This window comes from Helobdella robusta, assembly GCF_000326865.2.
Source record: "Helobdella robusta unplaced genomic scaffold HELROscaffold_3, whole genome shotgun sequence".
Classification (NCBI taxonomy): Eukaryota; Metazoa; Annelida; class Clitellata; order Rhynchobdellida; family Glossiphoniidae; genus Helobdella; species Helobdella robusta.
Genome location: NW_008704501.1, coordinates 3595532 through 3657110, shown reverse-complemented (window position 1 = coordinate 3657110; position 61579 = coordinate 3595532). Strand labels below are relative to the sequence as shown.

The following is a 61579-nucleotide window of genomic DNA, read 5'->3' as shown; positions in this document are numbered from 1 at the left end:
TTTGAAGGCTAAAAAAAGGTCCTACAGACTGCTCATCCACTCTTCGTGCTGTTGGTCTTCTGCAGTTCTCCTGGCGGCTCGCCTGAATCGGTAGTGTCAGGATTGGCTGTTTTACTTATTTAGGTATATTTCTTATTCGACAATCACGATGTTTCAACTCAAAATATCATCGTACTAAATAGTTAATTAATTTATTTATTTAATCAATCAATTAATTAATTAATCAATCAATTAATTAATTAATTCCAGTTGACAATTTTATCTGACAGATATGAAACTAAACACAAAAACGAACGATAATTTTGCTGCACATTCTGTACGTCACTCAGCCAACATTACCAGAATCGTCAACGATATTTAAACACCATGCTCTCTAGTCATGGGAATATATATATATATATATATATATATATATATATATATATATATATATATATATATATAATGTATAGATAATACAATGCAATGCATTTTCAATTCACACAAACTGATGAACAAATAGGTTTTATTGTTATAACATACATATTATATATATATATATATATTTATATAGTTAAAAAGTTTAACACCAAACCTATATACACTTAATGATGAAAAAATTTAACTAGATAGGTTAAAAAACAACTTAAAGATAAAACACAACAACTACATATGAACGAAAAAATGAATGAATTAGTTAATGAATTAATGGATGAATTAATGAATGAACGAACGAACTAATGCATGGATGAACAAAATGAGTAAAATAAATAAATTTATTAAATAGACTAATAAAATATTTTTAAAAACTTCAATTTAGATGATAAATCTTTTTCAAAAGAAATATAGTAAATAATGGATAATTAATTCACTGTCAACATGTATATATATATAGTCCTTTAGCATAATATAAGTCCATTATCCAAAAGAACACACACACGCAAACACACAAATAAACAACACACACACACACACAAATAATTATCTGAACATGATATTTCTTCATTAATGATCTCAGAAAAGAAAAATCTAGCAAAAAAGACTCCTCAAATTTATAATCCAGATCAGTTATAATGAAAACTAAAAGTAACATGTGAATAAATCAATTAAAATTTTAAAAAATTACTATATTTTATTAAATAAATAACTGAAGTAACTCGTGCATAATAATAAATTTCATCCATAAAGCCAGCGAACAACCATTTATGGCGTTCTAAGAATGAATTAAAATTAAATGAAACAGTTATTTAGACAAATTCAATGATGAAATTAAATAAGCTTTTAAAATAACATTTTTTGAATGGTAAAATGGTAATTGAAACAAAACGAAATGTATGTAGTGTATAAAAATTCAACTGGTGATTTTATATATCCTGTTCTTGGCACGCAAAATCTTTGCACATTAATATATGATATTTTATTCATTCATCGATTTGATATATTAAGAAAATCATGAACGATCTGTAAAATGGTTAAAAACATTTGAGACATCTAATCATTAAATTATTTTCTGCTTGAAAAACCAGCTGAGTTTAAAAAACAAATCCATAACAAATTTGTCTACCAATTAGCCAATCAATCAACCAAACGATCTTCAACTAATCAATCATCCAATGAAAACCAGATAAGTGAAACAACGAAGGGAGAACTTCCAAGTTTGTTGTTCAACTGTTTTGCATAACAGACACAGCATTTTTGATGGTATGGAAGATGACATTTTTTATTTGCAACTTGTCCTCGTGGTTTGTGTGAAACTTGGAGAGGTGTCTGAACTCCTGGGTCAGCTGGAAACAGTAGTCAACATTCTCTGGCGAAACAAAGTCTTCTGCTGCCTTGATGCAACTGTGAAGATTGCGCACCTGTTGTATGCACGATTATGCAGATGTTATCATCTTAACATAAGAATATAAAACAAAAATAGAAAACAAGGCAGTTATCAAAGCACCAGATCTATCCACTTATTAAAAAACCAAATAATCAAACAGTCAATCAACAAAATAACCAACCCAGCCATCAAAGAGGAATATAATCTTAAATGACGAAAGAAAGTGAACCTGATGTGGAGCACCAGCAGGGATGAATATAGAATCCCCGACACACTGCACAATGGTGTATCCCTCCACTCCATACTCCTTCAACAATCTGTCTCTCAGCACTTCATCCAGGTACCAACTTTGATCATGAATGGGATCTGAATTGGCTTCAATCGGCTCTCCATTCTCATTAGAAACCTGATTGAACATATTTCATCCTTTCTTGCACAACGCAAACATCAGAGTGAATTTAAAGTAAAAAAGTTGCAGGCAAATATCAAAGATGAAGAATGGTTGAGCCAACTTTTGAATCATGAACAGATCCATATGCATTCTATCAATACTTAGTAGGTTCCAAATTTGGACAAAAAGTAAAATTACAAAAACTATACAAAGTTGTGTGAAACAAAAAAAAATATTAGAGGTTTCAAAGAAAGGTTACAACCAAAACAAGTTTGAAAAGCAATTATGGATGCCAATAAATAACCTTGGTGAGCAGATGTCTGATCTTGTCGGAATCGTGAGGATCATAAATGTGCCAGAGAGCTCCGGGTTTGCACGCTCCATTGACCACCCGCGCCATTGTTTCATCACAACACCCTGCCTGTCTCATGGCTTCAATAGCAGCTGGTTGGAAGAATTTCATTTTCATATGAAAAGTTATATACAAATGGGAACTGGGGAAACTGTAAAAACATTTGAGAGCATGTGGCAAATATATAAAAATTGTAAAAACTGCGCAAGTAACAAAACATCATGAGATAACTGGAAAGTGGAAAAATAGGAACAGGTGCTAAATAAAAGATAATATAAACTGTAAAAAAAAAGAGTACAATTAATGAAATGCAAGAAGATTGTTTAGTATTGGAAGAAAATTAATAGAGCAAGACTGACATTCAATTAAAAATTTGTGAAAATGAATATTAATGGCAAATGACCTTTTTCATGATCCTCTGTATCATCATATGGCACTCCAACATACACCATCAAGTTGACAGCATCTGAAATATCAAGATGAAGATTGGTTGAGCCAACTTTTGAATCAAGAGCGGATCCATATGCATTGTACATTTTAGGTCCCAAATCAGGACGGACAAAGAAATCAGGCAGATTGGAAACAATATTGAAGACGCCATTTCTGTGTGAGTACTCAGGCAGAGGAAGTGCCTCGAGTAAGTTAGTGAATCTAGATGGAAGCATATCGCTGAAGTCAGCAGTAGGAGGCCAGTCCTTGAGCTTCAATATCATGGGCTGATTATTGGAATCCTTCATTCTTTTCTGAACATGTTCAAATCCCTCCCAGAACTGAGCCATTTTGCAGCCTTCAAGAACTGTTTTGTTGCCACAGTCAACCAGATCATTCAGCAGGTCGCCAAACTCATTCTGAAAAGATTGTGGTGTCCAGAGTTCAGGTTTTAACTGTTGTTCACAGTTGCTTATGATAACAGGTTGAGAATTCTGCCACTGTTGATGGAAGATTTTTACATTAAATGGGTTCTTGGGGTCAAGAAGCTGAAGCAACTTGCCACCATCGAGCCATTTATGAGGAACATCTGGGAAAAGTTTGCTAGTCATTTCAATATTGTACTTGACAATGACATGTTCCAACTTGTTAGCACTCATCTGTCTCGGTATGATGATGGATGAGGGCAAGGAAGATGCCAATGATGATGCCGATTTACACATGACTACGTACCTCTCATCATAAATATCAGTTATCTTTTTGCTTATCTCCGTTATGCTAGGCAAATGAACAGATGACAAATTTTCAAATGAGTTCAGAAGTGGATTCTTGGGAGGACCAAACTTTCTCATGAGAAACTCCTTATTCATGTTGTAAGCAGTTGTGTTCTCGTGGTTCTTGTTGCCACCCTGCCTCTGATTGTGAGTCATGACAGACATCTTGATTATTTGCTCTCCATTCTCTTCTGCACTGGTCGGGTTGGCATTGCTGTTGTTGTTGTTGTTGTTGACGTTATTATTATTATTGTTGTTGTTGTTATTGTTGTTGCTGTTAATGAAGTCATCACTAAATATGTTGTGATCGTCCTCAAACATTGATGGCACTCCATCACTGCAGATACAGTTGATGTGGATTCCATATTGCTTTCTGATAACATGCAGCTTCTTACATAAATCCCAGAGAGCTGAAGATCAAAAGTTTATTTAAAATTTAACAAACAAATAATTAAAACTTTCAAAATTACTATTCATCAGAATTGTTGTTGTTGATCTTATCGTCATTAAATTATTACAACCAAATTCCTCTGTCTTTAAAAAACCACCAAATTCATCGTCTTTAAAAAAAAGAAAAAGATATTGGTTGTAAACAAACCAACAAGTTATTAAGTGGCATTGTACCAGACAAAGAAAAACAAAATAAAACAAGGTTGCCTCGGGGGTTCAACATTAGGCAGATGATAAAAATTTTGTCTCCATTGATATGCTAAGAAGAAAGTTAAACATGTAAATTCTAACTATATATATATATATATATATATATATATATATATATATATATATATATATATATATATATCATGGCATTCATTAGAGCTAGATGAAAAAATAATGAAATTTAGCAGGATAAAAAATCTAGTACCATGCCTTAAAACATCAATGCATTAAATCTCAAACAATGCAGACATTAACATTAACATCCATTCATTCATCCATCCATCCATTCATTCATTCACTCATTCATTCATCCATCCATCCACTAACCATCGCTGGGTATGATTTGAGTGATGATCAGATCTTCTGGCAAGTGCTCGCACTTGGTGGACACACACTTCTCCCACCTTTGGGCTCCAGTCTTGTAGCAGTCGATGCAGATGACGTAGCCACACTTGCTACAAACCCAGTGTACGTTGAAGAGGGTGGTACAGCAGACATCACATATCTCACGAACTTGATGTACAGGTCTCTTCCAGGCTATCTTATCTGTTGTGAGTTAATCTTATTTTATTTAAACATATTCAACGTTTTTTCATTTTCATTTAATTATAGGTTCTTCTTAAATTGAACAGTGTTTGTTTAAAAAATATTGAATGATGAACTTCAACCAAAATGAATTTGAAAATATTAATATTTTCAATCTAAAAGATAGCCAAAATAAAGTACCATACCTTTAATTAAGTAGATGTATTAATACATTCACCTTGTCATACAAACAATATAATCATTTAGTGCAATCATTTACAGCAAATATTCTAAATTAACAAAAATAAAAATTTAGTACTTATAGTAGATGAAGATCTGTAAATACATAAAAATATTAATAGAACAAGAAAAAAATTTCTACAACAGTGAGTTGAATTATCTGATATATTCACTTATTCACTAAAACGAACTGAACCTTTCAGATTGGCCCAGGACATAGCTTCCTTCTCCTGCTCAACCAGCTTACAGAATCGATTGCCGACATGTTGGACGATGTATTTGGCGATGTCGATGGTGATGGTCGTGGTGGGGTCGAGAATGGGCACCCACAGCAGAACATCTTCCGCGCTGCAATCACTTGGCTCACAAAATCCACAATCCCTCACCGACGTCTGCTTTGCTTGGCACAACCTACGACACGTTGTCATTTTAGAAGATAATTTATTGTAGTATTATATAAAATTGTACTAAAAATAGTAATAAATAAGTAAATAAGATGAAAATTCATCAATACAATCATAGAAATAATGACACAAACAACATGGTGCAATAAAAACCAAGCATCTTCACCTTCTGAAAGCAAGGAATCTACATGACGTATCCAGTCTGTTAGCTGATTTGCATTCAAGACACCTACAAATACAGCAACCAAAACAGAAAATCATATTAGATGAACAATAAGCTTATGCTTTAAAATATTGGCAATTCAATTGATGCAAGTTACAAAACACCGTTCCCATCTTGCACAGGAGAAATAATTGAAATTTGAAAATAAATAAATAATGTCTTAAACCTGAGTAATGTGTTTGGCAGTTCATGACATGGACCATCTTGGATAAAGACCTTCCCCACGGTCAATCTTGTGCCAAGGTTCAACTTCTTCTCAGACAACACTTTCGATGGATTGGCTGGTTGATGAAATAAACAAATGTTGGTCATTGGCAAGCATGTTATAAATTTATGAAAAGGAAATGACGCTCAGATCCCTAGCCAAGTATGATAAGATCCAGCCTCAAAAAAATTCAAAAAAGTAATTATCAATAGAATTTCACCATAACTCCATTTGTAAACATTATCACTCAAATTATATATCTACAAAATACAAATCTTCTGTAGTTCAGCTGTAACTGTCACTTTTTTCATCCCCATCTCATGCACTAAATCAAAAATTTATTCATTTATTTACGACAAATATTTGGCTTGTTAAAATTATTTATGGCTTCACATCCACCCCTGTTGAGCAACAAATGTTGTCCACATATTGATCAGCGTTTGTTTCTTAATTATTCATTCATGTTCTTCATTGATTAGGATTACACAACAAAGGCTCCAGTACATAATCTTTCAAACATCCCAAGCTCAACACAACAGCCAAACAAACCAGAACCCCTTTGCAAGTTATATGGAAACATAAAATCATATATAATATGGAAGATAAGAAAACATTAATTATAAGTGAAATAAACAACGTCCAGTGAGTGATAACTAACTGATATCAATGCCTTCATTCTTCAGTTGGTTGACCTTTGCAATACAATCAGACTGAAGCGAGGAGAACTTGAAGAGCGAAGAATCAGACTTCTCACTCCTCGTTTCTCTTTGCTGTGAAAGTATATTTCATAACATCACATCATCTCAGATTCAATTTTCAAATAAAAATTATCAATCATTCCCAACCAGTCTCCACTATCTATTCACCATCTATTATCATCATCTATGATCGTCATCAACAGTTGCATAGTTTCATATTACAGACAGACACATGCTACTTTTTTATTCTTTACTGCAGGCACAAAACAACAAAACAAAAACAAACAGGTTCAACTGTGTTTGTATGTCAATCAACTTTTCAACTCTTCACAAGTACATACATATGGTAGAAAACAAAGAGTGAGTGAATAGAAACAATATAGATGAATAAATATTAAAATAACTGAGAACAAGTGAGAAAATAAGTAAACAGACCACAGAGCTGGGAAAGAAGGAATCATCCATCTTTTTGATTTTGTACTTGCTCTCATCCTCACCACCAGATGCACCCACCGCTGCTGCTGTTTCGTGGGTCTCGTTCTGCTGCATTGTTTCAATCACCAAAAATATCATCATTTGATTTCACTCTCAAGTAATTAAATATAATATAATCACCATTAAAAGCAACCAATTTGTGAAAAAAATTATCTGTATAAAATATATATATATATATAATTCATACAATACTGTATATAACAGACAAGTAAACAATGTTAGATTTTTTGAAAATGTGTGCCAAGTCTAAACATTAAAACCATGAGAAGGAATTGGACCTGCAGTCTTCATCATAGCTGGATGAAAGCCATGTCATTTAGATCAGTCAATAGCAGAACATTTATACTACATGACAGATAATGTTATGAAGAGAAACAAAAACAACACACCACTCTGAACAAATTAGTTGATGCACATATTATGATGAAAAAGTTACTGCATATCTACCTAATGAACTTTTAAACTCACTGCAGAACACTGTGTATATGACTTCCAGCATATGCATGCATGCTTATACATATCATTTTTCCTCTTATAATAATCTCTTTTTTTCATTAACCATTTCATTTATTTAAAATTTCAAGCCAAAAGATTATAGATGCACAAAAAAAAACAAAACTTTTCAAAAAAATATTCCTTCATTTATTTGTCCTAAACAAAATGAACAATGCCATCCATTCAAAAAATATGCTAATCTCTAAAATCTGTTCAAACAAGAAACTGTTAAAAATTTCACTTTAAAAGATTCCTGTCATGCAATGCCATGGTGTGGGTTTTAGTTAAAGAAAACCAGCATGGGGCCAAGAAATTGTAATATGTACTTTCTTCTAGATATTAAAAAAAATTAAACCAATAAAATCTTTATTATTCTCTGTTGTTCCTGAAGGTTGGATTTGCAGCACCTTCATCTCCATAATTGATAATTAACACTTAAGTTGCAATTTGCCAAAATAAGTTATCACATATTCCACATCACATACTTAATAAGTGATTAACTTTTAGGTTTAATAACTGTTAGTCTTGTTGGGATTTATAATTGGCAATGCCAGTGGGATTTAGAATGATTGGCAATCCAATTAGGATTTTTAAGCATTAGGTGAATGCATTGAGATTTAACAGACATTGTAAATGAAAAGAGTTCAGAGCAGCACTGACATTTTAAAACATGCCCAGCAGCTTTTACAAAATAATGAATTATAACAGAAACTCACAAACATCATGTTGGAGAATAAAAGATATTTTTAAAAAATTTCCAATTAGGAAAGATAATTTTACACTGGTACACTGGCAGCATAAAAAGTTATACATGAAAAGTTATGTGTATGTTGAAAATAGAACAAATGAATGCACTTAAAAATAGCCAACCACCTTTACAACTTCATTAATTATAGCATCAATTCGTTTCATAACATTAAGTAAGTGAGACATGTCATCAACATTTTTGTTGACCATCATGTGGCTTGCCGTGTTTCTTCTCCCACCAGATGTTGAAGGAGGTTTTAATATTTGTTGTTGCTGTTGAGGTTGATGCTGTTGATGTTGTTGCTGTTGATGTTGCTGCTGCTGATGTTGATGTTGTTGTTGATGGTGGTGCTGATGTTGTTGCTGCTGATGTTGCTGTTGTTGATGGTGGTGGTGATGTTGTTGCATCATGACAAGATTATCAGGTGTGTTGTTGTTGTGATTCATATGAGATTCATTCATTTTTGCCTCAGCAGCTGGTTTTAAAACTTTCATGAGCTTTTCTTTATGAGTGTGACCAAATGCATTTGATTTCTCATTATTTGAATTTGATGGCTGGTGATGATGATGGTGGTGATGATGATGAGATGATGCTTGTTGATGCTGCTGTTGTTGTTGTTGCTGCTGCTGTTGTTGTTGTAGCTGTAAAAGTTGTTTTGGTGATGGTTGAAAGTTTTGTAAGTTCAATGGAACATTGTTATTGTTGTTGTTATTATTGTTGTTATTGTTATTACTGTTGTATGGCGAGAAGCGTGGACTAGGATTAGGATTTTGAGATGGACTCAAATTGATGATTTGATTAGGCGAAGCAGATAATCCTTGTGAGTTTTGATGTGCAGCCATAAATGGAGATCTCATGTTGTTGTTGGAAGCATAATTCATGAACGGGTTCTGACTATAAGGAGGAGGTGGAGGTGAGTAGATGGGGTTAAGAGGTTTCATGCTAGTTAGGTGCTTGGGTGACGGCTGTCGTTCATTGTTGTTATTGTTATTGTTCCCCATGTAAGCAGCATTGTAAGATGGTGGCTCACCAGGATGCTGAAATATATTCCTCTGATTGTTATTATTGTTATTATTGTTACTGCTACTGCTGCTATTGTTGTTATTGGTGCTACTGCTACTATTGTTGTTGAGAGACAAATCTATACTACCCCCTTGATGCTGGTTGGAAGAAGATTTATTGCTCAAAGTCGGTGGTGCAAATGGCGAGCTTGGCTGGTTTTGATACAGATATTGATAATAAGGATTTACTGCTGCAAAATGCTGCATACTTCCTGGATTGTCTCTTCCTAATAATTGGCTTGTAAAACTACCCTGAGTTGGAGGGCTCATCTGATTGACTGGCATTTGATAAACCAAACCAGGATTCTGATAAAATATATTTGACAAATTATAATGACTGGGACTACGTAGTCCTGCATTTTGGTATGTTCCCAAAAGATTGTCATCACCCACACCTAACGGGTTGTTCCCAAGTGGTGGATAATTGAATGTCATTTCTAATCTTAAAATAAAAAATTAATTGTTAATTTATTAATGTTAAGTCAAATTCTACATTTAAATAACATTAAAAAAATCACTTATTAAATCACATAAATTAAGAATTAGTGCATATTAAATTGATAACATTCAAAGGCGAGGGGGGCTAGTCTTAACAACATTCTCAACAACCATCCATTCTACTTTGCACCCGAATTTTTTTGGTTGCTTTTTTTACATGGAACGTTTACTTATTATAATCGATTAAACGAGACAAAAACGAAAAATTGAGCAATAAAGAGAATTGAAACTTACGCAACTTGATAAGCGGAGCACCGTTCAGTGACCAAATTAGGAAATCATAAGCTGCAGTTCCTCTCGACCGAGACAAAATAATTCCACAGCAGAACGATAATTACAAGAAAATTAAAATTATTCAGCTTAACAAAGAACAAAATAGCGATGAATTCCAAAGAGTCTTTAAGTGCAATTTCGGTCTATGCACATTACGGCTAATATCTCAATAAAAATGCCAATTCAGTAAATTTTGGAATATTTCATGAACTTTTTAATTTTGGAATCTCATATTTTCATACAAATATAATTAGTTTTATTTATTGATACATAAAACAAAAAAAGCAGCACAATGTTGAACCGGTCAGCTACATTTGAATTTTAATATATGAATTGAGCTATAGTACTAAAAATTGACCAGCAACAGAATCATGCACCATAATTATTTTATCGCTCGTGAGGGACTGTAATAATGAGCTATGAATATAATAATGAACGTGTAATGTTTATGACAAAAAATTCAATAGGACTATTCTAGTTTAAAATTTCATGCTCAGTTACGAATTCTTCCTTTTGATAGAATTTCTTTAAGGTCATTTGCAAAGTTACAAAACAATTTGTGTTATCATAAGAAACATTTTTGACGTCTAGATGGTGTAAAGACAGAGCCTAGTTTGATTGCAAGAAGATGCATAATTTTGTAAAGCGTTAAAAAGCGCATTGGAACACTACGTAAATTGAGTTATACTAATACATTGATTGGTTAATTGATTCTATTCAACACATAGGTATAGGGCAGTGAAAGAGAAAAACACCCGTCTAAGCCAAAAATTTATTGTGTAGTTTTCGTAGGCTCTAAAAAGCTGAAGCCGTATTTTTGCTCAGGCAGGCAATCAACTTATCAATGCTAAATGAAGTTTGTGGATGTCTACTGAAGCCATTGAAAAACTTAAAACTGCCAATGAAAAAATTATTACACCCCATTTCCGGTTATAATAAAATAATTTAAATTGATGCTATCATTTTTCTGTCTGAGAACTCACGACTACAACTTATAAACACTCTTTTCTCAATCTCTATCTCAACACATATACAAATACATATAAAATTTACATGTAACATCACCCAAGGGAGCAGATGCTGCACTGACCAGTTCGCCGTTAGTACAACTTTATGTATGGCAGCTAAAGTCTGAACAAGAAGTATAGAGTCTACCTTTTTTTTAAAATTTGTTTAAAATATGAAAAGCTTGATCTTTGCGTTACGCCTCTTGAACAGAAATAATGGTTCATTTCTTACCTTGTGAACCATAATATACCCGTACAAAATACGCAAGTTTAAATGTTGTTACACCAATGACAACATCTTAGTGTGGAAACCTTAGAAATAAACACTCGTCAAGAAAGTTTGATTCTTTTTTAATTTTGAAGTTATATACACGCCTATAAATGTACACGTGCAAAAATATCTATAACAGCAGTCTTTCTTCTTGTACACGTCAAACAGTTGAATGAAGAGTCATGATTGGAAAGGACGGAAAAATAAAATCGTTGAACATTATGCAACAATAAGAAATATAATTAATATAAAATTTATCAACCACACCAACCAGTAACAATTATAAAATATTTAAAAGAGTTTATTCATAAGACAGGCATAAAATTTTGGAAAAATTGTCCAAATAGTTTTGAATCAACCCAGTCTTATGAGAGTAAAAATTTTAAAATGGAACACTGAAATAGTCAAACAGTAAATTTACAGAAATAAAATTTCAATACTTCAACATGTTTAAATGAAGAAATAAATAATGAATTGGCATAATTAAACCTGAATAGTTTGATAAAATGTTTGTAATATCTGACGTACGTAAAATAATAAAATATGATAATGTTGCATTTTACTCGTTCAAGGATGTACAGCAGATTACTTGGAGAGATGCTATGACGAAGGTGATGGAATAACCGGTGATAAAGTTTGGGATGGTGGTGATGTCGTCGATGGTGATAACAACGATGATGATGGTGAGGATGATGATGGAGATGACAAAGATGATAACTGGATGACGGTTTGCTCTTGAGCAATTGCAGCCAATTCTTTGATGAATTCTTTGAAAATGACAACCGCATAAACGGCATTTCTTTTTTCAATGCTCTCCTTTGTATCGTCGGCGTTTTGGTTATTGCTTGTTCGTCTCTTGAAATAAGCCGAGTTGTTGTTTGCGTTGGAGAACAAACGTTTATTCAACGGAGTAACTGCTTGATTGCTTCGGAATAAATCAAAGGACTTTCTTTTACCTGCATCTATAAAAATTTATCATTCCATATCATATCGTTAAAATCATCATGGGTTGGTCACTCTCACTACTAACTGGTCAGCATGGTGATGACCGTAACAATCACCATAACGATCGCCATCATCATTTTTATCATCACTGTCACACATTTCAAAACGAAAATGTTCGCACTGTATTCCATTGTGGCATAATTCAAATTGAACTCATCACGCAACTATCACAATAATGATAAGCAGCAAACAAAAACTATTTAAATACCGTTAGTGGAGCTGGCCATCTGATCTTGGTTGACCCTGCAGACAAGAAACTGATGAGCTTGAGCCAATAAAATGTCTCTATCCTTCTGCTTGCCGATGTAATCATCCAATCGCAATCTAACACTGTTCAGTACCTTTCAATTTAAATAATATTAAACATATTTGTCTAGCACCCATCTTTCTGGCAATCAACTAAAACTTGTGTCTAGCCACAGTACTGAAGCTATGATTAAATAAACTTTGGAGCTGGGATTATTATATTGAACCCAGAAAAAAGACATTTAAAAACTACATTTCAAGACAAATAGAAACCGAACCACGAAACGATACAATCTGACACAAACGGAATTACTTGATAGAGAGATTTGACGGACGGTTGGAAGACGAGATTCTGATTGAGGAGGAATGAAGTGAGGAGGGGGTGAGGGTAACAAGCAAGTCTCGAGAGGATTGAAGTTAGGTGCAGGTTGACGTACAGCGTGCTATGCATCATGCGATCTACTCTATCCATCAACGACTCCAAGAAGGGTCCTATCAGATGGCAAATCATCACGATGATGAAGATGATGATGGAGATGAAGATGGTGAGGATGATGAAAGGAAGACAAGAGAATGATAAGAAGATGGTAAAAGAGACGATGATGACAACGATAAATGTAACAATGACAATGAACAGAGCCAACCTATAAGTGGTTTGTCAGGCAGAGATGAACACAGCTTATAAAGATGTGTAATGTTTACTCCATTGATTATTCCAGATTCATTGACAACATCATCTGCGACGAGAGATTGTTTACCAAGAGAATCTGAACCAACATCTACATTATATTTTAAAAATAATTCATCCATCTCCCTCATGATTTCTGAAGAACTTTTCAAACATTCACTTGGTAGTGCAATCTCATTCAGTTTTTGTAGAAATTCGTATAAATCTTCATGATCTCCAGATGCATTCTGATCCTGGTCCACTGGGTTTGTGGATGCTGTTTGACTTTTATCCCTGGCATCTGCCTCTTTTTCATCCTCGTTGCTATTGCTGTCTGTAATGTCACCACAGATGTGATAATATTTAGAATAAGATTTTGCTGCTGCTGCTGCTGACGTCGTCGTTGTTGTTGATGAGGAGGACGATGCGATCACATCATTTTTCAACGTTTTATTCAACTGGTCTTCTTCATTAGATTTGTCTCTAGATGAGACGTCGTTGAAGAGATGGCAGCCATCATACTTTAGTGACCATCTGCTGCACGCCTCTTTGCAATTCAACACCGTGAAGTGGGCATATCGCAAGTAGTGGCTATACGAGGAGTAATCCTCAATTGACGTTGTTGTTGCAGTTGTTGACGTTGCTGTTGGCGGTGTTGTTGTCGATGATGAAAGTGGTGCAGTGGCAGGTTGTTGGGAGGTGTTCAGAGATGATTTGGGAGTCCTTGGCGGTGTTTCAGCAGTTAACCTGTAAGCAAATGAGTGCAGTGAAGTAAGCATTTTAGGACAATGCACAGAAGTATTTAAAATTTAATTAAAATTTAATTAAAAACAACTACACATTAGACGATTAAATTGAAGCAATGATTAGAGCAAACTATGAACTACAAATACTACAACATAAAAACTGGCATCATTAAGCGATTGCATCAACATATCATTACATTAATGAATAAATGGAAAATGGGTTAGTAAATGTCAAATGAAAAAAATGAACCTAGATGTATTTATTTTCATTGGAGAGTTAGTGAGCATTCCCAAATAACCTTTATTTTTTAAACTCAACTTAGCAAACCTGTTGAAAGGATTGTTAGCAAAACATCACGATTAGTTAGCACTACACGAGCTTTTGTTAATTTATTAATTTATAATGTTAAAATATTAAAAACAAGAGACATATTTTGTTGCAGAGTCTAGAAAATAAAACAAATGACATTCCCTTAACATTTTAAAAAGCAAATAAAATGCATGGTAACTGCAAATTGTGCAGCAGTAATGTTTAAAAGACAATGATATCATTGTTACGATATAAATTATCCAGCATTATTACCAAGTAAATAACATGTTCTCATAAATATCAGTTTTGCAACTTCACCTCAGCAAAAATGAAATAATATTTTCATCAAAAAAAAATATTTTGAAACAAATATCTTATAATTCAGATTGTGAGATGTGACTGAATGATACTTAAGCACTTGGCAGCCACATGTCAAAATTGTCATCTACAGAAGAATATTAAAAGTTAGAATCCGCTCTTGTGCTGGATTTTGTGCATGTTTCTGCCATAGTAAAAAAAATTATTGCATACATTTAATTTGATACTGAGCTAACAAATCCCATGCAGACTTAACTTGGTGCAGAACTAAACAAGCGCATATCAAGTTGAAAACAAAATGTGGTTCAGTAGTGAAAAAAAGATAATACCAATCCACTATGTTAGTGCACATGAAATATCATGCAACCACCATTATATCATCAACAACTAGACACAAAGCAGAAACGCAACGAGGTTGTATATACTTTGTAGATTTCGGTAGAAAAGACTGCGTAGGTGTGTTGGAGTTGTTGTTTGTGTTGTTCAGAGGATCGAATGAATTGTTGATTTCGTCGTTGTAATCTGTACTGGCACTGTGAATTGAGAAGGCGTCTTCAGAACTGTGCTTTGAAATGCTGTCCAACAACGTTGTAGATGTCGTTGTTGTTGTCTGTGTTGTTGTTTTTGGTGGTGCTGGTGTGTTGACGAAACATTGAGGCATCAAGGATAGGAACTTCTTGGCATCGTTGTTGTGGTAGTCTATCTGCTTGATTACCCTGTGCTGACTCAACATTATGTGCTTGCATGGCAGCAGGTATCTACGTGTTGTTCAATTTATTAGATGGATATATAACAACAACGCGGTTTATTCAAGTTTACAATTTACAAGTATACAAGTTTACAGTTTAATTTATCAATCAGTCTTGTTTTTTTTTCAAATAAGTAGAATGCAATTTAAATTGAACGTCTCTTAAAAACATAAAGAACTGTTATAAGCTATTGAAAGAGGATTAAAAAGCAACAATCAACTTAGTAGATACTTGTAAACAAGATGGAACATGACATCTTCACAGTTTAAATCTATGAGGGATTTGAAGAGAGTTAGGGTGACAACACAGAGCTGGTTTAAAAAAAAAATATTTTCAACTATTTTAATAAATCATTCCAGTATGACGCATTACAATTACTACAAACCAACAAACAAACACACAGAGAAAAACAAACAGAAACAAACCCTGGTAAGTTGACTCGATATCCTGGTGATGAGCAGGTCCATAATGCTGACTTCATCAACCTTTCCTTTCAAGAGGAAGTCGATGAAAACTTTCAGGAGGCTGGGTTCCGTGATCTTCCGGATGAAGAGATCCAGGTAGGCAGTAGCGGCTGTCACTTCTTCGATCGTACTCTGGTTCAATGACAACTTTTTCTTATTATAATTATCATCATTATTGTAATAATAATAATTATTATTATTATTGTAAATATAATACTTAGAATTCGCTAATCAAATTACAATAACAATTCAAAAATAAGAATCTTCGAAATTAAAACATTTATTAATTTTTCAATTAACAATTTAATTATTTTCACATATTTGCATATCTAATGCATTCATGAATTCATTGTTAACACTATTTGTTAGTTTGTTATTTCTAGCAGTTGAACTGTTAATAAACTTTTGAAGTCAAGAAATAAAAATGAAAGTAGACAAAGTAATTCTAATAAGATACCAAACAAACAAACAAACAAACACAATCACACAAACAAACAAACAAACAAACAACTAAATACACAAACAAACAACCAAGTGTTATTAATTAATGCTTGATAAAAGCTGAAAGCCATGCAACTCCAAAGTAATATTACTGCATGGCTTTGGAATATAATATATATATTTGGAATATATATAGTAGTAACAAACTACTACTACATTCAAGCCACTTGCGTTAAGTATCTAGCTAGAAAAAATGTTAATTTGGGTTTTGAAGATTAATTTAACCAACAGAAAAAATCCTTAAAAAACGAACTCCCAATTTCGCTAAAACATTAATTAATAATAAAGTTAAAAAATAAATTTTAAAAAGCAGTTTAGAGAAAGATGTTGCTATAAATTTTAATATCAAAATTTATTACTTAAAAAAATGCAATTATTTTCAAGCATACAAAGGCAAAAAATGAAGTTAAACTAAAACTAGAGAAGATGCACATAGCAGAGTGGGAAGTTCAGTTAAGTTTGTCTTTCTTCTAATAAGAAAAAGCACTGTTAAATTGCTTTGCTGATCTTATCTTTCCCAAAAAAATATATAGATACTTGCGGCGCGGTGGTTCAACGGTTAAGTGCTTGGCACTGATACTGCAGCGACTGCAGCGACCGGGTTCGTTCGCACGTGACGCATTGTTTCACGTGTATTTAAAAATTTGTGTGCACTGTGTTGATGATGTTTCCAAAGAATATTAAAGAGAGAATTTTAATAAATAAATAAATAATTGAATAATGAATAATAAAAAAATGCTACATATCACAATCGCCCCGATCTGCTCCATAATCATTAACGGTAAACAGGTGAAACAAGTCAATAGCTTCAATTATCACGGAAGTCTGATTACCTCAAGTTGTAAATGTGATGTGGGTATCAAAAGAAGGATAGCTATGGCGAAAGATGCATATTCTTAAATGAAAAATCAGAATACCAACAAAATTAATACTGTTAGGATGTTACATTTTTCCTGTGTTAACTTACGGCTCTGAGTTTTGGACAATTTCTAAGAAATGGAAAAAAAGATGTGGTTTTTGAAACTTGTTGAATATCACCCATTTCAATTACTACAAAGTGTTAAAGATCGGGTTTTGTGGAGGTCCTGAAAGGATAAAGCACGAAAAAGAAGAAGACATATCACACAGTTCAAATAAACATGCAAAAACATTGAATTGAAATAAGTGCACGAACAAATGAATGTTAAAAATATTGAATAAACTTTCAATAAAATTATAAAAATACCAAGCATGCATTAAATAAATTTATAGCTAAAGAGATTAAACTTTTGAGATATAAATAATAGGCAGTTTAAAATTAAATTTGAAGACCATAGGCATGACATCGAAGTACAGAACATAATAGATGAATAACATAATGAATGTTGGTGTAAATGTGAAAAATAATGAATATAATAATGAATGTTGGTGTCATTCAACCCTGCATTAACAACCCAATATTCTCTGCACTTTATAATTTATCTGATTATTTTTCATAAGTATATATAAACACACCAACTCAAATAAGGATTATTTTACGTTTATCGTATCACATTATCACGGTTTTTAAACTGTTTGGGGGAAAAATGTTGGAGAAGTGATGTTGGTACATCTAAAAACTCATCTAACAGTCTCAAGAGAGACATGTTCAGATGCATATTAAAGAGGGAAATAAATCAAAATATATCGAAAGGCGAGATTGGAACTAACTTGTTTTACTCTTTTAAAATATCAGACTCTAGTCTATACTGAACATGTTGAAACTTGAAAACGACAATATTATGAAATGACAATAATAACAGAATAGCTTAATAGAAATGGACAGAATAGCGTAAAGAAAATGAGTCGTTAAACATAAAAAAGGTCACTCTTCCTTTTTTATATAATATATAGAATAAAATAAATTATTGCATTGATTTACGGCTAATACGTGGTTTTTGAGAAGTATTATGAAAATTAATTGAACCTCTCATACTTCGAATGAGGATGTATTAAAACAGTCAGGTTATGAAAAGAAGAAATTGATACAGATAATCCGACGGAAGCAATCCAAATGGAAAATCTAAAAACTACTGGAAAGATTGCAGGGGAAGAGATCGCGGTCAACAACGATTAACATTTGTGAAGTCCTTGTGTCACTTGTTGAATATCACCACATTTCAACTACTACAAACTGTTAAAGATCGGGTTTTGTGAAGGTCGATGGTCGCCAATGTCCTGAAAGGATAAGGCAGACGAAAGAAGAAGAAACGCGCTATAAATATTCTTTTTTAATACATTTCTCCAACATATGCATTCGATCAAATGAAATGGGGAGGGGGGAGAAGAAATTGAATTGCTGTGTTACATTACATATTTTTATCAGCAAGTTAAAACAAAACAAACAACTGCAAATGTAGATAAATGTACATGATTAAATATACAAACGCACATATATTTATTTAACATGCAATAAGTTTATTATTTCTAAAAAAAAAAAAATAATAATTAGATTAAGATATTTTTAAATACAGAAAATCTACAAAAGCCTGTAATAACGTGCACAGCAATCACTCGCGTTAACAAGTTAACCAAAAAAATAATCACTATCACTCATTCTTTTGCTTTTGCTTGTTATTCACTCTGATCTACTCACCCATTTATTTACTCACTTATTCATTCATTCATTTAGTTGTTCATCTATTCACTCATTTATTCCGTCACTCATACACTCACCCACCCACTCACAACTAACCAACAACATGAGATCATGGAATCTGCTGGGATACTTCAACAGATCCTGATTTATAAATTGAAACACAATGACAATAATAATGTTATTGCAATAAATAACAAATATGCCACGATAGCATGTAAATGATTCATCCATCCATACAATCATGACATTGTGTTCTGAAACAACCATGAATAAACATCACGTTCTTTTTAAACGCAACACACACACGCACGCAATTACATAAAATTATACTTTATTTTTAAATTATTTAAATCTTTTCCAAGAAATATATGAAAAAAAAACCGATTCAGACATAATTTTTACATAGAAAAGACTAGATAAAAGACGACGATCATAAAAGTCTCTGTGATTGATTGCAACAAAACACTGAACTGGCGATCTTATACTACTACTGCTACTACTACTGCCGCTGCAACTACTACTACTGAAGCGACAAATAATAATACTACTACAGCTATTACCATTACTACATGCTGTTACTGATATCACCGAGAGTAATAGATTTGTTCATTGAGGGCAAATTTTTCACTAAACATCTAGCCAATGCGATGGATTACTACATATCGTAATTAACCATCTGAATGAATCCATTCTCATTATTGAATCCCAAACAACCACCACACAAAATACTGGTTCAACTGACTGCAAATCATTTGTGATGATGATCAAACGCACTGCCATAAGTAAGCATGAAAAACAGATTTATTAATTCTAATATTATCCTAGAAGTGAAATGAAATAAATGTAAAATAATAATTAATAGGAAATTGTAAACATTCTCTAAGAAATACATATAAGCAATAAGCAGACAAGTTAGCATGAAAAAGAGCCGATAATGTGTCTAGATCATTGATAAGATTAATAAATGGAAATGTAATGAATGAATGCATGAAATATGTTCTTCAGACTTTAATATTGGTACAATAATTTGAAAAAAAACATATAAAAAGTTCAACTTTTAAGTTTATGAAAACTTAAACTAATAATTAAATTAATTTGTCTCATAAACAATTTAGAGTTCATAAGCAATTAAACAACAAGAGTGTATTATGTCATGAATAAAATAGCAGATGGGATGAAACAAGAATTAGCGTTTTAAACTTGCAACTATGGAAAGCACGTAATTGTGAAAATTCCAACACATTCCAACTGCCATAGTATTTAGTTTAATTTTTGTTTTAGTTCCTCCATGTAATGCATTCCAAGTTTAGAGCGTAATTTAAAAATTTGTGCATTGATTAGTACTTCAGGTGTTAATTTAATCTGCGCTAAGATTGTAATGTGAAAATAGGAAAGTTGTCGAATTACCACAATCAAGCCATCATAATCTTTGTTGATGTCGATGAGAACAAATGAATCTTCCAATGTAGATGGGAATGATGCTCCAGATGACATTAAACTCTATGACATCATAGTTGTTGTTGTTGTTGTTAATGTTCAAATGTTCAGTATTAAATATTCAGTTGAGTGGCATTTAAAGTTAAAAGTTCAAATAGTAAGTATTCATTTACATAATGCATTATTATTATTATTATTGATATATAGTCTCTGCTTCAAATTCAAACATTGATTTTAAATATTTTCATCACAATTGCCATCAAATGTGGTCTTCTCATTTCACTTGAAATTGTTTTGTAACTAACTCATTCAATTGAAATGAATTATATAAACTCCAATCTAAATCAGAGATAAAAGGAAATTTCAATTTTTATGAGCCAATAGTTTGCATTTTTTGACCATATTAAAATTCTTGTATATGTAAAATGTACATAATAAGCAACTTCATATAAACGCATTTGAAAAAATCTGTGAAGTATTTCATGAATATTGCAAGCACAACACAAAAAGATAAATATAACATCAAAATTATATCAACATGCATTACAAACTATGATATTGAGCTCTGTTTTGTGTTGAAACAGATAAGCATGCACACACACGCGCGCACACAAACACATGCACACAGTATCATAAATATAGATTTACATATTTTAATATAGTGTATTTATAGCTTAATATTCCCAAACTTTTATTATTTACTTTCAACACACACACACACACACACACACACACACACACACACACACACACACACACAAACACATAAAAACTTAATCAAACAGTCATCAAAGGAGGAAGTAACTGTTAAAAGGCACCAATTCAAACAAAAATTTTTTTTAATTTACTTAAAATTCTTTTTTGAGAACAAAATCTGTCTTGTAGAACCAGTCATCCAATGAATGAGCCCCATTAAAAAAACAGCAGACTTATAAAGAAAGGTCCAAAACAGACCACCAACCAACAAGCAGACATGACAGATCATATGATTGCTTACAGGATGCACACACATGTCTCCAATGATATATATATAGTTTCCAACTATATATATGTCTCCAACATGTCTCCAACTATATATATATAGTTAACATATATTGAGTGTGTATAGCACATTAAATGTTGGAAATGATTGAATTGAGTTAACAGGACAGACAGAAAGCAGACAGCAGCAAGCCAACCTGATTGAGAGCAGGTCCAACAACAGGCAGCAAGAAGCCATTGACAACAAACTCCAACAACTTACTGCATATAGAGCTATGAGAAACCTGAAAGTACATATAAATACATACGTAAAAGATTAATAATAAGAATGATGATGATGATGATGACAACGATGGTAATGATTATGACGTTGGCAACATGATGATGATAACAACGATGGTGATGAAAAAAATGATGGCTGAACAGAAATATAAAAGCCTTAATAATGATGATACCAAAGTTGATGATGGTGGTGATGACGACGGCAACAATGATGATGATGAACATGCAAATATTTTAATTGTGATAATATTAATTACTGATTAGAAAATAATTATGACCACAGTTAAAATAATTAAAATATAAGTGTAAATCGTTTAATGAAATCACAATCTTAATCAATGTTGACTGATTGATTGACCGACATGTTCTCAAGAATCATGCAAATGAATTTCATTATTTAATGTTACAAAAGTTAGACCATTGATCACAATGTTGTTGGCATGAAAAATATTATAAAAGATATAGGCAACATAACTGCCCAACCCAACATCACTCCCCTGACTGACCTGAATGACAGCATTGCAGAATTCAAGGGAGTTAACAAACATTTTGAGTTCAGGCATCGTGGCAAGGTCATCATCTGAAATGTGGTGCCAATCATCTGACGGATACTCAAGTTTGCATGGCAGGGAGGAGTACAAACCACTGAGGCCAGTTGCAAGAACCTTCCAAAAATATTCATTATAATTATGTAATCATTAATCTAACATAGCGCGGACTTCAATAAAGAATCTAATCCAACAACAGGCAACTTAAATTCAATAAAAAAATATATTGAAGAACCAACAGGACAAAAGTTGGACTGATTGGCAACAAAATAGGCAATTTGCTGATACTTTGTGGAGAGTGACATTATAAGCAGTAATGCATCCCTAGCCTGCTGCCCTATATAACCTTCCCGATGAACATATGGTATCAGCAAGTTGAAAACTGGAAATCTGTCAGATTCACTTTCATTTTGAGAGCTAGTGAATAGTAGATTTAAGATTTCAGTGTGAACTGTAATGCCAATGCATAACTGGTGTAAGATGGATATAAACTTCAAATCTAAATTCTCACAACTAGTGTCATTTAAATCAATTCTGATGGAGCACAATGTAACAAACTGAAGGAGGGGTTCTATAATTTGTTTGTGATATAAAAGTTTTTGATTTGAACTAGTTGTTAAGAATTCATACAAATCTAGCTGCGTTTCAAACATATGATCGACGTTTTCTCTCTTACTATAACATTTTTTAGTGTAATGACATAAAGTCTCTAATATTTTTTCAGTATGTAGGAAATCAACTATGGTTGGATCCAATTCGTTGAAATCTTCGCTAGCTGACAGCAGTAACTGTGTCATGTTTCGAACAAGTTCAGAAACACTGGAGATGCTGTTCTTTGCAGGAGTTGTGAATTCAATATTTGGAAGATCGATGTTTCTGATCCTCTGTTGATCTGATAGAATAATTTTCCTGATATCATCCCATGTTTCTCTCAATTTTTTGTCGGGTGTATCGTCGCTGTTGAAATGATATTTTATAGATTCATAACGACCTCCAGCCCCAGCCGATGTCTGGTGATTGCCAGCAGTTTGAATCTGATTTCTTTTGTTTTTAATCCAATTCATTTTACCGATAAAAAAATTACAGTTGATTAAAAATTAAAATTAATAGATAAAGTTATAGCAAAATATTAAATATTTGTTATTGTTTAAATTTTGTCTAAATGTTTATTGATCAACAAACAAGTAAAATTCGACCATTGTTAAGTTACCCACGATAACGTCACGAACGTTAAGTGCCTTAAAGAGCAAGAGTTGTTTATTAAAAATACTTAACCAACCATCAGTTCTGTAATGTAACAAAAAAGTACGCTCCTAACATCTGTCTACTTCAGACTGTGTATGCATGAATGTCAAATTTTAATTTAGTGGGTCTAAAAAGTTTAGAAAGGTCTTTTTGTTTTTGTATTTTTTATAAAAATCAAATGTTGGAAAAGGCAAAAGCTGGTGCAAAATGAAAGGAATGAATACAATGTTTTTCAAATTTCAGAGAAATCAACAACACACAAAACGCTTATATGAATACGTGTTAAACGACGCATAACACACAAAGCATGTTATAGCAAAATCCTTTTGTCATATTCGGACCAGGTCACTTCATGCCCAGCAAGACAAAACCAGGCAAGCGCCTTTAACCACTATATCATCATGCCGCCCTATAACAAAATAAATAGAGGCTGTCCATGAAAGATTTCACGCTTCTTTGCGTTCACTTTCATTTTTCTCTTCTTCTGACGCTAACTGTCACAAATTTGAAACCTCTCCATGTAAAGTATACATAATAATTTTTCAACCTCACACCCCCCTCTCTCGTAAGCTACAATTTGGCCGATAACAGTTTAAAATATTTTATGTAGATTATTATCAATATCATGAATAATGATTGATATATAAAAATTAACCATGTATAATATGGTTGAATCGAAAAGAAACTATCGACATATAAAATAAATTATATTCAGTTCAGTGGTTATATCTCAATGAAAGAAACACGAATAAAACGAAGTTTTGACTTGGTGTAAGCTTTTGAAAATAGAAAAGTTTTATTTATAGTTTTATAGTTAATAGGGTTGGATTATAAAAATAATTTTATAAAATAGTATTATGAATAGTGTCAAGATTAGTAATAAACATTTAACGATAGGTCGACATGAATAATAGGATAGATTTTATCGTTTCGAACATTAGAAATCTTTATGAAAATATAAATCATACTTTCTTATATTTAATCAAGTCAAACGTTATTCCACAGATGGGGAAGAAATGACTGTGTAGATAATAGATTAATTCAATCACGTTTATGTATGACACTTTTAGCCTGTATTTTTCATTTCGCTGTCCCTTGCAAGTCGTAATTACATTTTTACGACTGCCTCTTATACGTCGCAGTATGTTTTATCTTGTCTGTTTACAAGAATAAGGTGTCACAAATTCCTAGCGCAGAGTATAAATTTTTAAAATTAAAAAAAAAACAGAAAAGCAATGAAAATAATAATTACGATTTAAAAACGTTTGACGATGCAATGACTTGAAACTCAATTCAGTGAGTTATAAATGTATATTTGTCATATATTATAGTTTATTATGATCATATTGTAATATATATGTAACTGCAAACAAAATAATAGTTTGTCAGTGTCTGATTTTAAAAATACAGATACAAAAACTTTCGGAAAAATAGTGTATATAAAACAGCGCAGAACGTATAATATCCTGTTTGGCAGCTTTGTTAGAAGGCGTGCCAACAGGTCACTGATGAAATTTCTACGTGGCATTGCATACAATTGGACTGTTGTAAAATACAATTTGGAAATCAGACGTCAATGTATATATAACTTTACACCCATAGAAAACGGTTATTCGTACAATTTTAGCAACTTCTATATAAGATGATGCGGGTCCATGTATAATTTTTTAGTGAATTATTAACAGATGTATGCATATCTATATGTTACATATGAGTGTAGTCAGTTTACATTTTCATTAATTGTTTTGAATGTATAAGCAAAAACAAAATTTGTAGCAGTTTATTGTTTACATTTTAAATTTACGTTCATTCATTTCATTGCCAGGAAGTGCTTGGAAGGTTGTACCGTATCACATGCAACTCGCGATTGGTTTCTCCAGCCCTATATAGTGTACCAAAAAAGCAGCTTAATTCATTTCGCAAACATTATATTATTTATTTAATCATTCTGTTGATATGAATAAAAAAACAAAATAAAACGCATGGGGTACTGTTTTAATACCAGCTCTTTTAATTGTGAATAAGCCATTTTACATGTAGATGAAATATTTTTCCTTACTTAAATTTTATATATGGAAAAACATTTTTCTTGCTGAGAATGATCTGTTCATTCGCATAAAATGAGTTGTTGACACGCACTGGCTAGATAGATGCCTGGGAGGATAAGCTTTCTTGAAGAAAGTAATATACAAGTTAGCCCAGCTTTTCTAAATATTTTCGTCTTTATAAAATTTGGAGATTTATGGTTGAATTAGAATATTATAATATAAACATTTGTTACAGTTTTTCATTTACAGGTCAATTTTGCTACATATCTTGCGTAGGCTACTCTTAAAGTAAAACAACGGATCGTTGTTATTGCATCAAGTGGTGCAGATGACTGACAGCGATGCAAAGTTTCACAAATACAAATCCCTTCCTCACTTATTTTAATAATTTACACGTTCACAACTCTTTTCATCTTATTTAATCAAGATTTCAATTCACCTCGAAAAACGTTGCATCCCATTTAATATTTGACATTGATAAATAGGATAAACTGACAACTTTCGACAAAAATATTCTAATAAGTCTTCTATGTTAACAGCTGTATTAACGCACATGAACAACTCACTCAAATAGCAAATTAAACCGTGTAGCACAACACATTTCCAAACACAATGAAATAAGCATCTTGGCAAAAACTTAGCAGCTTGGCAACTTTTCGGAAAACGGTTCATATCTATAAATAAGTGAACGCATTGTATAGTTGAAACAAGGGCAATACAAATACGAAGGAAACATCTATGAAACACATGACCAATATCAAAAATAGCATCGCAATAATAAATGATCATGGTTTCTTCACGATTAACAGTCACGAAATTGCTTCACAAATTCAGGATCCTTCTGCTGCGATAACAGACAAAATTTGTTTGCCCACATGTTTTGAACTCAAGAAACTTGACAATGATTTACCGTTAGAAAAATCGAAAAATTAAACAGGAAGAGCTAACTAAAGCGGAACATGCCGTGATTTTCATATATTATATAACTTATAACAGCAAATAACAACAAATATATAAGTTATTTGCTGGTTAACATTAAAGTCTTCATATTTTTTAATTGATCTATAAACATCAAAACATGCTCTACGTGAATTAACTGAGGAGATGATGCTGTTAAACGCCAACCAAGATTCAAAATTTTCATAGTTCATTGGACGTCAGTCAATGATATGATAACGCAACCTAATTTTTACTAAGAAGAAGAAGAATCAAATTTTAAGTTTTGAACAAATCTTTGATTGATAAAAATTTGAAAAGCATTTCCAACATAATGCTTAAATGTTACTTATTTGTTGGCAGCTGTTGGAAAAAATGAAATGTATATTTATTGACACTACACGTGACGTTATAACAGGTTATTTTTATAGTTGATAAATTCTATTATATTAATTAAAGATTCCGATCTATTTACGACAGACAGCAAGAGAAGCACAAATTCGGAGAGCATAGTACACTTCTGCATAACGCACATCGATGTGCGTACAACGAACGTGTACGTACGTTTCTACGTATGTTCATACCGTACATACATACACTTTTAGTATCGACTCTTGCGCGTAACTGTCTTCTTAGTAGTGCGTATGTAATCTAAGGTTTAATGTTTTAACATGGCACAAGACCGACAATATTGTTCAATGGTTTTGTGCGCTCCTTTGTATTCGGTCGTATTGTTTAAAAAATTCGTATAAATTATGTACGAAACTGTGTGTATGTATGCAAGCTTAGCTGGACTGCTGTGTGCTAGCCATTTGACATGCGGGTACCATCATCAACATCACCATCATTTGATGCATACAGAATTAAATGAAACCCGAGTGTGAACCGCTGGGAGTTTATCAAGTAGTTAAACCACCAGCATAAGTGCAACCCAGTCGTAACCGGCTAAATGTTAATTAGTTTAATTGGCATTTAAATGCATCAACATATAATATTTTGTTTCATAATGGCTACCGGTAATTTTCAGTGAATTAATAAAGTTAAAAGGATATTCACCGGGGCTAATTTAAAACTTTTGAAATCATAGAACTAATTAACATTAAATAATAAATATTTATTCGTTGGTTACCAGACAGCTGTCATGGAGTTCGTTTTTTTCACTGTCCTGTTGCCACCGGCAATTAATTAATTGAAATTTCATAAAATTTGAAGTAGTCGAACGTTTTTCTCTCACTGAAAGTTTGAAGATGATTTGCGAACAGTTTCAACTTGTTGTAGGATTGCTAACATTTTTTTTCTTCCAATTTGAAGGTTTGCATTGCATTGATGATTGATTAACATTAATGATTAATTAATGAATTAATGATTAATCATTAATTATTAATGAATGATTACGAATTTACGCTTAGTTACATTACATTACAAATTTTTGTCATACACTTTTCTTTTTTTTATTTTAAACTTATTTTATTAATATGTTAGTTTAATTTTTATATTTTGAAGTCAGTTTATTATTGTTTTGTTCATGATTTATTTTCATTTGAATTGAAAATTTAGCTTGGATGTTCAAAGGTGAAGAAGAAATCCGACAGTTAAAAGAACATCCCAGAGATGTGAACATTACAATTGGTGAACACCTGCAATTAAAATGTGAATCAGATGATAGAAATAAATCACAAATAACCTGGTACCATAACAATAATTTAATTGATGGACTTAGGAATAAACTATTAACAATACAAGACAATCACACACTGAGGTCCCAATCATCTAACAAGCCTAACCATTACAAACAACTTTCTGGAGTTTATTACTGCATTGCTACCAATCCAGAAACTAAATCCATTTTTGTAAGTAGGAATGCAACAGTGAAATTTATAAGTAAGTGTGTGTGTATGTCAATGTGACATGTTGTTAACAATTTTGAATTGTTTGATTTGTTATTTATATAATTTTATTTATAAAATAGCTTAATCATGGTAAAAAATTTGTAACTAAGTACGTTTATTGTTATTTTAACAAATATCCTAGTATGGCTAAGTCAAATCTGAATCTCTAATATTAAATTAAATACATTAAGTTTGAGAGCTGAACGGAGAAGTGGTCAAAGTCAAAATAAAATTTAGATATTATTGATTGTGCACCATCAGTTTATCATTAGCTAGAATCATGTAAAAATGCATAATGAAGTAAAGATGTGCACAAAGTTGGATTAGAAGGGAAGTTAATTGTTTCTAAGCACCTGATTTTGTGATGATGTGGTAAAAATACTATTTTTAATATGCAGGGTTAATTAGGTTGAAATTGTTAGAGTTAGAGATAAGATTTGTGCACATATGCCTGCATTTTATTTACATCTACATGTATTATAAAAATACATATACTGTTGTAAATTGTATATCTAATTCTGACTCTAAGCTCTTAGTTGCCACATTAAAAGAGAATGTAGTGAAGAAAATGAAATTTTGTCTAATGTAAATTATACTTTATTCTTTCTGCCATATTTTTTTAAGACAATTATTTTATTATTTATTTATGAATTTTATAATCATTTACTTTTTAGTGTTTAAAGATTCAAATATTGTATTTTTTTCATAAAGAAATAAAATAAGTGTTAAGGCCAAATGTTTAGTCATTGAAAGATGTTTGAGTCATGGATTTCTCTTTAAATTTTCGTTTTTGAAATGACCAACCTTGAATTTTCAAACTTTGGTCTTATAAACAAAAACAAACATTTCAGTTTATTCAAATGGACAGGTCAAAACATATGGATTATAATTTTTATAATTCTCACTTTTGCATTGAATCAACAGGCCAGAAAATCCTTGAGCCTCCAAGATCGACAGATGTTTCACTAGGCTGGACGGTCATGTTGAACTGTCGACCTCAACAAGTTGATGCAACAATCACCTGGATGAAAGATGACGTGAAGTTGAATGAGTCCAACAAAATTTTGCTCTTCAGAAATGGTTCAATCATCATTAAAGATATAAGGAAAGATGATATTGGCACTTACTCTTGTGTCATCAACATTAACAATGCTCAAAAAATTACTTTTGAATCTAAACTCATTTTGAAAGGTTTTTTGATAGATATCTAGAACAATAAACATTATCTTTTTTTATATTAGTTTTATATCTTCGTGTTTTTTTTTTGTTTTATCAATGCTTAATTGTTATATTAAAAGCAGAGCAAACAGAAAGTAAAGATTTTACGAAATTCACCATAGACAGATTTTAAGATGCACAACTAAAATGAATAGGGTAGCTCACTTGATACTTGACTTGCCCCAGGTCTTTTAATCTAGAACTAAACTAATTTATTGGAGCAAAGGATTAACACTTTAAGATAATATCTATATATAATAGCTTTGATCATGACAAAATGAAGTTGAAATACTTGAATCAAACATACTTTCTCTTAAATATATTTTGTCAATAAAACACGTTTATTACGCCGCTATTCAGAGGGACCAAAAATTTTGCTTGGTCCCGACAGCTTGCAGTTGAAGCAGGGATCCGATGCTCGTTTTTCTTGTCAGGTCATTGGAGATCCAGAACCAGTCATTGAGTGGTCCAAAGTTCCTGGAATCATGCCAAAGACCAGGTCTCTTTTAAGACATTTTTATCTTTATCTATGATAATGTTAAAATTCACTTTTTTTTAGAAGATTTTGTGTTTATCTATACAACTAATTTGCATCTCTACATCAAATTTACAAAGCTGATTGACGAAACTATTCTAATCTTTATTTGTTATTTAATGTGGCTATAATGAAACCTAACCAAGACTCAGCATACTGGAGGACAAGAGTTTGGTATTGAAGCAGTTGAAGCCTTCTGACGAAGGAATCTACACATGCAAGGCCAGCAATCAGTTTGGAGTTGCAATGGCTGAAGCTAACTTGACAGTCTTCAGTTAGTTATCACTTTGTTATCCTTTTTTCCATTTCATTAATTATCATTTTTCTGTTCCTATCTATTCAACAGTTTTAGAATAGCAAAACACTTGTATTTTATGAAGCAGCAAATAACTTAGTAGTTAATTCTGCATAATAAATGGAACTAACAGACACTAAATAAACTTGTACAGCACAGCCAACAATCCTGACGGAATGCATGAGTCGTGTGACTGGGGTGGGTCGCAAAGTTACCTTCCACTGCGAGTTCACCGCTAATCCACAACCAAATTATTACTGGATTATAAATGATTCACATGTAATTTTTCAGTAAAAATTTGTTTTTAAAGAATGATTTTTAGTTTTAACTGATCCTGTTTAAGTTTGATTTTGTTACTCTATTTTGTTACATGTTTGCTCTATTACATATTTCCATCTCTACAGCCCATCCTGTTTCCAGGAACTGCACATGAGAATGTGCGTGTAGGTAATGATGGTACCTTGGTCATTGATCCAGTTAGAAAAGAAGATGCAGGTCATTATTCTTGCAGGGTGACCAATGAAATTGGTCAAAGTTTCATGACAGCTGAACTTGTTGTAAAAGGTTGGAGTCATTATATCACACTTTCATTGATTATTATTTCACATCAGTCAATATTAAAAGTTTCAATTTCATCTCTTACCTCACAAGTGAGTTATACAGGCACCAGATGCGTCAATGTGTTCAAGTATTTTCAACATCTAAATTTCGTTCACATTTCTAAAGATTGAATTTAGTTACAGTAACATTCAGATCCAACTGTTTTGAACCTTGTTAAATTATCAGTACTTGTCCAATGTATTTGTTCACCAGGTTCATTATTAAACCGCCTATAAAACTTGAATAGTCACTACATGTTATAATTTATGCGCTGATGTAATAAAAATTAAATAGCTTTAACAAATATCGACGGATTTAAATATTTATTTACAAATCTTTCAACAGTGAACAACAAATAAATGTCTAAATATTAACATCTCACGCTATTTAAAACGAATTCTAACGAACAGATTTCTACAACAATCCTCCACCGATAATCACAAGCCTTCCTTTCAATCAAACTTTGCCTGTTGGTGAGGTGGCCCACATCCAATGCTCTGCCAGTGGGCATCCAGTTCCTCTCATCAGGTGGCTCAAAAATGGCAGGAGTCTGTCGCCATCAAGTGAAAACAGGATGAAGTTCATGTCTTCCGGATCTCTAACCATTTCAGGTTCTATTTTTCTTTTCTCCAAGTTTTACATCTTAATTGTAAAAGGTTCATTGTTAATTTTAATCATACTGCATATTTATATTTAGCTTGTACGTTTTTATTAATCTAAACATTGTATAAATATTTTACTGATCTCAAATGAAGAGGAAATTAATTAATTAACCATTGGCAACAGATTTAACAAAGAGTGACTCGGGTACTTACATGTGTCAGGCATGCAGTGAATCTGGTGAAACCACAAGAAGTGCTTACTTATCAGTTGAATCTCAGACCAACCACAAGGTCGTTTTCCACACGCTGCCCAGTCATCACCACGTTTTCCCGAACGTCCCCCTCACAGAACCAACCATCGTTGAGGTGTACCACGACGGGGTGAAGTTGTCGTGGAGGTTTGAAGCTCTCCAGGGTGTCACCCCCGTCACGTCTTTCTCAGTGGAGTATTTCAGTCATGAAACTGGGGAGGTTAGATCTTCTGTCAATGTTCTTTCCTCTTTTTTTTATGAATTTCCGAGAAAAATTTCCAAAATATTTTAACTTAATCATGTTTAAATCTATGATTGTCATGGATTGTTTTGTTCGAGAGTAAGTTTTTCTAAACTTCTTTTTGAGACATATTGACAGAGGTATCTTTAGTGAAAAGAATAAAAAAACATTTATTCTTTTTCTTCAATGGATGAATGAATTATTAATTTTTAGGTTTAAATTATGTGATTCCAATAAAATTCATCAAAATAAAACAGTTTTTGACAGTTTTTATTAGCAATATTTATTTGCTCAAATTTCATAAATTGTCAAAAATTCAGATTACCCATTACATTTTGCCATTACATTTTGAAGTAGTACAACTGTTTGCAACCTAACAGCATTGCACTCTCACAAGACCCAACAAATACCGTTTCTCCACGACCACTAATCACCGTCATCATCGTCATCTTTCATCATCATCCCTTACATCATTCCTCATCAGAGTTGGGTGGTTGCAAATGACAACATAACAAGCAAGACCTACACAGTAACTGGTTTGAAGCCAGATAAGACGTACGTCTTCTTCTTCAGAGCTCGAAACTCGCATGGATTCAGTGGGCCCAGCCCCCTCACTGCACCTGTCAAAACTAAATGTTTGTCCTCCGTCTGCTGTTTTATAACTTGTGGCTTTCGCGCTATATCGTTTTTTATATTTAATTTCCTAGAAATACAATTTTTTTAAATTTATTGTTTACACTTTATTGCAACACAAGATCCTTCAACTTTATCGTTACATATCTTTTATAACCTTGTGCAACAGCATCGTCATCATCATCGTCATTCTCTGCTTCCTCTCCAACATCATCTTCTTCTTCAAAATGGATTAGCTCACAAAAACTATCCAATCCTGCACTCAACGAAACTTATATAAAGGAGAAGTTGAGTGTGCACAATGTCAACATCAAGCCTCTTGAGGTTTGCTCTTATTTCTGCTAATCACATCAAAAATTATTTGAATGCGTGTTCGAAGATTGTTGGTTTTTTTTAAACTTCAATTTTTATATAAAAAAAATAGATTTTTAAAATGTCGTTATTTTGATAATGTTGTTAAAATGCCGGAAATGTTTTATATAATTTGAAAACAATTTAGTATGGGATTACGTGAAAGTAAAATGAACTTTGCAGAATTCATTAAATCATAATAAATAAATAAATAAATATATAAATGAATGAAAGTATTTGTTATTTATTTGAAGGTATTAAACTCGACATCGTTGAGGGTAACATGGGAGGTGAAGAAAGGTGCCTTGAGGTTCATTGAAGGATTTCTCGTCAGGTCAGAACTCTGCTTTATTTCAAGCTTGCTCATGTTCATCCGTCTTTCCTCAATGGATTGTTCATTTAATGAAAACATAAAAGTTTCAATAAAAATACATTCTAATGATATCGACTAATAATTTTGTTGTTCTTTAAAACTTTCACGAATCAACGGGTCTGCAGGTATCGAGTGGCTTATGAAGTTCGACGAGTTTATCAATACAATAGCAACAACAACAGAATGAACCACAACATCCACAACAACAAAATGAACCACAACAGCAATCTTCACAGCCACAAACTCAGCAGCAACAACAACAATAAAGTTGTCAATGATCAATTGGACAGCAGTGGCGGAGTAGCTCGTCACAACAGCAACAAGATCATCAAATTCAACAGACGATTCAATGGCAACAATAAACACAGACCTCACCAAAGACATCACAACGCGTATCACAAAAATAAGTTCAGTACTAAACATAAGTTCAACGCTGAGAATAATGATGATGATAATTTTCATGATGACGGTGACGACGACAAAGAAGATGTTGATGTTGATGTCGATAATGATTCTGATTATTTATTGGATCTACCACAGTCTAGATTTAATAAGAAGAAGCATAAATCATTTAGTAAGAGATTTGTTAAAACCAGAAAACTTAAAACCCTTCAAAAACAAGCAGCATCAATTGCAGCAACAGATGATGAAAGCAACGAATGGGTACAATCGGACTCTGCAACTACCAGCAACATCATCAGCAACAGCAAAAACAGCAACATACACGACATTGATGTCAACAACAACAACAACAACGTGGACAAACAGCAGGCGAACACTCATGGCTATGCCGAGGACAACATACCTAGCAACACCATCAACTCACACGTACTGACCAGCCTGCAGAAGTTCACCATGTACGATGTCAATGTGCAACCTTACTATGGCGAAGTGGCTGGTGTCGCCAGTCACAATGTTAAAGCTAGAACATTACAAGATGGTCAGCATTTAATTCTAAATGTCATTTATTATTATTATTTTTATTATTACTTTTTTCATTGATGTTATCGTCAATGCATTTATTGTTGTGATTATTTTTATTTGTCATTGTTGTGTTTTTTTTTTAAATTACGTCGTTTGAAATATTCGCTGCCATTCCTGCGTCGTTGTGATTGCATTGAAGATGTAGGTATCTTGAAGCACGGAGCACTGTTATAAAATAATTAAATAGACATTTTTTGTTTCTTTTGTTTGTTTTCCTTTCACTGCCAATTTCTCAGCGGGAAATATTTTTAATTAGATAGAACGCGTTCTCCTACGATTCAGTTACCTCCTTACACGACTTGTTCAATTGTTCTCGTGTTCTACTAAGTTCATTTACTCTGTCGAACTTGTTGCGAACGATGGTGACGTGTGATGATGGTGGTGGTTGATGAGGACGATAATGGTGATCGGATGATGTGCGACACTGATGGTGAAGAAAAAATACAATTTTTCATCATTGTAAAAAATTACAACTTTTTTTGTGATTTTTATTAAAAAAAATTTTAAATCCGTGAAACTCGATTAAAAATCATTGCTGAATGATCGTCAATCTCTTTCAAGTGCCTTCAGCCCCTCCTTCGAACGTTTTGGTCGAGCTGTCAGACAACAACACAGTGCATATATCGTGGGATCCTCCACCCAGGAAACATCACAATGGCATTCTTCTCGGCTACAAGGTGAGGTCTGCTATGGCAGACTGCTTGCTGGTTTTTCGCACAATTATCTTCAGACTTTATAAACTTAGTCGTTTCTTGTAAATGCCTTGACAATAATAATTTTGTAAAGCAGATTTATTATTGAATTAAACCGCAGTTAGTTTAACGTATTTTCTATATTTATTGATAAGTTAGTTATTTGATAGTAACTAACTCGACCTTGCGATGATACCATTTAAGATCTTCATGTCGTGTAGCGAGTCGAAGTTCAATCGTGAGATAAAAGTAAACACATCGATGAATGGCGTGTACATACACAACATCATCAGGGGCATGGAGTACGCCATACAATTATGTGCATTCACTGTGGTTGGCGATGGAGCCAGAAGTGATGTTCACACTGTAGGTTAGTTTGCTGATTGGCTGATTAGTTGGTTGGTCAGTCGGTTGGTCTGTTTCTCGATGATTTTGACATTGTTTGTTTGATGGTCATTAAAACTTGAGTGAATGCAATGCTCTGTGAAATGTTTTGATCCTAATTTGGGCTACTGTCCTGACCAATTCGGAAACAATAATCTGGCATGAATGCTGCCTGAACCTTCCTGAACCTGAACACCCTGCATGAGTTTACATTTGACAAAATGTAAAATGTAACAGCATGTAAATACTACACCATTACATTTCCATTGTTGTAAAAATATGAACATTTTTTTTATTCAAAATTTTCCATTTTTTGCCTGATTGCGAAATTTTCAGGTATTTTTTTTCTATTTTTAAAATATCATTTAAAAATTGCACCTATGTTTCGAGTGCTTCTGAAGTGATGGCGCACTGAATTTTGTTTTGAAATTTTTTAATGCGCGTTATGATTATTATCAATATTTTTGTTGTTTCTTCATTTTGTCACCCTTTTAATGCTGCCTCTTCATGTTATTCAACTTTCTGTTGATTATGAAGGTTCAGTCATAATTTGTTAATATTGAAATTAATAGATTGAAGAAATAATTTACACTTTGCCACACGGCACCAGCATTGCCGGTATGACCACCACCATCACCACCGCCGTCATCGCTCCACCAATTCAGGCAACCCACTGGTGAAATTGGGCCATTCGTCAAGCAACAGCCACCAGCCATTCAACACGTGGTTGATTGTGACCATTATTGCAATCTTGGGAGCTGTCGTCTGGATCCTGCTCTGCATTGTCGGCTTTAGGATGGTCAGGGGCAGGAAGAACAAGCAGGGCAAACCACTCAACTATAACATTTATAACGGACATGGTGGGTTCCGCTCCTTTCTTTGCTTGTTTTGTTAGTCTGTCGGCTGGTTATTTGGTTAATTTGCTTTTGTTTGTCTCTCTTTGTCCGCTTGTCAATTTGCCCGTCTATCTGTCTGTTTGCTAGCTTGTTTGTTTGTTTGTTCCTGGTTCCTTATTTGTGCGCTAAGGTTCAAAGCAGTTTGGATATCATTGGTTGGACATATTGTTGAGTTTCTAAGGTGTTCATGTTGTATTTTTGTGTGTTCGTTTGTATTATCTTTGACGTGCCAGTGGTTTATTGGTTTGTTTTATTTTTATGTTTAATTTATTTAATTTAAAAACATAATCAATTGTGCTAATAATTTATACAGGAGAGGATCGCATAAGGTTTGTTTGTTCTATGTCGTTCATCATTTGTTGTTAGTGTATGTATGCTGTTGTATGTATCAGTATATAATATATATATACATATATATTATATATATATATATAATTATATATATGTATAACATTGTTTTTATCGCCAATTTCGGCCAGCTTATTTTTATGTTTGTTGTTCCTTATATGTCCAAGATTAGTTGAAATTCGTTGAAAACATTTTTAGGTTTGAAATGTGGAAGTTTAATTATTGTGTTTGCCTTGTTATTGATATACGTCATCAGGAGGCATAGCATGCGATCAGTGCAAATACAAACACATGCTCAGTCACCATTCACATGCTTTTTTCATTTCGTCTTATATCACTCATTTCATTTGCCTCTTCAGAAATGGATTCACAGCTCTGAATTCTCAAAGCGACGACAAGCACATCATACCTTCTCATTACAACGGTCGTTATTTAATTACATTGTAGTCGATTCTCCACGTGTATTTAGTCATTTTTCCTATATAACTTATCATTTATTTTGTTTGTTTGTGCAACTGAATGAGCTCACTGAAACCTTGCTTACAGTACATCCGTCCATGCTCCATCTCTGCCTAAATGCTATTTTTTATTAAAAAAAATTGGAATTATTATTTTAATTACATAAACTTTTAAAACATTCGTTCCATTCGATAATGTTGTAAAGGAAGATAACAAATAATTGGCACAGGCTTGCAACCGACACCCCAGCATTACACCGATGATAACTTGACGCAAGAAAATTGTGAGAACCTTCTAAATGACATGGCACATCCCTATTCTAAGTTGATGACGACCGAGACTGTTGAAGACAGGAGCAACCAGATGAAAGTTGAGGGTCACAGCGAGGTCGCAGGAGGTCACAGTCTTGATAACTTCACTGACTCTAAAACAGCAAAAGGCAGCAACTTTTAGCGTTTATCTCTAACTTTGTTACCTTCATAATTTGGATTTCTAATTATCATAATTTATCATTAAAAAAATATTCACGATGCATGTTCTTTATCTAAAAAGAAACATTTATGTGTTCATTTAAGTGTTGGTTGTTGTAACCCCCTAACAGCTGCAAACAACAGTAGCAACAACGCACCAAGTAGTAACACCCTGAAGAAATCTCACCACTATCCAGCCATACTTTACATTCCTCCCCCACCTGAACACCCACCTCCCAGTCTGCCCCTCACCCCCCCACAACTTGCTCAACATCACTACCTCCAACAAAACTCCAATTCAAATTCTCCGAAGCCCTGCAAGAAATTAATGAACCACCATCACTCTGCTGCCACCAACACAACGGGCAGGTCTAGGAGGAAATCGAAATGTAAGGATGAGAACATCAACAACGACAACATTAACGGCAATAACACCACAATCAACAACACCAACCATGCAAGCAACAGCACTGCTCACAACGAGATCAACAGCAGCACGATATCACAACACCACTGGAAAAGTAATGGCGTTGTCCCGCAAAGAGTGAGAGAAGAATTTGGAGGAGGAGGAGGTAGCAGGGTTTGGTCTCCGCACGCCATGAGTGAGCCAGAATGTAGTGGCACCCAGCAGCAGCAGCAACAACAACAACAACAGAATCGTCAACACAACTGGTCCAACAGCAACAAAACTGCCCTGTCCAGTGACATGTTGCTCGTGGGTGCGGGCGAGGTGGGATGCAGTGGTGGTAGGCACTTTAGTGACAACGAAATGAACCCCTCCTACTCTCTGGGGCACGAGTACTCACCCCCATCTCCAGCTCCTGAAGAACCTTTCAACAAGAAGAAGATCACACACAACAGGTGACTAGCAGATTGTATTTTATAATGCTAAATTTTCTATAATTATTTTCTGATTGTTATAAATTAGCGTCTCTTCTTCGTTGAATTCCAACACGGCATGCATGCATTTCCTCAATCAATCATGTGATACATCGTGGGTTGTGTGCCAGCCTTTTTTCAATTATTCACCACGTTGAAGTTACTTCAAACATTCTTACGCCTATGCGCACGTAAGCACTCATTGCCTTTTCATAGGCACTGTTAATGAAAATAGACAGCCACACAACCACAACAACATCGAGACGAACGTAACGCACAAAACAACGCCACAGGTTGATGAAGCTGAAAGATGATTATAGACATGAAATGCCGTCGAGTCTTGAAACATCCGACAACAACATTTCATCCAGTTCATCTGAACATCTTCTACATCACAACATTGGTCTGCCATCTATATTTTATATTTCATACTGTTACAATTTCATAATTAGTTTTATTATTTTTAAAGTAACGGCATTTATGTCATTTTATTTTCAAAACATTCTCAATTTAAATGTGTTTTAATGTAGGTGTATTAAATGATTACATGCTTCTGTTTTCATTAATTTCTGTGAAATAGGAATACGTTCTAACTGAACATGCATACACTAAGCAACTCCAGTTTAACAACAATAATTACTTTGCAAACAACAATCTATGATATTAAACAACAGCAATAATAATAAAACTACATACTCTCACCACACGCACGCGCACAAAACACAGACACACACACGCGAAACACACAGACACATCAGACCACCACCAGCACTTCCTGACTTGGAACGACAAGGGCCTCCAGCAACCAGACAGCGACACCAACTGCAGCTCCATTCCGAGCAGCATCGCAAGCAGCGATATCTCGTTCAGGGAGAAGGTGGAACTTTTGAATGCTGTCACGAAGGCCATGCAGTCCACCACTGAATCTAGCAGGAAGGACTCCATTCATTAACGTCACATTTGTTTATTATTAAATCATTTCCGTTATTTTCTCTACGGTGTTGGCGGCGATATTATCTGGCTCGCTCGCCCCATTTTTGGCATCGAATTTTCATACTGAATGTAGTTTTTTGCGGTCAACATAACTGCACCTGACGTATCTGATTTTTCGTTCCAAATAATTGCGCGTTTAAATTATTAAATTGTAGAAATAGTTTTTTTTTACATTCGAATAGCAATCTGCTGTTTATTTTTAATTTTGCATTGAGTCTGGCGTTTGAATCGTCATTCATATAAACTCAACATCAAAATAACCGGATGATAAGGTGTTTATTTTTCATCAACCTAAGTTGCACGCTACAAAGTGAGAGATATGCTGTCCTTATCTAATTCTGGCACTCATGTACTGTCGTTTTATTTTTCAAATTTGAAACTTCATTTCATAATTTTCTGTGTTTATTTTTCATTGAAGTATTTCATTTATTTTGATAGACGAGATTCTAGTCAAATAGAATGTTTGTTAACACAGCGGGACAATTTTTTCTACTTATTTAATTAGTTATTTTTGTGTAAGTCGAAGTAATATTATTTTTGAGGCGACGCAACACTTGCATATTTAACAAAAACCATTTCACATGACATTTTACGATAATATTCCTCTGCAAAAATATTCGTGTATTAAAATTAGCTTGCTCATTTTTCGTTGTTGTTGTTGTTAATGGCCTACTTGAAGTTACGTCATGGTTAATTACTATCTGCTTTTTCCTGTTTTTCCATTTGTTTTTTCTTTCCTTTGAATGATAACACTGGGTATATCTTAATTGTTTTTATTTTTTGAATTTTCTACACGAATGAAAATAAATATAAATATTTAAAAACTAAATGTTAGGATTTAAAGTGAGGATCATGTTTTTAATTGTCTATCGTATTCGTACAATTTAATGTCATTTCTAGATCTCTTATAGTTTTTTCCACAGCTGTTGACATTTTTATACTATATTTAGACAACTTATATGCATGTATATTAATTCTATATGACATGTGTTATTAAGCGTATGTATTTACTTATATGTTTGAAACTAATTCGCTCATTGATTGTTTAATTCCTTCATTTATCCATTCATTCGTTCATTCATTCATTCAATGACTTGCAAAGCAATTTTTATGTAAAATATTAATTCTTTGATGAATTATTTGATAAATTAGCAAATAGCTGAATTTTAAAAATTAAACTACCAACCAACCCTCTTATTCAGCGTGTTTGTCGTTTGTCTGGTGACTTAATAAATCATTCGGAAGAAAATTAAAATGACTGCCTCGTTTTACTGTAGGGTGTCGGAGTTGGATTGGATGAAAAATATCCGGCCACTCAAAAAATTTTGGTAAAAATTTCCGACCGACTATGACACTCTCTATGCTAACACACGTAGTTTGTAGTATGCATTAGTAGTATTTTACAGAAAAATATTTTATCATTGCTCACAATACAGCAATACAGTATTGAAAAAGTGGAAAGCTTTGTTTACTTAGGGGATAAGCTAAACGCGGATGGAGGATGTTTGAGCGCAATTACGGCTAGAGTTCGTGTGGGATGGATGAAATTTAGGGAACTGGGTAGGGTATTGTGTGGAAAGAAATGGTCAGTGAAGATGAAAGGGAGGGTATATAAAGCATGTGTGAGACTTGGGTGTTGAGGAGAGAGGAGGAAAGTGTACTGCAGAGGGCTGAAAGAGCTATGGTGAGGATGATGTGTGGGGTTAAAGTGAAGGATAGGAGGAGTAGTACAGAGCTGATGTCAATGATGGGACTGAATGAGGACATTGTGACATTGATAAGGAGATCGAGATTGCGGTGGTATGGACATGTGTTGAGAAGAGATGAAAGGGTCGGGATTAGGCGAGTGTTGGAGTTCGAGGTTGAAGGAGTGGTAGGAAGGGGTTGTCCGCGATTGGGATGGAGAGAGCAGGTGGAGAAGGACAGGGTGAAAGCGGGTTGCGTGATACTGAGGCGAGTGACAGATGTGGATGGCGTCGAGGGGTATTTCGGTTTCATCATAGGTAGCCAAACGGCAACCCCCGATCTCGGGGAAAATGTCGTCTAAACGTGTGTTGTTGTTTGTTGTTCACAATACAGCACAGTAAATGCCCTTTCTATAATTTATAAATTTTCAACGAAAATATATCTTAAGAGAAACAAAATCTCTTCTGGTTTTGGTTGCTCGTATAGGCTGCTATACTACTAGCTATAATGCTACCATTTTGATGCTAAGAAAGAAATGTTCTGATCATTCGAATTTGACTCTGAACTACCTTAATATTTGAAGATGCTTGTGTTGTTATGATCATGACATGACATGTTTTTGCGAGTAAGTTACTTTACAAATTTCAGTTGGAAAAGGTCAAAAACAAAATGGATGTATTGCAATTTCATAGTCTGAACTCGATGGAATGTTTATTTCTACATATTCAACTTCGATAACCTTTATGAGCTTTTACATTTCTTCGATATTGTAAAGCTCTGACAATTTGCTACAGATAAATTCCTACCTATTTCTTAGTTAAGATTTACGTGCCGTACGTTGTACGTTTAAGTCACACGTTTTATTTAAACTGAATAACCAAAAGTTTTTAATTAAAGTCTTTCAATCATTTTTTTAAAAAAAAAAACTTATTTTGTTTGCGCGTCGACAAACAATATTTAAACTTTGCACTTACAAGATTGTTACATCACGATATTTTCCAATATATTTTAATGAAAGTTTCCGTCGTGTTTGTACGCTGATTGCAGAACCGAAAACTTAGTGCAGAAAAACAAATGCGTTCTTTTTGCAAATAAATCAATTTGTTTAATGCTTGTGCTGCAGCTCCAGGGAATCCGACGAGTATGCAATGCAAATAAAATTACATTTTTAAAAAATTATTTTAATGACTTACAACAATGGTAAAGTTACGTTTAACTCCGGTAGAAAACTTAGTACGAATTTATTAACATTTTATCAATTTTATTCTATATATATATATATATTTATTAATATTTTATCAAATATATATATATATATATATGATACCAACGTATCGATATCCGACATATACAAACATAGCGAATGTATACAAATGTTAATGAGAGTCTTTTTCTATTTTTTATTTACGGAAGTGAATTTAAATAAAAAAAAGTTACAAAAATTATTTTCATTTTTTTTACAACAAGCACGAATTTAAAAATGCAATTTCTTATTTTTAATATTTTTTTTATATCTGTCATCCTTTAATTTCATTTAATTATTTTTTATTTTAAGCATAAAAGTCTGGCTAACAAATTTTATATGGTTTAGTTTTTACAAAGCTGTATTGGGCAGAACAGTTTATAATCAAATATTTAATTAAATTCTGTGAAAATTGGTTGTAGCAGGATATGTGTGGATAAAGATGGAAGGTTACATTTTTATGTGACAACCAGCATTCCTTGAAAATGTTAACTTCTCTTCAGTTAAAAAGGCATTTTAATTTTCATAGACCGTATTATATCATAATATGTAATATAATATATTATAACATAATATAATATAATTATTTGAGACAAATAAGGTTGCACAAGTGACAATGTTGACACTAACGGACAGCAATATTAAAATGTCATATTACTAACTATGCGTATGCCTGAGTCCAGTCGCCAGACGGTAACTTGAAAAAAGAATCTTTACAAAAATCAAAGCACTTCGTTTACGTCCGCGACGATTAATTCCTTCTTTGAAAATAAAGTGTATACTCGTGTGTTTTTTACTCTGTTTTTATATTTCCAACCAGAGTTTCTGTTTCATACAGAGGCAGCAAAAAATTTTGCCTTCAACGACAAATAAATTACATTCACTCTATCAACTTGAGTCCACGAATTGAATGAATGAATCTCTCCTTATTGTTCTTCAGTCTGTAGTCAGAATTAAAAGTCATGAAAGTGAAAGTAGCCAAAAAAGTTTAGTACGTTTAAAACATTTTTTCATTTTTTAAATAAAAATATTTTTAAGTAGCCTCCCATCTACACACGCACGTACTGCACTCAAGCAAACCTACACATCCACACACACACACTACACACACACACATACATAATTTTTATTTATTTGTTTTCCGCTATAATCTCATTATCATTTTAAATTATCGACTTGAATGTTGCAACAGCTTCTGCGTCTGTCAGATTCAGATTATGATCTTTTAAAAATAATAATAATAAAACTGAAAAGAAAGATACGAGAGAGTGCTGCATTATGAAGAATCACACACGCTGTCGGAAAATAAATCTTGCAAAGGAATCCTTATTAGGCTCGTTACACAAATAAATAAAATAGTGTAGAATAATATATAAATGCAATATAATGGGCAAAAGTTAAATTAATTCCTGGTTCGCTCGGAAACAACATTTTGATGAATTTTAAATCATTTCAATAATTATGCATTTGTTGAGTGTAACACAACGAATGCATAATTATGGTTTGTGATGTTGTTGCCAAACATGTTTTTCATTATCTACAAATACGTAAAATGTTAGATTAATTATGTCATTTCTCCGTAATACTACAAAGAAATGTAGATGAAATGATTTATGCGTGCGATCCCGGATCGTGTGTGTAATTATGGGTTGTGAGTGTGTCTGTGTGTGTAATTATGTGTTGTATGTATATATATCCATGGATGTATGTATGATTATGTTGTGTCAGCGTTTCAACAGTTCCAATTAAATTTACATGCCGGATCGAAGTTTAATGCTTATTTTTGTTGCACGTGTCGTTCTTTCATTTGTTTCATTTGCTTTCTAAATGCTGTTCGTTACTGAAGAATTTTGTTTTAATTTGGAACAATTTCAAGCTACCATTATGAATGTACTTTAAATTACCAGTTAACTGAATGTCAGGCACTAAGCAAAAAAAATACTGAAACAGAAAAAATGTTTTCTTTACTGTTCTTGGAAGTTTAAAAATATTTACAAAATGGTAACTGGGCTATTTATTCTAAGAACGTTTCTAGTAGTATCTAAAAATATTTGAAACGCACATTAGGAAACAAGATTATTTGCATGAATGACAAGCAAAGACTGTTGCATCACATCATAACACTAGACAGAGCCATTAATGTTAGATGCCTGGTTTCTTCATTTATTAATTCAGTTGTTCATTGTATTCATTCATTAGCTCACTAATTAAATTCTGCTCAAAGTGAGTGACATTTAAATGTGAAAACTGTGATACTCTCAAATTGAAGTCATTGATTGATTGAACATGGCAACATAATGATTAAACAGTGTAATGTTAATTCACTCGTATCACATTTCAAACTTTGCCACTAATGAAATTATGAATGAAGACAATTGATGTACTTTCGTTGAACAAGTAGCAAAAAATATTTGGATGGGTTGTATTCTATTTCATGTTTGTAATGGCGAACACGTATTTAACATGAGTCGACAACCAATTAGACAATTGCAGACTGACATTAACTTCACAAGTTCAACATTTGATTGTTTGGAAGTTAACGTTCATGCGTTTGCACTAAGAAAAAATTTTAAAACTGAATTTAGGCCTGCCTGCCCAACCGTTCCATGTGAACCTAACCTAACTTCCCCCCAAACCAGCTCTTGATTCTTTTATTAATTTAAAACACCTTTCATATACGTGGCATGTCTGTGCTTTAGTAGGGTGGTGTTGTAACACTCACTATACACACATATATACCAATATATTGCTATATATATATATATATATATATATTATATATATATATATATACGTATGTATGTATGTATGTATGTATGTATGTATGTATGTATGTATGTATGTATGTATGTATGTATGTATGTATGTATGTATGTATGTATGTATGTATGTATGTATGTATGTATGTATGTATGTATGTATGTATGTATGTATGTATGTATGTATGTATGTATGTATGTATGTATGTATGTATGTATGTATGTATGTATGTATGTATGTATGTATGTATGTATGTATGTATGTATGTATGTATGTATGTATGTATGTATGTATGTATAATGTATATACGTAAAAAATATGCTCTACAATTCCAAACAATGCAAAAAGTGCTGCGTCTATAAATTCTCATGTGTAATAAAAAAGTTTAATCTGGAAATAAATTAATTTATTAACAAGGATGAATTTAAAAAATATTTTTATTCTTCAAACAATAATTTTTAAATAATTTTTTATATAATTTATTAATTATATTTTTGAAATAATTTTTAAAATAATTTTTAAAAATAATTTTTTGATAATCTCATTCGAAGCCTCGTTCCCATTCATTCAGGATAAATGTATTCAAACTTGCAATCGTCAAAATTTGCTTGAGGAAAAAAAGTGTGTCTGTCTGTCTGTCCGTGTGCCTATGTGTGCGTGTGTGTATATATATATATATATACACGCACACATAGGCACATTTGTATATATACTTTGATGTTTATACATTCAAACATACACACCACACACACACACATCTAGATATGGTTATATCCACACGGCAAACTTGTAATGGTGTTTTTTTCACGCAATCACGCATACATTGCAGGCACGCACGCACACATACACAAACACACACAGACACACACACGTATATATATACATATATTATACATATATTGTTTTTATAATGTTATGTGTGTGTATGTATGTGTAAAAATATACTGGTAACCAGCCAAAAATAATTCTAATCCTGTTTATCATCTTTGTAGACCTCATTTTTTTCATTCAACGAGAAATAAAAATTTGATTATTTTATTCGTGACACTGTTTAGTAATGAAACTTAATAATTTTTTTAAATTTCATTCAGGTTATATGTTATGAACTTAAAGTTGCATATGTTCTTATGGCACGTTTGGAAAATTTTTTTATATTTCCACCAGGTTTTATATCCTACCAGCAATGTGTGATTTTATGATAAGTCCAACTAAAATTAATTTGTTATCAGTATTTCAAATTCATTTAAAATAAGATAAATATTAATTTATTTACTTATATATATATCGCACGCACACACACATACACACACACATATATATTATACAAATATATATATATATATATATATATATATATATATATTTAAATTTCGAATTAATTTTTTCAGCGGCAGTTGAAGTAATGAATGAATTAATACAAAACTGCCCGTTTAACTTTTTGAACCTCGATTCACAACATTTTTTGGCCTACTAATAGTAAATGTATAAGAAAAAATTCCGATTAATTGTTTAAATTATTTTTTTAACTATTTTTCTATCGTCCTAATTAAATATTTTTATTTAATTTTTACGAAATGTACCTATTGTTTCAAGATGGTGGGGAAGCTTTTCATCGGAATCTTTTTTTGGATAGATCTATGTTCTAATGAAATAATTTTTTAAAATGATCTATGTTTTAATGTTCTATGTGTTAATGTTCTATGTTTTAATGTTCTATGTTTTAATGTTCTATGTGTCATCGTTCTCTGTTTCACTGATCTATGTTCCAGTGAAAAATTACAAACAATTATTCTTACACATTCATCATATAAAAATATCATTTAATAACAAAATAATCGTGGCGTGAATTAATGCATTTATGGCCTATAAACATCCTCCCCGTCATTAACAGTGCTGTACAAAATATCAGCCACACAGCGCACAATAAACATTCAAATCAACATTTCCATTAATTTTGTTGAATTATGTGAAATTTATTGTTGCTTGTAATAAATTATTTAAGTTATATCAATTAATTATTTTTTCAACATTATCTCCGATTTAAAAATTCTACTCAATACGTAACCACAGTTCTTTCTACTAACAAAATGTATTTTCAGTTCATCTTTATTTCTTCACGAGCTGAACTATGCCATTTCATACTGTTATTGCCCTATCGTATTCTTCCCATTATAAACTTCGCTGAAAGCAAGAGCAGCATTGACGTCACACGTGAGTTATAATATTGTTCCAGGGATGTCCTAACAGTTTGGGCTTTATAAATTGGTGAGAAGTATTATATATAATATAATGACACAAGTGCTTTCAGGTCAAAGACTTTATTTCAATTCCTATAAGTTTACTGAGTTATACTATCTACAGAATATTTTAATAATTTGTAAACATTTCAATATAAAGGTTATTATAGGTTATAACTTTGTGATTAAATTTGGTTTCGTTTTTAGACTTCATCTCCGTCGGTAAGTCATCCATCATTTTATCTAGTTACATTGCCATCAAGTCAATCGACGATTCACTGGGTAAAAGTTTATTTGAGTTTATTTTAAAACTTTAAGTCATGACAAGGCCATCGTTTCTTATCTATAATTCATTAATTTAGTTTTTTAAATGTTTGAAAAATTTTACTCAGTAAATTTTTTATGAACGCTTTTTGATCTCTTGAAATAATACTGCATCAACTTGTCTGCTTACTAATGATGAATGATTCATTTATTATTTTCAAGGTTTTAATCATTTCAATTTTCAAAAAACAGCTTGCGAAATTTTTTATGGTATAAAAATGTTTTTCCTATCTGTCAAGAATCTGTTAGTGTCTTCATCGGTAGGAACTTACGAGCTTTATGCGCTTGGCAGTTTGCATATCAGTTAGAATAAATATAGCGGATGAAGTGGATAATTTACAGGAGCATTCGAAATGATTTTTCATCATCAACATTTGAAAAGTTTCCGTACATTATAAGTAACTCATGTTGCTCTCAAATGTTAAACCTCCAAAAATATCAAAATAAGAAGTATATTTTAAATAAATTCAATCAAAATTTAAATGTAACATAAAAACATAAAAATTTGATCTAATTTGTGAGCAGCCAACACGTTGTTAAGCTTATTGCGCGTAATTCGTTCAGGAAAAATGTTAAACAATCAAAAGACTTTTTTCTGTTTATCTAACCCAGTTTCTGAACTAGGGAGCAAAATACGTACGGATCACTGAATAACGTTTAATTTATTTTATGTTATCCATCTACACAATTCAACCCGTCAAATTGTTGTACTGATGTACGTGTCGTTCTTCACCATAAACAATTGATACACTACATCACATACATCATACATGCACAACTATATATTTGTTATATATATATATATATATTTGTGTGTTTGTGTGTAAATACAAAAAAAACAAATTGTTATCTGGCGCATTGTTATTCCAAAGTAACCAGATTTACAAACACGAGCAAGAAGTTGATATGTTCAATATATCAATAATTATTACATAACGTCTGCCAATGCAGCTTCAGTTTGTTCACAACCGCACAACACAACAACGTTGGCTTATATAAATAGTGTTGGAATTGCTTAAATAATTACAGTTCCAGCCAGCAGTATTAGTTTACAATACGATTTGTTTTATTCTTTTTTATGTTCAAATTGAACAGTGAGGAGTTTTGTAATCGAGTCATAAGTGTCAGAGTGTTGTTATATATTGTATGGGGTATATTTTTTTAAAGCAGAGGTACCAGTAACACAACAACAAAAACATGGATCACGGTTTCAAACATGATTGGTGGATGGTAGGTGCCTGATAGGTGCATGATAGGTGGAGAGCTCTTTACCTTTTAATTAGGTCAATACATCACGAAACCCGGCTCCTTTAATTATTATATTACACACTTTTTTCGCCAATTACATCAAAATTTAACAAACATTCACAAAAACTTTAAAATAAAAATTTAGCACTAACACAACAAACAAATTCCATTGTAGTTAGTCTTGTACATCTCCATAATCAGATCAATTTAAATTAAAAATCAAACGAAATGAAAGGTATAACGTGCCTCTTGAAAACAAGTTGAAAATAAAAATAATTCGTTTAACACGTGTCTATGAAACACAAAATCTCAAGCTCTTGAGCAGCAAACAAACTTGACTTGTATTCGAAGGAGAGCAGTGCAGCAGCCACAAGATGGTTATAAGAACAGTGCGTTTGAGTTTGCAGCGAAGCACTCGACGATACTTACAAACAACTACACTAGAAGTGCGTGTTTTTCATTGAGCGTGCGAATACATTCATGCAAAACAAACAAATCTTATTTCTAGAGACTTTTAACTTTTTCACCTTTAAAATAGGATAGATCAAGATGTATTGAAGAAAAACTAGTTCATCTTTTTATACAAACAAAATACTCGTTATCCCTGCTGCAATCGTAAAAGGAATTTTTGACTGAGTAAGCGGATAGCAAGATGAAAAAAAGAGTTTAAAAAAACATCAAATAGTCATAGCCTGTAGTCCTGTGTAGTTCACCCAACTAACTTTTAATACATTCAACATAAGTAACGCCACACACGTGCTTCCCTCACAACCATCACCACTTTTCCTTTTCCTGTCATGGAATATTAATGCCAACTCACGTTAATTAATGCCATCATCTCCCGATTAGTTTATAAACTTGTTGAGTATAAATATGTTATAAATACAATAACTTCTGCACACACACGCGCACACACACACACGCACGCACAGATACACAGATACGTAATGTTTTTGCACTTAAATGTTTATGTGTGGAAAATTTGTAATATTGCTGTTAAGATTTTTGACGATGCTTCATGTATTTGTATGAATGTTCATCAAACGGGAAGTAACTCTTTCTGATTCTTCTGTTTAAAGGAGGCCAGCGAAAGCATCGTCAAAAAACAAAGGACAGGGTTGGTTAGGTGGGCCTCCAGGCTTCAAAACATTAAATTTACTGGTAGTTGCACGTTTTAAATTTTGTTTTTTACTGGCATCGTACTTTTCAGAAACGCGCGCGCGCATCTCGTTCATTTATTAAATTGTTTTACAGACAGTCACGTGACTCTTGTAAGCTAATGTGGTAAGCTCTGGAGGAGGTGGCCTCATCAAATCCTCGCTAGTTACTGTTGGCTGACTGAGAATATTCGCACAAATACGTCAGCACCATTCAATATGTTTGCACAAATATAAATGTAATTAAAAATGTTTTTATGAATAAATCGATCTTACCTGTAGCCGTAGATTGTGATGATAATGACGACGACGATGATGATGATGACGACGATGATGATGATTTAAGGAGCAGAATGCGCGGAAACAATAAACATGAAAACAACATGATAAAGTGTGTCAGCTAAAAATAGCTCGCATTGTGTTTGCAGTGAGTTTATGAAGTTGCACGCATGAGTAGTGCCGTGCGTGCACCTACCTCTCAAATTTATTGCTTTTCTTCTAATTATCAGGAAAGCAAATGATAGAGCACTGACGTGAATCAGTTATTCACACTTTGACGCTGTTGGTTGATTTAAAAAAAAGGTTCTGGTTTCGTTTCTTGTTAAAATAATTTACGAATGGTAGTCAATTTTCATCAACTTGCTCAATCAAGGACGCTGCAATCATTAAAATGGTTGATGCGACTGTTGTAGTTTTTATTTTGAAATCCTCTCTACCGATTGATATCAAGAAAAGAGAGAATCATGTTGCTGTTCATCGATTTATTCTAAGTAAGGGAGGTGGGTCATAAAATTTTATAGATTTGAAAACAGCTGTTCAAGATATAAAATAAAAAATAATAAATATATCTATCAAATAAAAACTGCGAATAACACAGAGTTTCCTGCGTACATAATTTTTTTTTAACCCGGTTAACAATAAGCAGTTTGTTCTAAGTAGGTTGCTAATCTGAGCCATGCTTCGAACAGTGCATTGCTGGTCATTGTTTACCAAACGTTTTTAATAAAATTTTTAGACATGTCGTTTTGAACACTAGACTAACGGGCTGTTTCTAATTGGTAGATCATTTGACGTTTAACGCTTCTAACCGACAAAGAAAATCACTTGAAGATTTTAGAAGGTGACGCAAGTTTGTTCTGCGTAGCTTAACGTTCGAAAAACGCATTTGCAGTTGTAAAAATGTTGACAGGTTTTCAAAAACTTTAATTTATATTTATGCGATTAAACACGTTACATTATCAAGTGGAACATTATCTCAAATGCAAATTTGCTGATGCTTTTGTTGGTGTGTTTCGAAGGCGATAAGATGGAAACTACTGGGCAACTAAAACAATCATCAAAAGATATTTGGATTTGGAAAAAAATAACGTAGGCAAAAATAAATCATGGAGTATATTAAATAAATAAAATCAGATGATGAACATTTTTTGATGAATGAATAGAAAATAAGCCTTTTGCGATCGTTGATGAAAATGTTTAGATGAAAATTTCGCTACAATACCTCCCTGAGTACTAATATTTTATCAGAGCAGTCGATGAGTTGACCATTTCTGATGTTCAGCTTACAATTTCTTTCCACAGACCTAGTCAATGTGATATTAAATCATGCTTGTACACACTCTCTCTCTCTCTCTCTCTCTCTCTCTCTCTCTCTCTCTCTCTCTCTAATGTGAAAATAATTAAATTCGCTTCAAAATTCAAAAATCTGGGCCTGTCAGCAGATGTTTCGTTTGATTGCCAAGTTTCTCCGCGTAAATAAAAAATTACTTTAAATTAATAGCTTGCCTTTAAGATATTTTTCCAGACAAGTTTTGTTTTGAAAAATTAAAAAAATCCCACTGGTAGTTGGATGATATTTTTGCAGGAAGCTTGAAGTTGGAAATGCCTGCCAGATGATGCTTCATAGTATGTTGACATTAAGATGGTCCTGCAAAGATCACTCGAACATGCACGCACACCTGAAAAAACAAGCCGGTTGATTAATGTTGAACAAAACATTTAAAAATTGGTTTAAAAAATATCACCAATTTAATAGACGTAATAATCATTAACTTTTTTTATAAACATTCATTATGAATTAATAATGCACTCAATTTAGCTGATAACAAAATCTGTCACGTATATAAAACTTTCGCTATTTCAAACGGGGTATGTGTATATTGTATGCGGATATATGCAATCGCATACAATATATATATATATACATACACACACACACACACACAAACATATTTCATCAGTAATATATATATATATATATATATATATATATATATATATATATATATATATATATATATATATATATATATTAGTTATGAAAATCACGACATGCTCCGTGTTAGTTAGTTCCCTAGCGCAAGAGATTACCTACATGTTGAACTAGAAAACTGTTAATAAATTTTTATTGAATTAATTTTTTATCTTTCCGTATATATTTCATCATGAGTTTGGGACGGTCTACATACCTGTCTAGCCATGTTATTATAAATATTTTTTATATAAATTCATTATATATATTTTTTAATTAACGTGCGTTTATATATATATATATATATATATATATATATATATATATATATATATTCATATATATATATAAACTATACAGAAACAAATATTCATCAATATAATCTTTTTAAATTAAACTCTAAATGATAAGGACAAGTGTGTCATTGTTTGATTTCAGTTAAGTAAATATATGTGTGTATGTTCTCATCGATATTTATATAGACCCTGTCTGTCCCTGTCTATGAGCTCACACAAGCGCACACAAATGCATAGACAAATAATCTCTCTCTTCTCCTCTCTCTCTCTCACACACACACACATACACACATTCAGGCAAACACACACAAATAACACCCACTCACTAATAAAATATTAACGTCGTACTTTAATTCAGGGTTTTCAGCATGATTGAATAATTCAAGTAATTCACATAGATAATTAGATGCACGTATAAACAAATGTGCACACACACACACTAACAAACACCCACACACACACACACACACACACACACACACACACACACTAACACACACACTAACACACACTTAACATAAATATATAAATATATATGTATGTGTGTGTAGCTATATATATATATATATATATATATATACATATATATGCTTCCTGTCGGTACATGGCAGCAGTTGTCGAGAATTAATATAAACTCGGTTGAAGTTGGTGACGTTGAAGTATCATTTGCTTCTACAGCCTTGAATTTGGGGGTATGGATGGATAGCAGGCTCTCAATGAAAGATCAAATAAAGTCGCTATCAATTGCAAGTATGATGCATTTCAGAAAATTGTACAAGATTCGACACTATTTGAACAGATCTGGCATGGAAACATTGGTACATGCTTTTATTACATCCAGATTAGATTATTGTAACAGTTTATACTTTAAAATACCTGACAAGTCAATAGCTGTACTTCAGTCTATTCAAAATCGAGCTGCAAAACTTGACACAAAAAATCTGAAGTTCGATCACGTGACTCCAATCTTGAATGACCTACACTGGCAAAAATTGAAAAAAGAATAATTTGCAAAATTGCTGTCTTAACGTTTCGGTCATTACATGGTTTAGCACCACAATATTTGGCAGACATGTTCAACAGAAAAACATCTGTGTTGGGTTCGCAGTTGAGATCAAATGACATGAACCTCCTGGTTGTGTCGACAACGAATTTACAGACCGGATCACGCAATATTGCAGTTTCTAAGAAGACCAGATCTATCATTGTTTTTGTTTAAAAAGAAGCTGAAGACTCATTTATTTTCGCAGATTTAACAATGTCTTTGTCTTCGTTTGATTAATGTTTGGTTTGTTTATTTATTTTAGGGAGCGCTTTTGAGATCTTTTTTTTGTAATTAGCGCTGTACAAATTGTGACTTGTAATAATATATATATACACATATATATATATATATATATATATATATATATGTGTGTGTGTGTGTGTGTGTGTGTGTGTGTGTGTGTGTGGTGTGTGTGTGTTTATCCGTGTCGAGTCCATGCTTGCCTATATATTGTCAGGAACCGGATGGGAGCCCATCAATAAACACGATCGATTTTTATATTTCTCAACATTTTTTAGAAAATCATATTGTATAAATTTTTCTTTCTTTTTCGTTTATAGAGATTTTGTTATTGTTAGCACTAGAAATTTAAATTTTATAGGAGAATTAATTGCAAACTTTTACATAAAATAATGTGGAGTAGGTTCATAAACATTTCTCCTTAAGACGAGATTGGTTAAAATAAATTTTCGGAATTAGAAAAAAGAAAAATTAAATTAAAATATTTTATACAGAATCCACATAGTCATTTTATACATATACTCCTTAATAGAATAAACGAATGTATTCTAAACATGTACGGATGAGATGTGGAAGTGACATTAATAAAAGTTTTCAGCAATGACTGATCTTTGATAACAATTATTTGAAAGATAGCAAACAATTTATAGTACCAAATTAGGCACGTTGTAGATGTGACGAGGTTTTGTTTTACCGCTAGTTATATAGAATATAATATATACATATATAGAATATATGTGATACCTTTTGTTAAGCTGTAACATTGGCAAGCGATAATTACGATTTCAGTTGTAATGTTGTATTATTTTAATTTCTTCAATAATTTTAAAAATATTTTTAATTTTACGTAAAAACTCAAAGCCCTTATCAAACTGTACAGGATTACAGTGGCTTACCTGCAGATTAAGATGTTTAAAAGGCATCAATAGAAGTAACATTATGTAAAATAAAATATAAGTTTCTTAGCGACGGTTTTAAAGAGCTTCTAAAACAGTTGCACAGCAGATCCACTGTACAACCGCAGATCATACAGTACAGTACATGCTTATCTCATTTTGTAATTTATGATGATATATACATTACATGTATTTACATATCCACATCTGGCGGTATGATCACCAGCTATGATATAACCATACTCCATATGATGTGATCACATGACACACGCTAATGTTTTACAAGGACATTTGCATTTGAAAGAAAAATATTTTAAAAAATACACCAATGCCCGATCAATGAGTACAATTCTCTCTATGGGAAACAAATGTCGTTTCAACCAAGACATGTTTTCCTTACAAGCTTTTGATAATCTCAACAGAATTTTCTGTTTGTATTCTACAAATGATTTATTAAAGTGTTCGTCGTCGTTTTGTTGCTCTTAACAAATTACATTACATTTCTTTAGCGATTGCGGAGTAGTGCAAAAATATAAATTCATCGTAAAATGGTGCAAATGCAAAAAATATCATAATTTCATTACCTATATAGATATATCAAATTTCATACAAAATATAGAAAAAACAGTTTCTAGGTCGAGAAAAACATAAATAACCTTCTTCTATATAGGGTAAAGCAATGAAAAAATATCGTGAACGTATCTAATTGCAGAAGGAAAATAGCTCACAATTTATTAAAAAATATTCATGCGGATTGGTTGCTGGCTATTTTGCTAGGTCTTGTCCGCTCAGATGATTAGTTCAACGCACGACGGCCGCACGATGTATAGGATTCATTCAACCTGCCGGTGCATTTAAGATCCCTCCAATTTAATAAACCTATCTGTATGGGCAGGGAGCACGCGTGTTTAAATTACCACTATTGATGTTTCTCTCTCTCTCTCTCTCTCTCTCTCTCTCTCTCTCTCTCAGTCTTTCTTTCTCTCTCACTATTTTCCATAAACTATGAAACAACAAAAATATCATTATTAAAATTATATAAAAACATGAGAACAAACAAAAAACAAACAAAAAAATAAACGAAAAAGAACCAATCGCCAAAAAACACAAATGCTTTTGGGATTTGTACCCCAATTAAAAATTAATTGCAGTACAAAAATCTTTACGTGTAATAACATTGACAAGAGCAGCATGAAAAAATATCACAATAATAAGAAAAATAACAATAATAATAATAACAATGATAACGTTGATGATGGTTGTGGTGATAGTATTATTATTTATAATAATTAGAACATTTTTCTATTTTGACCATAAAAAATAAAATTGAAAACGAACAAATAATACAAATAAGCCATCATTTGTAAAGTATATTTTATAAAAATGATGATGAAAGAATATCGTTACCAACAATTTATTATTTTAAAGAGCAGGAGTGGGCAAACTACAGCAAATAAGGTCGTCAGCCAGACATTATGAAAAAAAAGGAGCCACTAATCTTAAAAAAATTCTCCCCGGGTCGAAAAAATTTACTACTCATGTACATATGCGGCCCTTCAAAGGTCTCAATGCGGCCCTCACAACAAAAAGTTTGCCCACCCCTGTTATGAAGCGTTAAAATAGTTTGAAACTTCAAATCATAACGTAGTATTAATGTAATTGCAGTTATGGGAATAAGTTAACAATAACAAACTGTTTGTTATCATTCAGCAATTATTAACAATAATTGCTCATTTAATATATACCTGTTTATTTGTTTATCTATCAAATTATGTGGACAGATGTACCTACAATTATCTGCTAATCGAACATTGCACCAGAGACTAACGTAATTGAATTGAATCACTTATACAATTCAGATGATAACTGAAACATTCACATGAATTATCGCGCACCGCAGCACAGGATCGCCAACATAGTGAACCTGCTTGTACAGAGATGGTCGATAGTTGCAGAAGCGTTACTTGAAATTTTCATAGCGGCGGGCGGGGGTGGGGATTGATTTTGTAAAAGAAATATTTGGCGACCTTTTTCATGTCGAAACTAGTTTTTTCGTATCAATAATAACCACATTTGATTAGTGTAGCGAACCGAAACAGTTTCCAGTCAAAATTATATTGTGGATGTCCCCTTCATGGCTACGCCTCTGATCTGTTGCCTATCCCAAAGAGCTGATTGTTTACATTGTGTATTCTTTATTTTTTTTAAATCTCATGTTGTTGCTTTCATTTTTTCCCCACATTTTGTTATATTTTGTATTCATCCATTTCAACAGCTGAGTAGAATCGATGGCTGCTTTTTGAAATGTTGTACACAAATGTTAGCAGACACTGGTGCGTTGTATAGTTTGGCAGGTTTGGTTGAATCAATGTGAACAACAACATGTTTAACTCAACATAGAACGAAATTTAACTGGGTGCGTAAATAAATAAATAAATCTAAATTTGTCATATTTGCGTCGTACAATTGTCCAGTTGTTATTTATGAGATAATTTGTTTCATCTGATTTATTTATCTCCCTGTCTGTTTAGTTTATAAAAAGTTTAATAAACGGAAACAGAAAATTTGTCAATAATCAATTTAACGATGTTTGATAACAGCTCAGGATTCTGATGTATATCATTTTGATTCTAATATAAATCAAGACTTTTCAAGTTGATTATTTTGTTATTTCTTGTTAACAAAATATAATTACTAATTAATGATTTAAATTGGTTGTGAACTTCAATTTAACCATTCTAAGGAACAAAATCATCAAAGATTTTCGTTTAATCAATAATGTGATTAACTCGGCCACTTCAAAATATGAACACGCAGTACCTGGACACAAACTCGAGATGTCAGAAAACACTTATCACATCTGTAAGACACAAACTCGAGATGTTCTGTTCATGTTAGCAAATATTCCTTACGGCGACACAATAATCTTTTTTTATAAAAACATGAAAAGGTTGGATCGATAGATACCAACCTGTTCATCTTGTTTGATGAACTGTTTGATGAACTGAAATGTTTGAACGAGATTTATCTGTGTCAGTCAGAAAACACCACATCTGTAAGTTTCTGTTTCATACTACGGTACGATAGCGTTATTGATACTATTGGTGTTCAAGTTGGCCCCGGTCTAATATGCACTTAAAACCAATCCGCAGTTAGTAACAGATCATAAACACGAAAGAACCAACAATCAGTATTATTAATATTTTCAAAACTGAAAGTGCAATTTTTTCAATTAAGAGATTAAAACTGTTTCGAATTATTGTAAATGATGTAAATTTTAGGAAATAAAAAGTTCAAACAATTTTTTTATGGCTATTCTTTCTCGGCCCGGTGGACCCCAACGCCCTTAAATTTCTTAAGGCAATATGTAAAATGATCAGCGTCAAATCAGCCGACAGCAGGGAACTGTTTTTCGCAACTAACCACATTTCGTGCTTGTTGCAGCGGTTCCTGCGTGTCTGTGTGCTTGAAAATATCCAACTGAATGCCGACATGTGCAATTAACGACAAATCAAAGTGTTAATCCATTTGTTACTTGATGTTTGACGGTTCAGTGTCACTCATCATGTTTTGGTTTTAACATACATACATACATACATACATACATACATACATACATACATACATACATACATACATACATACATACATACATACATACATACATACATACATACATACATACATACATACATACATACATACATACATACATACATACATACATACATACATACATACATACATACATACATACATACACATACATACATACATACATACATACATACATACATACATACATACATACATACATACATACATACATACATACATACATACATACATACATACATACACACGCAAACACACACACACACATACATACATACATACATACATACATACATACATACATACATACATACATACATACATACATACATACATACATACATACATACATACATACATACATACATACATACATACATTGTTTTTAACCAAGGGCTCGCACATACATCATACATTCATAGAAACAAATATAGAAACAAACATGCACATACCTATACAGAGAAGTTAAAACTGAGATTTGATATCCTTGCCAATTAGTGTGCTAATATTTTGATGGAAGATTTTTTTCACAGAACTTCTACCTGCCTGCAGTGTAATGATGTTAGTGTACCATTCATAGCTCCATTCAACTCACCATGCAATGCAACACGAAATGAACGAACTGTGAATGGACTACAATGGAGATTGCCGGCAAGAAATGCCTTCAATGACGGCTTTAATGTCAAAGTCAAGAAGTTGAAATAAAACCATGCGGGCGATAATGGCGATGCTAAAAAAATTATGGTAACCCTATATTTATATTGAAAAGTATTTAAGCTATCTTTTTTTATTAACATGAAAATATACTACACGCACATCCACGTATATGCAAACACGTGCATACGTAACTCCCTACAAAAACAATTGCATGTAATGTGTTTCATGTGTGAAGTAAACAAAACGAAAAACAACTAAACGTAACGAGTGAAACAGTTTTGCTTTAGCTCTTCTAAGAAGAGGACATGCAAATGTAGCCTAGTTAGAAACAAAATTACAATCATCAAGCTCTAAAGCCTTGCATTAACTCGACTAAATGTAAATGAAATGTAAATGAAGCTAAAAGAGACATGAATAATTGGGTTGGAAAAACATTTTGTATTAAATTTCGATAAAGCATTAATAAATTAATTGTCCTATTAATTTGGACCGATGTTTATACATTGGTGTGTATAGATTTTAATATATGCTGCTAATTTAATGGATGAAAATGAAAATCTGACTTTTCCAACAATTAAGGTATTAATAAGACATTCGATCCACCAATTAATTATACCAGTCTGCACTGCGGATTCGTGTTTGTAAGAAACATTTAAGAAAAAATGTTTGAGTTTCAGTTCGGTCGTTGGAGATTGATAATGAATGGATGGGATGGGGAAGAAAATTATTTGTTCATCTTTCATTTCCTTGTTTGCTTCTGTTTACGTTTTTGTCATTCATTCGAGAAAAGCGTTCATCGGAATGATCAAAACATCTGTAAATTAAAGGTTTTCGCTAACCTAGATGTTTTGTTAATGAGGAAAAATTCTATTTGTCATCTCGTAATTTATGATTGAATTTATTTATATAATCGATTCTAAAGGTTTATGTCCTGGTTGGTTAAAAAATCAATATGCTATTAATTAATTCTTCTGTTGGCAGTCACATGCAGGTTATTTGATACAGTCAAAATATTGGCTTTGCATTGAATGACAAAAACTGGTGTCAACGACTTAGGCGTTTTGTGCGTTTTAATTATCTTATTTTATCCAAAAAAAAAAAAAAGAAATTGATTTGTTTGTTCGGCGTTGCAAAAAATCAAGCTTTTAACAAAATTAACACAAGTTATATATATATATATATATATATATATATATATATATATATATATATATATATATATGGTAATTTATGAAATTTACCGAATTTCTAGCGTTGTTAAGTTTTTTATTACATTTCTCAATAATTAAACAAATACTTGACGTCATTATTTCATTATTTATTTTATTGAAGTTAGAATAATATACATTTTTCCAATTCATTCAGTGTGTTGGACTTATTTCGTTTTTTTCAATCATCTTCAGCACTTGTTGCGGTTTATAAAGGGAATTTGTAAAACCCAGACCTTTGTTCATGTGTTTAGCATATTTTGTTATCAGTGACTGTTAATTTTACTGTCTTCTTTACTAATTGATATGGTTCCTTTGTTCGGGCTAATTGCTTTGGTGTTCTGTTTTATTGCTACGATGTTACGTTTTATTGTTCTAGTTTATCTTTTTTGTTCATCCTTCAAAAATAAATAAAAAACATTAATGGTAATAATTACATCGCTTTTATGCTTCATTGTGCCAGTTTTATTGATATCATTTACTTGCTCTTTGATTGCACCTTGGTCGATGTTACTTTCTTCAGCGTCTTCATCACTACTATTGGTCTTATTAGTATATTTTATTAATGGTTATCAAAGTTTTTAAAAAAACTATTCAACGCAAGAAATTCAGCAGATTTTATAATTGCATTAATTATGGTCTTTTACGAGCATATATAGATTATCGTTAACAATTTGCATCCTGCAACATTATTTATGCATTTAAAAATAAGTAAAAATCAAATTCGAATCAGAGAAGAGAAAAAAAATAGAAAATATAAATAAAAATTAAATGACTAGGCGTACATATAATAACCATATCCCAACATATACCTACTGCGTATGTGTGCGTATGTGTGCGTATGCGTGTATGTGTGTCTGTATGTATATATATATATATATATATATATATATATATATATATATATATATATATGTGTGTGTGTGTGTGTGTGTGTGTTGTGTGTGTGTGTGTGTGTGTGTGTGTGTGTG

The 61579-nt window shown here is 32.5% G+C and overlaps 5 protein-coding genes across 5 annotated transcripts; 2 read left to right on the top strand and 3 right to left on the bottom strand.

Moving 5' to 3' along the window:
• Positions 1 to 1643: 1643 nt before the first annotated feature.
• Positions 1644 to 5602, bottom strand: HELRODRAFT_66280 (hypothetical protein; the record flags this gene model as incomplete). Its single annotated transcript, XM_009021295.1, has 7 exons — positions 1644 to 1838; positions 2034 to 2210; positions 2500 to 2639; positions 2951 to 3630; positions 3820 to 4159; positions 4737 to 4955; positions 5371 to 5602. 7 exons carry the CDS (start codon positions 5600 to 5602, stop codon positions 1644 to 1646), a joined length of 1983 nt encoding a protein of 660 aa, XP_009019543.1.
• Positions 5603 to 7896: 2294 nt separating this feature from the next.
• HELRODRAFT_161370 (hypothetical protein) lies at positions 7897 to 9938 on the bottom strand (the record flags this gene model as incomplete). The annotated part of the gene is made up of 4 exons (XM_009021294.1): positions 7897 to 7947; positions 8568 to 8762; positions 8931 to 8996; positions 9135 to 9938. The coding sequence occupies 4 exons, from the start codon at positions 9936 to 9938 to the stop codon at positions 7897 to 7899; spliced, it is 1116 nt and encodes a 371-aa protein (XP_009019542.1).
• A 1679-nt stretch (positions 9939 to 11617) lies between these two features.
• HELRODRAFT_94403 (hypothetical protein) lies at positions 11618 to 23247 on the bottom strand. Its single transcript, XM_009021293.1, has 11 exons — positions 22663 to 23247; positions 22382 to 22540; positions 21791 to 21877; positions 16019 to 16189; positions 15825 to 15904; positions 15270 to 15602; positions 14467 to 14544; positions 13448 to 14217; positions 13117 to 13295; positions 12766 to 12898; positions 11618 to 12514 (listed from the first exon to the last, which is right to left on the bottom strand). The coding sequence occupies exons 1-11, from the start codon at positions 23218 to 23220 to the stop codon at positions 12153 to 12155; spliced, it is 2910 nt and encodes a 969-aa protein (XP_009019541.1). The 5' UTR covers positions 23221 to 23247; the 3' UTR covers positions 11618 to 12152.
• A 4967-nt stretch (positions 23248 to 28214) lies between these two features.
• Positions 28215 to 30573, top strand: HELRODRAFT_65392 (hypothetical protein; the record flags this gene model as incomplete). The annotated part of the gene is made up of 4 exons (XM_009021292.1): positions 28215 to 28533; positions 29466 to 29732; positions 30120 to 30258; positions 30441 to 30573. The coding sequence occupies 4 exons, from the start codon at positions 28215 to 28217 to the stop codon at positions 30571 to 30573; spliced, it is 858 nt and encodes a 285-aa protein (XP_009019540.1).
• Positions 30490 to 35691, top strand: HELRODRAFT_65728 (hypothetical protein; the record flags this gene model as incomplete). Its single annotated transcript, XM_009021291.1, has 10 exons — positions 30490 to 30568; positions 30744 to 30868; positions 30994 to 31159; positions 31600 to 31800; positions 31976 to 32262; positions 32768 to 32929; positions 34181 to 34375; positions 34436 to 34580; positions 35186 to 35301; positions 35521 to 35691. Coding segments are annotated over 10 exons (1647 nt in total), but the record flags the coding sequence as incomplete, so codon positions are not given.
• Between the last annotated feature and the right edge of the window lie 25888 nt (positions 35692 to 61579).

Excerpts from the sequence above, each read along its gene's own strand:
- HELRODRAFT_94403 (XM_009021293.1), bottom strand. The coding sequence starts at position 23,220 with ATGACACAGTTACTGCTGTCAGCTAGCGAAGATTTCAACGAATTGGAT. Across the intron at positions 14,218-14,466 it reads ATGAAAATAAATACATCTAG|GTTAACTGCTGAAACACCGC; the intron begins GTTCATTTTTTT and ends ATTTGCTTACAG. Across the intron at positions 12,515-12,765 it reads GATGGCCAGCTCCACTAACG|ATGCAGGTAAAAGAAAGTCC; the intron begins GTATTTAAATAG and ends AAATTTTTATAG.